At 42.9% G+C, this 72,089-nt stretch overlaps 2 protein-coding genes across 2 annotated transcripts in view; one reads left to right on the top strand and one right to left on the bottom strand.

The window, feature by feature from the left end:
* Positions 1-14,830: 14,830 nt before the first annotated feature.
* tbp (TATA box binding protein) lies at positions 14,831-49,503 on the top strand. Its single transcript, XM_084309096.1, has 9 exons — positions 14,831-14,927; positions 15,613-15,812; positions 17,269-17,404; positions 21,692-21,869; positions 23,741-23,828; positions 45,465-45,556; positions 45,924-46,091; positions 47,559-47,653; positions 47,773-49,503. The coding sequence occupies exons 2-9, from the start codon at positions 15,765-15,767 to the stop codon at positions 47,850-47,852; spliced, it is 885 nt and encodes a 294-aa protein (XP_084165222.1). The 5' UTR covers positions 14,831-14,927; positions 15,613-15,764; the 3' UTR covers positions 47,853-49,503.
* Positions 49,504-55,757: 6,254 nt separating this feature from the next.
* Positions 55,758-72,089, bottom strand: part of pdcd2 (programmed cell death 2) — a 19,009-nt gene continuing 2,677 nt past the window's right edge. Inside the window, exons 3-8 of the mRNA XM_084307449.1 lie at positions 69,109-69,165; positions 68,379-68,567; positions 67,674-67,850; positions 63,794-63,894; positions 60,670-60,783; positions 55,758-58,488 (exon numbers count right to left, since the gene is read on the bottom strand). Coding sequence (XP_084163575.1) covers positions 58,330-58,488; positions 60,670-60,783; positions 63,794-63,894; positions 67,674-67,850; positions 68,379-68,567; positions 69,109-69,165 — 797 coding nt within the window. The 3' untranslated portion in view covers positions 55,758-58,329. The remainder of the gene's footprint in view (positions 58,489-60,669; positions 60,784-63,793; positions 63,895-67,673; positions 67,851-68,378; positions 68,568-69,108; positions 69,166-72,089) is intronic.

Here is a 72,089-nt window from a genome sequence, read left to right as displayed (position 1 = left end):
TGAGGTGCGCTAGGTGTGGCGGGGAACATGAATATGGGAATTGTGGAGAGGGAGTGAAGCCGAAGTGCTGTAGTTGTGGTGGGGAGCATAGTGTAGCGTTTCGGGGGTGCGAGGTGATGATGAAGGAGGTCGCGGATCGGAGAGAGAGAAGGGAGGGTAAGTTGACGTATGCTGGGGCGGTTAGCAGGGCAGGACAGGGTAGCCAAGAAAGGGTGCAGGGGGTTGAAGGAGGGCATTTGGCAGTGAGGGTAGAGCAGGTGGAAAGAGAGAGGGGAAGGGAGGAGAAATTAGGTATTGTGGCCTTCGTGGCAGGGGTAGTTACTGGTATGGCAGAGGCTAAGGGTAGAACAGAGATGGTGAAGATGATTGTTAGGATAGCGGTTCAACATCTGGGATTGGAAGGTCTGGACTGGAAGGAGGTGTATAGTGAATTGGCTGAGGGGGCTGAGAGGGACAAGGCTGCGAGGGACAAAGCAGCCCAGGATAAGATAGCAGGGGGCAAGGAGGGTCCCGCGGAGGGGGGCTCAGGCAGGAAGTAGCAGCAGTAGCTGCACTCCAATGGACAATGTAGTTGATGACGGGGTCCAGTAGAAGAAGAAAAAGAAGGTGAAGAAGGAGAAGAAGGAGAAGAAGAAGAGCCCATAAAAAGAATTGCGGAGGGCAGTAATACGCCACGATGCGTCTACTCTGCCGGAAATTCAAATAAGAAGAAGAAGAAGATCTCATTTGCATCTTGGAACAGGACGGAACAAACTGAAACCGGCATTTCTCAAACAAGATGCCTTGCCGACTGTCTAGCTATGGAAAGGTGAGTGTCCACAACGGCTAGCTAGCTGTACTACTTGAATACTGAATGTTAATATTGAATCAGTTAAAATTGAATACTGAATGTTAATATTGAATCAGTAAAAATTCAGATTGACAGTTGACATCATTTGACAGTTGACGGGGGCTAAAAAGTTGATTTAATAAAGAAAAAAGACTCATTTAATCAGATGAATCACTTTATTTGAGGATATAAAAAAATAAAAAAAATAATAATTATTAAAGAAATCTGGTTAATAACGAAGGTTCGAACAGCCGTTTAATCAGATTAATCACTTTATTCAAATTGAGGATTTAGTTTGAGGATATAAAAAAATATATATATATATATTATAACATTTTTATTTATTTATTTAATTCATTTATTTAATTAAAAACGAAGGTTCGAACGTCCTTTCGAAAAACCCTGACGAAGTTTGAATCCCAAAAACAGGCTTTGGGGACAGCCTTAGTTACCATACATATTATTTATATTATTAAAATGGAACTCAAACATGGTCCGTTGTGATGTCACAGTATGATGTCATAATAGTACATTCTAGAACATTTGTGATGTCACAGTATGATGGCATAATAGAACATTTGTGATGTCACAGTATGATGTCATAATAGAACATTCTAGAACATTTGTGATCGCACAGATGTCATAATAGAACATTCTAGAACATTTGTGATGTCACAGTATGATGTCATAATAGAACATTCTAGAACATTTGTGATGTCACAGTATGATGTCATAATAGAACATTCTAGAACATTTGTGATGTCACAGTATGATGTCATAAGAGACTATTTGTGTTCTATATATATTCAATAATTCTCTCAAGGAAGAGATAGGTATTTCAATGGGAAGAGTAGAACTCAGAGATAAGATAAAGAAAGGAGTTGAGGCTGAGTGGCAGGATGAGTGGGAAAGGGGGACCAAGGGAAGGCACTATTTCTCTCTGCAGCCTCGGGTCAAGATCAAGGTGGAGGGATATGGGTCAAGGAGTGATAGGGTGAAGATGTGTAGACTGAGGCTGGGGCACTGTGGGTTGAACAGTAGCTTGTTCATTGTGGGCAAACATCCAGATGGGGTGTGTGAATGTGGAGAGACTGAAACTGTCGGGCATGTCTTCCTAGAATGTGAAAGGTATAGGAAAGAGAGGGAAATCTTTTATAAAAGTCTGGTAGAGCTGGGAGTATCTTCCTTCTCTCTTAAATCATTCTTTGGCATGGATAATGAGAACCACCAGTTGATCACAGAGGCAGTGCTGACATTTCTGCATGCTTCAGAGTTGTACCAGAGGATATAGCGTTAGTGTATGTATTAGTATTGGACAGGCAAGAGGAGCAGAGAAGAAGGAGAAAGTGTGAGTTGAAGAGGCCTAAAGATGGAACACCACTAGTGTAGTATAAGAAATCCCGCGGAGGGGGGCTCAGACAGGAAGTAGCAGCAGTAGCTGCACTCCAATGGACAATGTAGGTGATGACGGGGTCCAGTAGAAGAAGAAAAAGAAGGAGAAGAAGGAGAAGAAGAAGAGCCCATAAAAAGAATTGCGGAGGGCAGTAATACGCCTCGATGCGTCTACTCTGCCGGAAATTCAAATAAGAAGAAGAAGAAGAAGAAGATCTCATTTGCATCTTGGAACAGGACTGAACAAACTGAAACATGCATTTCTCAAACAAGATGCCTTGCCGACTGTCTACATATGGAAAGGTGAGTGTCCACAACGGCTAGCTAGCTGTACTACTTGAATACTGAATGTTAATATTGAATCAGTTAAAATTGAATACTGAATGTTAATATTGAATCAGTTAAAATTCAGATTGACAGTTGACATCATTTGACAGTTGACAGGGGGCTAAAACATTGATTTAATAAAAGAAAAAAGACTCATTTAATCAGATGAATCACTTTATTTGAGGATATAAAAAAATTAAAAAATAATAATTATTAAAAAAATCTGGTTAATAACGAAGGTTCGAACAGCCGTTTAATCAGATTAATCACTTTATTCAAATTGAGGATTTAGTTTGAGGATATAAAAAAAATATATATTATAACATTTTTATTTATTTAATTCATTTATTTAATTAAAAACGAAGGTTCGAACGTCTGTTCGAAAAACCCTGACGAAGTCTGAATCCCAAAAACAGGCTTCGGGGACAGCCTTAGTTACCATACATATTATTAAAATGGAACTCAAACATGGTCCGTTGTGATGTCACAGTATGATGTCATAATAGTACAATCTAGAACATTTGTGATGTCACAGTATGATGGCATAATAGAACATTCTAGAACATTTGTGATGTCACAGTATGATGTCATAATAGTACATTCTAGAACATTTGTGATGTCACAGTATGATGTCATAATAGAACATTCTAGAACATTTGTGATGGTACAGTATGATGTCATAATAGAACATTCTAGAACATTTGTGATGTCACAGTATGATGTCATAATAGACATTCTAGAACATTTGTGATGTCACATTATGATGTCATAATAGACCAGTTGTGTTCTATATATATTCAACAATTCTCTCAAGAGTTGGCTGAGGGGGCTGCGAGGGACAGGGCTGCGAGGGACAAAGCGGCCCAGGATAAGATAGCAGGGGGCAAGGAGGGTCCCGCGGAGGGGGGCTCAGACAGGAAGTAGCAGCAGTAGAGGCACTCCAATGGACAATGTAGTTGATGACGGGGTCCAGTAGAAGAAGAAAAAGAAGGTGAAGAAGGAGAAGAAGAAGAGCCCATAAAAAGAATTGCGGAGGGCAGTAATACGCCACGATGCGTCTACTCTGCCGGAAATTCAAGTAAGAAGAAGAAGAAGATCTCATTTGCATCTTGGAACAGGACTGAACAAACTGAAACATGCATTTCTCAAACAAGATGCCTTGCCGACTGTCTACATATGGAAAGGTGAGTGTCCACAACGGCTAGCTAGCTGTACTACTTGAATACTGAATGTTAATATTGAATCAGTTAAAATTGAATACTGAATGTTAATATTGAATCAGTTAAAATTCAGATTGACAGTTGACATCATTTGACAGTTGACAGGGGGCTAAAACATTGATTTAATAAAAGAAAAAATACTAATTTAATCAGATTAATCACTTTATTTGAGGATATACAAAAATAAAAATTATTACAAAAATGTTCTAGAACATTTGTGATGTCACAGTATGATGTCATAATAGAACATTCAAGAACATTTGTGATGTCACAGTATGATGTCATAATAGAACATTCTAGAACATTTGTGATGTCACAGTATGATGTCATAATAGAACATTCTAGAACATTTGTGATGTCACAGTATGATGTCATAATAGACCATTTGTGATATATATTCAACAATTCAGAAGAAGAAGATCTCATTTGCATCTTGGAACAGGACTGAACAAACTGAAACATGCATTTCTCAAACAAGATGCCTTGCTGACTGTCTACATATGGAAAGGTGAGTGTCCACAACGGCTAGCTAGCTGTACTACTTGAATACTGAATGTTAATATTGAATCAGTTAAAATTGAATACTGAATGTTAATATTGAATCAGTTAAAATTCAGATTGACAGTTGACATCATTTGACAGTTGACAGGGGGCTAAAACATTGATTTAATAAAAGAAAAAATACTCATTTAATCAGATTAATCACTTTATTTGAGGATATACAAAAATAAAAATTATTAAAAAAATCAGGTTAATAACGAAGGTTCGAACGGCCGTTTAATCAGATTAATCACTTTATTCAAATTGAGGATTTAATTTGAGGATATAAAAAAAAAATATATATATTATAACATTTTTATTTATTTAATTCATTTATTTAATTAAAAACGAAGGTTCGAACGTCTGTTCGAAAAACCCTGACGCAGTTTGAATCCCAAAAACAGGCTTCGGGGACAGCCTTAGTTACCATACATATTATTTATATTATTAAAATGGAACTCAAACATGGTCCGTTGTGATGTCACAGTATGATGTCATAATAGTACATTCTAGAACATTTGTGATGTCACAGTATGATGTCATAATAGAACATTCTAGAACGTTTGTGATGTCACAGTATGATGTCATAATAGTACATTCTAGAACATTTGTGATGTCACAGTATGATCTCATAATAGAACATTCTAGAACATTTGTGATGTCACAGTATGATGTCATAATAGAACACATTTGACAGTTGACGGGGCTAAAAAGTTGATTTAATAAAAGAAAAAATACGAATTTAATCAGATTAATCACTTTATTTGAGGATATAAAAAAAATTATAATAATTATAACAAACATTTTTTAACATTTTTATTTTATTTATTTTTAATTAAAAATCAGATTAATAATTTTATTCAAATTGAGGATTTTTCAGTCAGTTCGGTCTTTGTGTGCCAAACATTATTTAAGGCAAACCGCTGTAAACGTTTTTTTTTTTTTTATCCAACCGAACTGAACCGTTGATTTTGTGAACCGTTCCACCCCTAATAAGAACAGATAATGAAATCTGTAATCTACTGTAATCTGTAATCTACTGTACTTTTTTATTTCCCCCACAGTGCCACCTGGTGTCATCCCCATGCAGCACAGCTCAGCAGGAAGTACAGTGTGAGGTTCAACAGGTCTTGGAGGTGTTGGAACAGGACACTGTGCAGCAGGAAGCACGCGCCCCACCACCGCCTGTGATGTCCGTGCAGCAGGAAGCACGCGCCCCACCACCGCCTGTGATGTCCGTGCAGCAGGAAGCACGCGCCCCACCACCGCCTGTGATGTCCGTGCAGCAGGAAGCACGCGCACCACCACCGCCTGTGATGTCCGTGCAGCAGGAAGCACGCACCCCACCACCGCCTGTGATGTCCGTGCAGCAGGAAGCACGCACCCCACCGCCGCCTGTGATGTCCGTGCAGCAGGAAGCACGCGCCCCACCACCGCCTGTGATGTCCGTGCAGCAGGAAGCACGCACCCCACCGCCGCCTGTGATGTCCGTGCAGCAGGAAGCACGCGCACCACCACCGCCTGTGATGTCCGTGCAGGCGTCCCATTGCCAGGATCATGACCACTATGACCCCGAGGAGTTACGGAATAAACAGTGTACATGCATGGCTCTGACATTTCTAGCATACCAGAATGAGGGCCGTGACTTGAAGGAGGCTGATCTTAATCAAATACTAGATAAGGGACACAGTGTGTACAGAAAACAGATCAAATGGCTGAAGGATGAAAATAGGTTTGGGCACTACTATTTAACGTTGGAGCAAACGCCACTCACCATCGAGACTGGGCACCGTGAGTACAGGGTGCAGAGATCCAATCAGGAAATGGGATATATGAGAGACCAGGGATTGCCTGGCACAGAGGACTGGTTTCAGAATCTTCACACAAGACTTCAGTGTCTGTCTGCAGGTGTGAGCCATGCTTTGCTCACTATATCACCATACACCATTGCCGTGTTCAGAGACCAGTCTGGGAGGTATGGATTGTTTGACTCTCATAACAGAAATGCTGACGGGCTACCTGAGTATGAAGGAAAGGCTGTCATGATGACATTCACGCAGTTGGATGATCTGTTCGAGAAGATTTACCAGCTGAATACCTTGCTGCGCTTCCAGAATATTGACGATATGCAGTTTGACTTCATGCCAGTGACATTTGTACCTGCAAAGGCTCTGTCAGACCATTTGCCATCCCAACAAGTGCAACCGGATCTGCATGACAAAAGGCCTGTGGAATTCCGCACGGGGAAAATTGTGAAAGTGTGGGTGCACCGCCGGCCAACGGGAGAGGGTCTCTCGCGAGTCTCTATGACAAACGGTTCCATGCCTTTATCTCCTCAAGACTGGCCTACTCTAGGGGCGGTCAGGTGGCGTAGGGGGGATTGCGCTCGTCACCAACGCAAGAGGCTGCGGGTCCTCAGGGCCGGCCCTTACCGGGCCGGTTATGTGAATGACATTGAAAATGTCCTCCCTCCTGACAGTGGTCTCCTACCTGGTCCCCTACCTCCCTCTAGTGGCCAGAGTAGCCTGATGGAGCAGGCAGCCATCTTGGTTTGGTTCAAGATTATAGACATACTCTCTAGTCATTTATTATCTTGGGCCACCCCTGTCTTTGTGTGATGTCGTCTCCCTGTCTGGTTGTTGTGTGTGTTTAATACTTATTGGAATTATATGACATCATAATGACATCACACATGCCAACTCTTTAACTGAAGATAGCTCTGTGCGTAACAAAAAATAACATGTATGTTTTTGTGAAGTGTTCCTTTAAGCCAGTGCTTCTCAAACTTTTTCTGTCAGGCCCCCCTTTGGTGGACCAAAATATTTTGGGCCCCCCCCCCTCCCCAACAAAATAGTCATGAAATGGGCCATGTTTAAATTTATTGAACTTGGCCCTATATTTTGTTTTCAGAGCTGTCATGGATGAAAAGCCAGCTTCACACAGATACTGTATGTGGTGCTGAATGGTATCAACACCTTAACTGCTGCATCATGAGATACTTGGTGGGCCATGAGATGAGATACTTGGTGCTCAGCACCACACTCTGAAACTAGCTCTCTAGGTGGTATCAGATGAGATTTCAAAGAGTTCTTCCAAGAGTTTGGATGGAGATGTGTCAGGAAGCTTTGTCTCAATGTTGTCTGTAAAGTTTTTTTTTATCCAGAGTAACTTGGTGATCCTTTTCTGTGTTTTATTAAATAATGATTTTCAGATTTTGAGAAATGGTATTTTCATGGAGAACAGTGCAGCTGCAACAGATAGCACTTTAGTGATAATTTTCTGTAATCCAAAATTACCCACTTTGAAAAACACTGCTTTAAGCTATAGGCCTAAAAGCTAACTCTGGGCTAAGACTGTTGTGCGAGAAATGACATTTAAGAATGAGTAATTCGATTTAGGTTTTTAAGAAAAAAGGTTTGTAAAGCTATTTTTGAAAACTACAAGGGTGAATAACACTGTTTTGTTTGCTTTTTTCTTTTAGAATACTGTTTTGGAATCTACATTTTTGTATTTTTTTGTAAAGCTATTTTTGAAAACTACAAGGGTGAATAATACTGTTTTGCTTGCTTTTTTTTCTTTATAATACTGTTTTGGAGTCTAGATGTTTGTATTTTTTTGGTAAGAATATAGGACAGGCACATATAAGCACTATGCTTCAGTCTGTACCTTTTCAGTCACTGTAAAAATCAAATATTGATAAATGATGGTGTATATTGTATTGTGTGAGATAAAATAAAAATGAAATAAAATGAAAAATGAAAAAATAAACTACTACTGCTACTACTACATTGAGTGTCTTTTAAAACTATTTTATTTGTTTCTCATCTCAGCAACAACATGTAGGCCTATAATCGTCGTCCTTGTTGTCATAACATATCATAGTGATGATGGACTCTTGCTCAATAAAATATGACCACATGGCAAGGTGAACAGTTCGATAGAAAGTGGGCATGTATTGTTAGGATAGGGGTTGGCGGAGCCCAATTGCAGAACACAGGAGGAGAGAGAATGGAGCGGTTTAGGTTGGTTTTAATTGTGACCCCCCAAGCAGACAGGTAACAGGTCAAGAATGTTCATTAGACGAGGGATGGTGCGTTCCGTGTGCCGCACGGGGCGTCCAGGTGAGCGGAGTACCGGAGCGGTGGTCCTGGGGCACAGAGAGAACAGGATTAGGACAAGGTCATTCAACAAGGCTTGAGTAGCAAGGCTATAGGGTTAGTTGTCGTACCTAGGAAGTTAGGTTAACACTCTGACGAGGGTGGAACAGGATCCGTGGGCTGAAGTACCATCTCGCTGACGAGGGAATCCTTCTCAGCCGTGTCAATTAGCCCACTGGCAGCGTGGGAACCCGGGGATCGGATGCTGCCCATATAAGGGTGTGAGAGGCTGAGGGGTGAGGAAGGCTTCCACTGTGATGGTGTGGAAGGAGGAGGGGTGAGGAAGGCTCTCGCCGTGATTATAACATGTATAGAGCGTATAGGGCTATAAAGGCACCGTATTCTTTTTATTTTCTTTCATTTGATTATTTATTTCTCAATTTTATTCAATTGTTTGATTTATCTCACCAGTAATACTTACCTAATCTAAATGTGTTTTTCATTCCTTCAATACACAACCATGATTGCATCTAAACTGTCACTACTAATATCACTCGTATATCATCATTATTATTATTTTTACTTCTTAAATCTGTCTTTGTTTCAACACTTACTGGTGGTTTCATCCACACATGTAGTATATTCGATCGTGCATGGCTTTTACATTGAAAAATATACTCGTCACGTGGTTCCGTTCTCCATTCTTCACATCAAAAACGAAAAACGAACTATCAAAACGTACACGGACCAAAAGCGGCCCATTATTTACTCCTTTTTTCATTTGATTCTGACACCAAAATACGAAAAACTGCTCCGTATTTCAGTTTTCCCCCGTTTTTTTGATTTTGGTTTCAAACGGAAAATAGGAAAACACCTCGTATTTCCGTTTTGTTTCCTTTTTTCGTATTTTCCGTTTGAAACGAAAAACGAACTATCAAAACGTACACGGACCCTTCACCTCGGGTGAAGTCTGCTGGGCACTCAGTTGCTCCAGGCGCACCGCCTGCTCCATATACTTCTCCTGGAGCGCCTCGTACTTCGCCGCCATTTCCTGCAGGGCGTGGGTCTGTTCTTCTGTCATTTCTGGTCTCTCAACAGGTTGCTTAAAGGAATTTGGTTTGGATTTTGATCCTGTTCGTGACGCCAAATGTAGAAGGGTGGATTATCTCTACTTAGTGAGGGTGCGATTCTACTGGCACCGGATAGTAGGAACCCGGCAGAGCTAAGTCCAGCTGGGCCCCCGACTGCAGTGTTGGGGTACTAGGCTTAAGGTTAGCAAAGGTGGCATATAGGGCCTAGGACTGGTGTGTACTGGTCCTTCCCGCCTCTTAAGGGCAATACTCAGTAACCCCTAATCACCCACGCTTCCCTAGTACGCTCCACACCCCCTCACACCCGGTGGAAGTAGTGGTTGGTGTAATTCTCCCCAAAGCAGTACCATACCTTTCTCTGTGGGGAGACCTGAAATTAGTACCTACCCTGCTTAGTGAGATACAGGGTTATCAAAGAGGTTAGACAGGAATACGCTATTAACTCACACACACAGTGGATCCAATTATAACAGTCTTGTTTACTGTAATCTTAAAAGGGATAGTTAAATACACATGTCATCACAGTACTGCCTCCATAGTAGCCCAATGCACAACTAGGTTACGCTATCAATAAACCTTCGCCCGGGCGGCACGGCAATAACGCAACGCACAACTAGTATAAACCACGGTTCAACCCTGTGGGTAACCTGGAACATATACCCCCACAGCTAGTATAAACCACGGTTCAACCCCGTGGGTAACCTGGAACGTATACACACACAACCTGCATGGGCCCACACCTGTGCAATGCACTTTACCTTTACTAAGCCGGCACATTAAAGTAACTACAAAGAAAAGAATAAAGAAAAGAATAAAGAAAACCCTGTTGGAGTGCCCGGTCGTAGCTTGGGGACGTTGTGGCCGCAAACACAATGGCCCTTTCACTCCCTTGAGAGCCTGAACAAATAAAAGGCTGTATTCCAGAGGCAAGGGAAAAGCACGGGTTGTCCCTTTAACCAGCACGCGCGCATATCAAAGTTCGCCGCCACGGCGCCTACAACAATGTCAAGTTCACGTTAAACAGTCTAGCCGTGGCTGGCTTTAGCACGCATGTTCCATAAAGTCTGTGCTTCTCCGGCGATAAAGTGGTCTCTGTAGACCGTCACCTGGTCCACCCCGGCCGGGATGGTGCGGGTAGTCAGTTGGTGGTCTTCTGGTGCCGGAAGTGTCCAGTAGAAGCCTTGGGTGAAGCGTCCTTCTTCCACTGGTAGCTTGGTGGGCACGACGAGCTAAGCTACTTGGCTAACTCACAATGAAAGAATTACCTAATAGCCAGTGCGGCTAACTTAGCTCTCGACCTAGACTGCTAATACGCAAAGTCTCCGTCGTCTTCTCACGTTGGTCGGTTGACCGTCCTCCTCGGCGACACAACGTCACGATACTACACTTGTTCTACACGTTAACACTCTGCGTTATACTTAATCACTAGGCCACTTTATTAGCCGTTAGCTCGATGCTCTGGGGAGCTCTCTCTCGCATGTCTGCTCTCGTCGATGGTCTGCGCAGGGAAGGGGCGTGTGCCTTGCTTCTTCGTGTCTTCCGCAGTACACCGGACGCCGTTCTTCTGACCACCAGTCTGACTGTCCCGCAGCACCCCCTAGTGTTCGTCCTCCCTAGGGAACATATCTGAAAGTCCTGTGGAACCTATTCCAATGTCTGTATTGAATACCGAAGTCTTTTAACAGACACATTCATGTGTCTACACTAGGAACAGCCATGTCCATTCTATCAACTCCAAATCTGTGCTATGAGCTCAATTCTCCCGGTGCATGCAGAAGTAGAATTGCTGTCTTGTTTTGGATGAATGAGTAGAAATGAAAAACAAAAATCTTCTTTTAGTAGTTTTGACATGTGATATAGATAAAGATATTGTGTCATTGTGTATTGATTAACTTTACATTTGCTCTTCATTACTGCACTTCATCAAAAGTTATGCAATGGATTATGGGTAAATGCAACGAAAGTAGTATAGGGTATTATTTGGACTAAAGAATGGTGTTGTCTCACCCTACGTGCATGTTGTTGAGGGAGAGCACCATACATTATACACTGAGAAACCACGGCCGAGAGTGAGCTCTCCGGGAACAACCCCACTTTGCAGAGAAAACCCTGGCAAAGTGTGAAAGAATAGTGAATGTGCTGAGAAGTTTGGCTGGGAGTGGGTGGGGAGCGGATAGAGAGACCACGTGCATGATATATCAGGCGATGATCAGGTCAGTAATTGATTATGGCTGTTATGTGTACGGCTCTGCGGCCAAGTCTAATTTATGAAAGCTGGATGTACTTCAGTGCAAGGCTCTGAGAATCTGCTGTGGAGCTTTTAAGACCACCCCAGTTTCAGCACTATTGGTGGAAATGGGGGAGTTGCCCTTAAACCTGAGGAGAGTAAAGTTAGGGCTACAGTACTGGGCAAAATTGGGTGGGACAAGTCTGTCCTTCCCAGCTAGGTGTTTACTTTCAGGAGATGGGGATAAGTATAAGCCTTTTTTGTCCAGTATTGATCAGTGGGCCAGGAAGTTGAGATTGCATCAGGTGGGGGTTGCGGAGCACACTCGTTGGCTGTCAGTGCCATTTTGGCTAGTTCCTGATCGAGTCATTGAATTTAGGTTCTTGATGGAGGATGATGAGGGCAAGATTGTGGGAGAAATAGAGAGGTTCCTTCTGGACTCAGGGTCTCTGGAGGTTTTCACTCATGGCTCTGTGGATCCTGAAAGTGGGAGGGCAGGCTTTGGGTGGTGTGTGCCTCGGTTAGGGATCGGTAAGGGACAAAGAATATCTGATGGCAGCTCTGTATTTGTGACAGAGTTGCTTGCCATCCTCTGGGCATTGTGGTGGGTGGAGGAAGTGGGACCAAGCCAGGTGATTATATGTTCTGACTCGGCTGCTGCACTGATGGCTCTGAGTGCAGGTGGGTCTAAAGCTCGCCCTGATCTCATTCAGGAAATAATGTTGGTTTTATATAGGATTGCGAAGGCAGGCTGGTCAGTGGAGTTTTGTTGAGTTCCGGGGCATGCTGGGATTGCGGGAAATGAGATGGCTGACTCCCTTGCCAAACAGAGCCTGGGAAGGGAGGAAGAGATAGGCATTGCAATGGGAAGAGTAGAACTCAGAGAGAAGATAAAGAAAGGAGTTGAGGCTGAGTGGCAGGCTGAGTGGGAAAGGGGGACCAAGGGAAGGCACTATTTCTCTCTGCAGCCTCGGGTCAAAATCAAGGTGGATGGATATGGGTCTAGGAGTGATAGGGTGAAGATGTGTAGATTGAGGCTGGGACACTGTGGGTTGAACAGTACCTTGTGCATTGTGGGAAAACATCCAGATGGGGGGTGTGAATGTGGAGAGACTGAAACTGTCGGGCATGTCTTCCTAGAATGTGAAAGGTATAGGAAAGAGAGGGAAATCTTTTATAAAAGTCTGGTAGAGTTGGGAGTCTCTTCCTTCTCTCTTAAATCTTTCTTTGGCATGGATAATGAGAACCACCAGCTGATCACAGAGGCAGTGCTGACATTTCTGCATGCTTCAGAGTTGTACCAGAGGATATAGCGTTATTGTATTTATTAGTATTGGACAGGCAAGAGGAGCAGAGAAGAAGGAGATAGTGTGTTTTGAAGATGAGAAGAAGAAGAGGGTAAACAATCAAAAGTTGGTTTACCAGAGGCCTAACTATGGCACACCACTAGCGTAGTATAAGAACTGAGGAGGGCAGAAATACGCCTGCGGGAAATTCAAAAGAAGAAAGAAGAAGAAGAAGAAGAAGAGCTCAAAGAATTGTGGAGGGCAGTAATATGCCATGATGCGTCTACACTGCCGGAAATTTTAAAGAAGAAGAAGAAGAATTAGGTAGTTGTTGAATGTAATACATTTCGCGCTAAACCCAGTGATGCAGTTGTGGTCCCACTCTGTACCATGCCGTCCTTTAGCAGTTTTTTCTGAGCAGAAGTACGCGCACGGATGTGCATGCGCAGACACAAAAATGCATTCACAATTTTCACTGGTCGCGCCGTGCGCCAAGTACCCAGCACTTATCTATCACCTAGACTTTGCATAATAATAGGATACCGAAAGCATAACAAAGAACGAGAAGAGCCAAACCAAAATACAAGCCCTGTGGGGGGTTGCTTGATCTGTGGAACCTCTCACTATGTGACAAATGGTCCCGACTGGAAGGATGAGACATTAAGTTGTGCTTCAGAATGAATGAATGAATGAATGAAAACTTTATTTAACAGATTGCAGAATGGGTACAATACAGTAAGGCTCAATACATACAATTGTTAAGGGGATGCAGACCTGAGAAAGACGTTTGTCTTGTTTCCATCAGGGTCCCCCATTTTCAATTCATATAGACATTTATGACATACACAACATACATGACATTTATGGCATAGGGACAAGGTATTTAGTACTGATACATTTGTGACATAAACGGTATTCAAATATACAGTACTGTTACCCCTAGATCCTGACAGAGTATATACATATGATGGGGAGGGGACTGTACATTAGGAGGGGGTGGGTGGGTGAGAAATATACATACCGCGGGGAGGGAATATATACATGCGGTGGGGAGGAGACTGTCTATTAGGAGGTGGTGGGGGTTTTGGGCATTTACGGTGGCCAGTTTCGAATTGCAGCCTCCCGTAGGTGCTCTTTAAGAGCGGTTTTGAATGTGGGCAGGGATTCACATTCCTTTACAGCTTTGGGTAGGGCGTTCCACATTGTTGTGGCATAATTGCGAAACGTGTTTAGTCCCTTGTTTGATCCGAATCTGGGTTTAACATGATTTGTTGAGCTTCCTCTGGTGTAGTGGTTGTGGTATTCACTGACCTTTGGGAAGTATTTTGACATGTACATGGGCACCCCGGTCGTATAGTGTATCTTGTAGACCAGGCCCATTGCAAGTTGCTGTACTCTGTCGTCTACTCTAAGCCATCCTAGGTTGTCAAAGTGGGCAGGGGTGAGGTGGGTTCTGGGGTTCAGGTCAAGTAGTAGTCTGACCAGTTTGTTTTGTGATGTTTGTAATTTTGTTTTAAACCACATTCTTATTGAAATATCGCAGAATTCAGACGATGTTGATCATCAATGGCATTTCAGTCTGGCCTTGTTGTTTCTGTGTTCTGTTCAAATAGTATCATTGCAGTGTATTGTCCTACCTGTCAACAGTCCCAACAGCACTCATTCAAGGGTACTATGACTATGCATGCACCTCATGGTACCAAAGCACCTCAAAGGCGCTTAATTAAATCCCAAACATCACCGCATTATTTTGAACAGCAGGGGGCAGCAAAGCGCAGTATGATGACCTTTGTAACCGGAAAAGCAACGTAACTCTTCCGGATAACAATGCATTGGTCTGAGCAGCAGCACGAAGAAGCAGCAACATTACAACAAGCTGTATTCATGTAATTTGTATTGATCTGAGGCGGAAGAGGGGGTACGTCTGTAGAGAGAATATAACGTGTTTGTGTCCTGGTATTCATAAGATGACTACAATGTGTTTGCTGCGGGTGACTTGAAAGCTACACGTTAATATGTAGCTCTGCTAACGTTAGACCCGTCGCTAGGCTAACGGTAACTTTCACTATTATAGCCCACTCTGGTTGTTGTTGCGTTTTGCAGTCTCCGCGCAAAGCTCTCACTGAATGCTCGTGTTTCACACGCAGTGATCGTGTATTTAACGTGACTGATTTATTATTAAAGCATGCATTTGTTGAGTAAACGAGACAACTGCTGAAGGAGCATAACAGTCAGTTAGCAGGCTGTCTGTCATGCTATCCTCTATTGGCGCCACCGCTGCGGCGGCATCACCAACTCCAGTGTCGTGACTTTTGCATCTTTTTATTTGTATTTTTTTGCAACGAGTTTCTTCCGTTGAATGCATTGTCTTACGTATTATTACTCTGTCATGATCTATGGGTAACAGTACTGTATATTTGCATATCGTATATGTTGTCACAAATGGCTAAATGTAACGGTACTAAATATGGGGGACCCTGATGTAAACAAGACAAACGTCTTTCTCTGGTCTGCATCCCTGTAACAATTGTGTGTATTGAGCCGTACTGTATTGTACCCATTCTGCAATCTGTTAAATAACGTTTTCATTCACTCTATTGCAGGTTCTATCCACCAAAGGAGGCAGAAGGAAGCTTCCTGCTGATCCCCAGACCCTGGTAACATTAAGTGGAACTGTGCAACACCAGCAGCAGGGTTTGTGACAGCCAGCCTCCTCCTGGTGACAGCTAGTGGAGGAGAGGAAGAGGGGGACGCTATGGACCAGAACAGTCTGCCGCCCTTTCAGGGCCTGGCCTCCCCACAGGTAACATGATGGGGGGGGGTCGGGGGGGAATATTATTATTTACAAAAATATACAATAAGGATTTAGGACTATGGCCATACGATGCCTGGTCATACAGCATTATTATTCAACACAACTATATTAAAACAACTACTAGCCACATCGTTACTAGAGAAACTACTATAACAAGTTGATGCTTGACGCCGCTGTCGAACGTCAGGTGGAACAGGAAGAGAAGAAGTCACTGGCTCAGGTTAAATCAAATTAAACCTGTAGCTACATCAGGTACAAACAATGGAGCGCCACTTAGTGACCAAACATGGCACTGCAACTAAATAACAACACAGATATACAATAGGCACATTTGTGACTGTTACAAATATAACACGTTTTATACTCATGCTACAAGATTTTGGCCTGTGCTAAAAAACTATCAACCTCTGTAGCACCAGTGCTAGCTATGTGCAAAAAAAACTTTCAGGGCCTGGCCTCCCCACAGGTAACATGATGGGGGGGGGGGGGGGGACAGGAGGTTGGAACAGTCTGTAGCAACCTTCAGGGCCTGGCCTCCCCACAGGCAACATGATGGGGGGGGGGGGGGGGCAGGAGGTTGGAACAGTCTGTAGCAACCTTCAGGGCCTGGCCTCCCCACAGGCAACATGATGGGGGCGGGGGGGACAGGAGGTTGGAACAGTCTGTAGCAACCTTCAGGGCCTGGCCTCCCCACAGGCAACATGATGGGGGCGGGGGGGACAGGAGGTTGGAACAGTCTGTAGCAACCTTCAGGGCCTGGCCTCCCCACAGGCAACATGATGGGGGCGGGGGGGACAGGAGGTTGGAACAGTCTGTAGCAACCTTCAGGGCCTGGCCTCCCCACAGGCAACATGATGGGGGCGGGGGGGACAGGAGGTTGGAACAGTCTGTAGCAACCTTCAGGGCCTGGCCTCCCCACAGGCAACATGATTGGGGGGGGGGGGGGGGGGGGGGGACAGGAGGCTGGAACAGTCTGTAGCAACCTTCAGGGCCTGGCCTTCCCACAGGCAACATGAGGGGGGGGGGGGGACAGGAGGTTGGAACAGTCTAGCAACTTTCCGTTGGTTTGTGGGGGAGGGTGGGACTGGAGCCAACAGAGACGTCCTCCAGCAATAGAGGCCTTGTATAGAATGTTTGTGACGTAGTTCTTTCTTCCAACATGGCTGCCTGTAAAACCATTGGTAACTACTTTTGAACGACAAAAGGGACTCGATTACAAGATCCAGTAACACGACATCAAATGATTATGTTTTTCTTGATATAATTCTCATATATTATCAACACATAGCAAGCAACCATTGTTTTGCACATAGCAACAGTTGTTTCTTCCAAAATGGACAACAAGTGTGTGTGGGCATTGTAGACATTTGGTGAACGTTTTTTCTATCGCCTTTAGGATTCGGTTGTGATGAATCTGTGCCGCATGTGTTGTGTCCCTGTGCAGGGCGCCATGACGCCAAGTATGCCCATCTTCAGTCCCATGATGCCCTACGGCTCTGGACTCACGCCGCAGCCGGTCCAGAACACCAACAGTCTGGTCCTGCTGGAGGAGCAGCAGAGGCAGCAACAGGCCAACGCAGGTGAATGAATGAATGAAAACTTTATTTAACAGATTGCAGAATGGGTACAATACAGTACGGCTCAATACACACAATTGTTAAGGGGATGCAGACCAGAGAAAGACTTTTCATTGAGAATGCTGTTCATTGACTACAGCTCAGCATTCAATACCATAGTCCCCTCCAAACTCATAGCCAAGCTCAGGGACCTGGGCTTGAACTATGACCTCTGCCAGTGGGTCTTGGACTTCCTGACGGGCAGACCCCAGGTGGTAAGAGCAGGCAACTGCACCTCCTCATCCATCACGCTCAACATAGGGGCCCCCCAGGGCTGTGTTCTGAGCCCCCTCCTCTACTCCCTGTACACACATGACTGCGTTGCACAGCGGAACAACAACACAATCATCAAATTTGCTGATGACACAGTAGTGGTGGGCCTGATCTCTGCCAACGACGAGAGGGCCTACCTGGAAGAGGTAGAGAATCTGTCACAGTGGTGTCAGGAGAACTGCCTCTCCCTGAACGTCAGCAAAACAAAAGAGATGATTGTGGACTTCAGGAGGTCGGGGGTCAAGGACTACAGCCCCCTCAGCATCGACGGGGCACCGGTTGAGAGAGTGAACAGTTTCAAGTACCTCAGAGCCCACATATCCGAGGACTTGACATGGACCACACACATTGACAGTGTTGTGAAGAAGGCACGACAACGCCTCTACTTCCTCAGGCGCCTAAGGAAGTTCCAAGTCAGTCAGAAGATCCTTAGGAACTTCTACTCATGTACAATAGAGAGCATCCTGACTGGCAACATCACCTCCTGGTTTGGGAATAGCACTGCACAAGACCGTAGCAGACTACAAAGAGTGACACGTTCAGCCGAACGCACAATTGGAGGGGGGCTCCCCACCCTCCAGAACATTTACAACAAGCGGTGCAGGGGGAAGGCTAAGAGAATCATCAAGGACTCCAGCCACCCGAACAACTGCCTCTTTGAACTGCTGCGGTCAGGCAAGCGATACCGGAGTCTTAAGGCGAGCACAGAAAGACTCAGAAGAAGCTTCTATCCCCAGGCCATCAGGCTGCTCAACGAACAATAAACACTATGCAACAACCATCAAATGCACACAGCACACACATCCACACCCACACACTCACTTTAAACAGACAACTCACTGCAGCACCCACTTTACACACTTTAGAACACCTAAACACACTTTACACTTTATATTTATTGGTAAAGGATTTGCACTACAACTCGTACACCTTACTGTAAATTGTACCTAAATTGTACCTCATCCCATTTCTGCTCTGCACTATATAGTATTGTATATTAGTACATTGCATAGTATATTGTATATTGTATGGTAACTCAGTTACTTCTATTCTGCATCGAACATTGTACATATGTCTATACTGAACACTGACCTCTATTTTTACTTCTATTTTACATGCTATACTATTTTATTTCATACTTATCTTGTCTAGCACAGTCTCTGGAGCGTAACAGTAAGAAGCATTTTGTATAAAAGTATTCTGTACTTCTGTATGACAACTATTAAAGAAACTTGAAACTTGACTTTCGTCTTGTTTACATCATCAGATTCCCCCATTTTCAATTCATAGTGACATTTATGACATACACAACATACACATACTATTTTATTTCATACTTATCTTGTCTAGCACAGTCTCTGGAGCGTAACAGTAAGAAGCATTTTGTATAAAAGTATTTTGTACTTCTGTATGACAACTATTAAAGAAACTTGAACTTGAAACATGACATTAGGCTTGGGCGGTATAATTTTTTTCATACCGTCACACCTTGCTGACATAATACCCCCGGTATACGGTATATGGCACTGACTTTCATTTTCATCAGCGGGGGGGGGGGGGGGGGGAGCGGAGCTAACAATATACTCAAACCCAATACATAACGCTTATATTGAAACACGTTGACATTAGGGCCGTTCTTTCAACCTAAAAGTGCACTTTCTTCAACCTCAAACCTAAATTCCTTAGCAACCCGTGTTACCAAGTAAACAAATCACAGAACGGTAGCTAGTTAGCCAGCACCATCCAGGTATCAACGTTAGCTCTCAGAACGATAGCCAGTTAGCCAGCACCATACAGGTATCAACGTTAGCTCTCAGAACGATAGCCAGTTAGCCAGCACCATACAGGTATCAACGTTGGCTCTCAGAACGATAGCCAGTTAGCCAGCACCATACAGGTATCAACGTTGGCTCCCGGAACGGTAGCCAGTTAGCCCGCCACCATCCAGGTATCAACGTTAGCTCCCGGAACGGTAGCCAGTTAGCCCGCCACCATCCAGGTATCGACGTTAGCTCCCAGAACGATAGCCACGTAACCCTCTGCTGGCGCGTGCTGTGCACTACAATCAACTCCGTGTTAGCAGTCTGTGACCTCACGGTATTGAGAATCATACCGGCGGGATCTCAAAATACCCTGGTATACCGTAATACCGCCCAAGCCTACATGACATCATGACATTTATGGCATAGGGACATACATGACATACAGGTATATAGTACTGTTACATTTGTGACATATACGATATGCAAATATACAGTACTGTTACCCATAGATCCTAGATCCTAACAGAATATATACATATAGGTACAACGCTGTTATAAATTCGAGGTTCATTACTACCCAAGCAGGGCTGGGGCTATACAGAATATAAAGTATATAAAGTCGTGAATCCACACAAAGGTATGGCTTTTTTGTATACCACCATCCCTGATCCTTGCAACAGCTATTTAAAAAGTAAGAAGATTGACCATTTTGAATGAAATGGCACCACAACAATTGTATTATATGGTAAAGATGGAAAAACTCATATTGTAACTTGTACTGGAAAACCAAATACAGTCATACCATAAAAACTAATTGTGATGTGGTACTTTGGCCATATTGCCCAGCCCTACATCTAAGCTACATCTATTGGCAGTTACAGGGCTGTACAGTGCGACATATATGTCAGCTTGTCAGCATCAAAATAACAGTACCAGGATAGCTTAGCACAATAGCTTAACAGACGGTCGCTTTTGGGATTTGGCACAAACCCATTTATTATTTACAAAAATATACAATAAGGACTATGGCCATACGATGCCTGGTCATACGGCATTATTCAATATACACAACTATATTAAAACAACTACTAGCCACATCGTTACTAGAGAAACTACTATACCAAGTTGATGCTTGATCAGACGTCAGGTGGAACAGGAAGTGAATTAGTCACTGGCTCAGGTTAAATCAAATTAAACCTGTAGCTACATCAGGTACAAACAATGGATCGCCACTTAGTGACCAAACATGGCACTGCAACTAAATAACAACACAGAAATATAATAGGCACATTTGTGACTGTTACAAATATAACACGTTTTATACTCGTGCTACAAGATTTTGGCCTGTGCTAAAAAACTATCAACCTCTGTAGCACCAGTGCTAGCTATGTGCAAAAAAAGCTAACGTACAGCCCTGAGTTGTGCGTTTCTCAAATGTTTACTTGACTGCTAGAAAAACTGGAAAACATTTATTGTGAAAATCTGGAGAGAGAAGAGAGAAGCAGCGTGCAATGATGCAGAGAGGAGAGAGAAGCAGACATGCAGAGAGGAGAGAGAGAGCAGACATGGAGAGAGAGCAGACATGCAGAGAGGAGAGAGAGAGAGGAGAGCATACATGCAGAGAGGAGAGAGAGTAGACATGCAGAGAGGAGAGAAGCAGACATGCAGAGAGGAGAGAGAGCAGACATGCAGAGAGGAGAGAGAAGCAGACATGCAGAGAGGAGAGAGAGAGCAGACATGGAGAGAGAAGCAGACATGCAGAGAGGAGAGAGAGAGCAGACAACAGATTGCAGAATGGGTACAATACAGTACGGCTCAATACACACAATTGTTAAGGGGATGCAGACCAGAGAAAGACTTTCGTCTTGTTTACATCAGGGTCCCCCATTTTCAAGTCATAATGAATTGTAAGTAAGGGTGCAACTTGCTCCGTGCAATCCATTCTTTGTGGATCTAGCCCAGAGTCTCTAATGTTTGGGGGAGGGAGTTCCTGCCCTGGAGAAGGTTCCATCTCCAAACGTGGGGGGTGGATCTGAGGGACAGAGATGGTTAGTAGGGGAAGAGGAGGTCTGTGAGATATGGGGGGTCAGTTGGAGAAGGACTTTGTAGGCGAGGACCAGGATTTTGTAGTTGATCCGGTGGGAGACGGGAAGATTTGTCGATTTGTTTGTGTAGAATACCGGACAAATACCAACCTGGCGCTTGTCATTTTCAGGTCTACCGGGGACATCCGGGCAGACCCCTCAGCTGTTCCACTCTCAGACAGTAGGGGGCACCACCACCACGGCACTGCCGGGGAACACCCCCCTCTACAGCACCCCCCTCACCCCCATGACGCCCATCACACCCTCCACGCCAGCTTCAGAGAGCTCTGGAATAGTCCCACAACTACAGTAAGTGTTTTTTCGGAACCCTAGCCTTATTTCTCATGTTCAATGATGACGTTGATTGATACATCAGAGTCCAATAGAGCCCTAAAAACGGGTGAAATACATTTATAAAAGATTTGGTGAAATTATTTCATATAATTTTTCCAATGGTCAGGTGTGAAAAAGCATGTGTCAAAGGTTATTTGTATATGTGTGTATGTATACCTATATATGCGTGCATGTGTAATTATTTACCACGTATTATATGTACACTGTACAGCTTTATAATAGGTAATCAGATGTTTGTGTGTATATGTATACACTTTCCCTTCTAAAATGAGATTCCCATTTGCAATTAAATATATTATGCATATATACAAATACCATGTGTATATAGATGCTTATACCCATCTACCTGCTCATTATTTGCTCACTTATTTTATTTTCTCCATACTGTCCCATCTGTTGACCCTATATGATTTTTTTTCTATGATTTTAAAATAAAAACAATTGTTCACAAAAAACATTTAAACACCAGTCAAGATGGTTGGCTTGCATCTACTGGATGGGGTCTTAAATTTTTTATATTTTGAACTTCGAGCCTTGACATTTAGCCTTTATCCTATTTTCATACTAGCGCTCGTTTCCCTATGCTTTTTCGTGTTGTTGTTCTTAGCTCTATTCTATATAAATATTTAATGTACCCCAGTTGCTATTGCATGTACATATTTGTGTTTTTATTACACAAATATATATGTATACATACCTACCAACTATTCACCTGTTTTATTCTCCACCCATCAATCATCCATAGCAACACTATTATCACCGACATCCAAGAAGGGGGATCCCCCCTTGAACGGCCCTTCTAAGGTTTCTCTCCTCCACATCGCCTGGTGCTTTTTTCCTATTTCTAGGTTTTTAGTTAGTTTTTCCTTACCTTCGCTGGGGTATGTCTGGGAGTGTTTGTGGTTCAAGCTCCAGCAGCAACACGTGAAACAGTACGGCTCAATACAAAACAACTGCTAAGAGGATGCAGACCAGAAAAATACTTTAGTCTTGTTTACATCGGGGTCCCCCATTTTCAATTCACCAGGAATGCGTGTTAAGCATAACAGCAAGTTAATTAACTTCTGACCATTATAGTCAAAGTATTTTCCTATGAACTGAAACTCATAAGATCACATAAGGCTAGCATCATTGGCGTTCAGTTACAGCTATATTGGCCAACGTTAGCCAGCCAGCTACTGCACTACGAACTGCCAGCCAGCTAGCTGGCTACCCCAATCCACAACAGCCAGCCAGCCAACCGTACAAAATAGTCTCAGCCAATCACATCGATTTGTACAGTTAGTTGGCTCCACTCCATTGCGAATTAAAAGGTGCAGAGCCAGCACAGACCGTATTAGCTGGCTACAGTTGCTGGGTGGCTAGCTAGCTAGCCAACAGATGCAAAAACGAACTCCAATGGTGGTATCAGCCGTTGATATGAGCTATCATTAGCTAGCCAGCTAGTCAGCTACATAACGTTTGACAACGCCTCGTGCTTTTAACTAAAGTGAATAGTTTACTGGGCCATTTTCAAGTGATGTTGAAAGAGGAGCTGCACTCTTGCTCTCTTCAGAGCGAATGAGAGATGTTGACACTAGACGGGTCTGTGGGGAGGAGGGGGAGGGGCAACTGGGAGCAGCGTGTGCGTCAACAACTTGCTGTAGGATGAGAGAAGACAGCGTGCCAGCTGGTATCGATAGTGCAGAAAGTATCGATATTGCGGGAAATTAGTATTGAAACTGTTTTAAATATTCAGAATCGATATGTAACGAAAAATCGATATTTTTGACAACACTACACGTGACCTGTTGTTCTCTAACCGTATCCTTCTCTCCCTCCCCCAGGAACATCGTCTCCACGGTGAACCTGGGCTGTAAGTTGGACCTGAAGACCATCGCTCTGAGAGCCAGGAATGCAGAGTACAACCCCAAGGTGAGGCGGGACCCATGCTGCCGAGCCGGGCCTCTGGTCACTTTATATTCACATTGGAAACATCCGTTAATCATAGAGCGCTCACGCTCGACTCTTTGGTGATAAGAAGTTGGATAGGGCAAACCTTCGCGTGCCGAGAACGTTTTTCCTGTTTTTAGGGGGGAAACACTGGATTGTAGTACCTGAATTTCCCCCAAGGGGATCAATAAAGGAATATCTTATCTTATCTTAGTAGTAGTAGTCGTTTTATTCAGTCATCACACACAATACAATAATTTATGCACAATCATTCCAGACTGTCAAACTGTCTTTTGATTTTGGCAGTGACTGAACAAGTACAGGCTGAAGCATAATGCTTATACATGCCTGTCCTATATTCTTATCAAATTAAGCCTCCAAAACAGAAACTAAAAAATAAATACAAAATAAGAATTATTCACATTTGTAACTATCAAAAATAGCTATACAAATGTTTTTTTTTTTTTTGAAGACCAAAAGTGAATTACCTTCTATGAGAGACTGTACTCTACGACCTTCTATGAGAGACTGTCTACGACCTATGAGAGACCGCCTACAACCTTCTAAGAGAGACTGTATGGCCTTCTAGGAGAGACTGTACGGCCTTTGAGAGACTGTCTACAATCTTCTAGGAGAGACTGTCTATGACTTCTAGGAGAGACTACGACCTTCTAGGAGAGACTACACAATCTTCTAGGAGAGACTCTGACTTCTAGGAGAGACTACACAATCTTCTAGGAGAGACTGTCTGATCAGTTTGCGATCTCAGGATTATCTTTATGCCTCAGTCCCCAGAACTCGCACTGAGTTTGGGAAGAGGGCTATGAGGGCCGACGTTCCACTCTACTGGTTAAAGTTGCTTACTCGTGAGTAGTACGTTCGTTGATAAAGAAAAAGAATGTCCACAGCCGCTCCAGTGTAAAACAAAGATATCCAAATGGTTTATTTCTCTTCCATAGCGAAGTCTTTCTTTACAGAAGTTGTCCTAAAGCTACTTTCCTAAATATTCACGTCACTACTACAAGATAAGAAAACTGTATTTTCCCAGTCTCCAAAATCACCGCCGACTCGACACATGAAAATTCCTCCACACTGGAAAGCCGTAAATCAACTTGCCGGCTCTTTCCACAGCAAAACGGTAGGCTTGGCACCGTGGTTGAAAAATGCAGGCTGCAGTCTATGTTGATTAGGGGCCTTTCTCACTCACTCACTCGGTTCCATTCCATTCCGTACCGTCCTCATTCCGGGTCGGATGCGAACTTCCCCCCTCCCTCTCCCCCCTCTAGTTTGTGTACACACTTCAGTCTTGGTTCGCTCCGGGTTCTGTTTACGGTTTGCGTTTTGAGCGTTTACGCTTGCCGTAGGGCGGCGATGATGTCACGCTCGAAAATGTAAACGGGAAGTGTGTTAACACGGAGACTAGAGACTGTATGCTGATATAAAAGAAACAAATAACCAATAAATATGAAGTTATATTTGAACATCTGTTGTCAAGCCTTGTCAATATAACCCACCCCACTTTTCTCACGAATGGAACTCTGTTGTAGAGTCCGCTTTTGAGCGTTTTGCAGGGTTAACGATAACGCTAAGCTAACGGCTAACGCTAGTTAGCTTAGCCTTTTACTAGTAACATTGCTCGCATCGATTATATTGAATGTCATTGATCTACTGGTCGACCACGGCCGACTGGTTGGGCACCACTGGTCTAATAGAAATAAATGCATTCGAGGGCGGCTACGTGGCGTAGTGGGCAAGGCGCTCGCCACGAATGCGGAGACGCTGGGCTCGCCTGTTCGAGCCCAGCGCTCCACATTGCTTTCAGTTTAGCTGGTCGTTCATACTAATACACATTGGCCGTATTAGGGGGTGGGAAACTGATGGGTGGGGATCGGGCGTTGTGGACAGCGACTCCTACAGGTTGGTTGGTGCGCCTGCGCAGTAGAATCAGGAAGTGTCGGGGGCAGCGTGAGCCTCCCACGCGTTACTCCTCGCCACTGAGAGATCGAGCTGCGCAGGTGAAAAGATGTGACTGCTGTTACCTCAAGTACCGGAGGGGACTTGTGCTATGTATGACTTAGTCCACATTGCAGCCGGCTTGTGGGAGGCAAGAAACAGCGTTCGTGACAGGGGAGGGTTGAATTGGATGATACGAAAATTGGGATGGGAGAAAATATAGAAAAATGGGAGAAAAAGTGGATAAAAAAAGAAATAAATGCATTCGAACAAGAAAGTATAGTATACAGCAATGGCTAACGCTAAGCTAACGGCTAACGCTAGTTAGCTTAGCCTGTCCAGCAGCTAACATTATCCCATCGCTCGTGGCAATTATATTACATGTCATTGATCTACTGCAAATAAATGCATTCAAACAAGAAACCAATGTATAGACATAGCATGGCAAACAAAAATTGCCAGGCCTAATGCGAGCCAGAAGTGCTGTGCTTTGTAACGTGGCTTCATGTTTTCATCCACTGAGCTGTGAGGCTCCACATGCTTGTTTGGTTGAGGTCTGAACTCTCAAATTGCCCATAAATATTGTTTTTGTGGGTATTGTCCAGTTGTTGCTGTGTGGTTTTATCTGCCCAAAATTCAAGCAAGCATGAAACGCATTACAGTAACGACGTTGTGTGTCACGCCCCCCGCTCCCACTGGCCCGCATCCGAAACCACCTATTCCAACCGTCCCAGGTTCAGCGGGGGGGCGTAAAACGAATCAGCGCCGCTACGCTCCCAAAATGGGTGTATCCGTCTGAGTGAGAACACCCCCCCCCCTCGTCCCCGGGGGCGCTGATTCGATCGCGATTGGTGAGTGAGAAAGGCCCCTTAGTCTATCTGTTCAGTCCTGTTTCAAGATGCACACTGCCTGTTCTTCTTCTTCTTCTTTGAATTTCCGGCAGAGTAGACGAGAGAATTGTGGACTATATATAGAGACACAAATGTTCTAGAATGTTCGGTTATGACATCATAGGGTGACATCACAAATGTTCTAGAACGTTCGGTCGATTCATACTGTGACATCACAAATGTTCTAGAATGTTCTATTATGACAAATAAGACTTCAATGACTATCTAAATCCAATCAATATTCCTAATGCCGTTTCAATGTAAGGTTATAAAAATAAACATAAACATTCATATAATAACTTAAATATAGCTTTGGCTCCTACACCGGCCCCTAATTGTACTTCTAATCTAGAGACCATTACTAACAACTAAAAAACAAGGAGCTAAACCAAACACTATTTTAACTGATTAAGTGGTATGCTGCCGGATAACCAATACCTGGTGCCAGAGGTCACTAGTACATGGCACACCGTAGGACGACGGTCTTTACCACCGCCTCATGCAGCTTCTTGGAGAAGACAGACCTTAGTGATAGGTCTATCTAAAATGGTCGTCTTTGTCTTGACACGGACCCGACGCACGAGCCCATACTTCATCTCCTTCCTCTTGCGACATAGCCTCAGCAGAGTGCTTCTAAGCTTCAGCATCCAACCGACTGCCTTCTTGAGACGGTTCCAGTTGGAGTAATATTCCAGGAACTGCTGAACTGTGGCGAACTGCTCTTCAGCTGCAGTCGCGCTGACCACAGCGTCCTTTACCTCTGGGTCCTCCGTGGTTAGGTTCCCATGGTGTTCTGGGTTCTGAGGCCATTCCTCTTCGGGCTTGGTGAGGAATTCCGGCCCCTGTATCCAAGTCTCATTGTGCAGGAATGATTCCACATTGAGTCCTTTCGATGCGTGGTCAGCAGGATTTGTTGCAGTATCTACACCTACCACCACTGTCCCACTTCTGACGGCTTCAAGATGGTCTCCACTCGATTCGCCACGAAGGCGTGAAACCTACTGGCTCTGTTTGCGATGTATTTGAGCACAGTGGTGCTGTCGGACCATAACACATATTTGTTTAGGTGGAGCTCCAGCTCGGATCTCAAGGTCCTGTCCATGCGTACCTCCTCTTGCCTGAATCTAGTGACGACTCCCAGGAGAGTACTGGGCTTTAGATCCGGCCCCTGTAGCAGCTGGTTGTTCAAGGTGGTGCCTTGGAATGATGCCCCACAGTCGAACACCACGCGGATCTTCTTCTTCTGGGCATGGTACACACCCATACATAGTGTGGCAAGTACCAAACTTTTCCATCGCTGCGGCTGAGCTCCTCACTGGGAACCTTGACTGCATAGCCCTTTGCGATCCAGTCGTCGACGAACGCTGAGTAATCAGCGTGGAACTGGGGATTCTTCGTGAACCTCTTCTTCAAGTTGAGAGTTCGCTGTTCAGCTACTCTTCTGTTCGGCATCTTGAATACTGTGTTCCTCACTGGTAGGCCGATGCTCTAGTGTCCCTCTGTAAGTTTCACGGACTGCGAGACCAGTTCCAGAAACTGGATGTCGTCCCTCGACTTCTCAAGCCGGTTGTCTTGACACACTGGGAAGTCATTCTTGAACTGTTTACTCCAAAGTTCATCTAGCGTGGCCACGGATGTGCAGTTGGACGTGACTTGTATGAGTCCACTGGTAGTTTCATGGCCATCTTCTCCTCTGAGGGGACCATTGACGAACCAGCCCAATCTCGTTTTCACCGCGTACGGCCCTTCTTTCACGCTGGATACCACCTGCCATGGTTCCATTGCCTTGGGTACGTCCGTCCCGATGAGAAGGCCTATCTCCACCTGGATCTTCGGTATTTGCACTTCACTGAGATAGGGCCACTTATCGACTTCCTCTTGCAGTGGGATGTTCTGTTTACGAGCAGGTATTGACTTCTGAGAGAAGGTGTTGGGTCGCTCTAGGAAGTTGTCACTATCCAAGCTACAGACTTCTAACCCAGACACCATCTGGCTGCTCACAACCTGCCATGGTCCTTAGCAGGATACTTGTCTTCCTGCCGGTGACCTTAAGCGCTGCCATTAACTTCTCTGTGCAGAAAGTGACGTTGCTGCCTGGGTCGAGGAACATGTAGGTAGCCACCATCTTGTTGCCTTTCTTGGCTTTGATGTGGACCGGAACGATAGCCAAGATGCTTTCGACGTTGCCGGCCCCAGTAGCTCTGCAGGTCCTCGTTTCTGCATTGATGCATCCACTGACCTTAGAACTGGCTTCACCTTCTTCTGTGCTTATTTTCTTTGGGCGCATCATCCGATGTCTCCTTCTTGTGCCTTGCTTCATCATAGGCAGCTTTGTTATTAATATGTAGAACTGTAGGGTGGGTAAGCTGGCAGACTTGGCAGCTCATCTTTTCTTGGCAGGCCTTGCTCATGTGACCCCGTTTCAGACTGCTGAAACAGGCCTTTACTCTTGAGAAAATCTATCTTCTCCTTGTGAAGAGACTTCTAACGTTACAGCTATTAGCTAACGTTAGCTAATCATTCTTCCGTTAGCTTATGCTAGCTAGCTGGCCACCTTATAATTCACAATATAATTACTTCATGGAAACGGAGTAACGTTAACGTTATGTCGAGTTCATACTACACTACACGTTAGTGTTGTCAAAAATATCGAAAAATCGATACATATCGATTCTGAATATTTAAAACGGTTTCAATACTCATTTCCCGAAATATCGACATTTAATTATTCATAAAAAAAAATGTATACGGAAGTTGCATTGTTCATTTCAATACCTGTAATAGTACAGTAGTCCACACACACACACATGTGCATTCAGTTAAGTCGGAATATGACTGTAATACAAACGGTTCAGTTTGTCAGGTACATGCAACACAGATTACAGTGTTTACATCTGTCTGCTTGAGAAAATACCATGTTCTGCAATAAAAATTATTGAAGTGAGATGAACAGTTATTTTTAAATGTGTGATCTAAAGATAAACAAAGGGTTTTAAAAGTGTTATATTTATCTTCTCTTATAGTACCAGAGAGAAGCTGAGGAGAATCAAGATTGAACCTTTTTCCCTGTGGTATCGAAAATGGTATAGAATATCGATACTTTTCAAGGTATCGTATCGAAGTTCGAAATTCCAGTATCGTGACAACACTACTACACGTATGAACTCGACATAACGTTAACGTTACCCCGTTTCCATGAAGTGTTTAATTAGCCGCAATCTTGTTGAAAATGTAACGTTAATGCTCCTGGAAACCGGAAGCCGTCATGAAATTGTTGTCATATTGTAGTTTTTTAAGTCTTATTAACTAAAAGATTTTAACCAAATAAAAAGCAGCAGCACTATTGCATAACTGAGTCATGTTTGCTATGTATTTCTTTCTTTAGGGGAGTAGGACATTTGTTTCACAGTTTTAGCATGATGTTTTATAGATGGCTAGGTTAAACACAGGTTTTTGTTTTTAAGAGGGGGGGTTTGATTTGATTTAGATTACGTAGATAATTTAGTTATTTTTAAATGTCTGATCTAAAGAGAAACAAAGGGTTTTAAAAGTGTTATATTTATCTTCTCTTATAGTACCAGAGAGAAGCTGAGGCGAATCAACCAGCAACAAAAGCTAAATTTGTAAAAAAAAAAAAAAAAAAATCCTTTTTTTTTTATTATAAATTTTGCATTTTCGTGGTATCGAAAATGGTATCGAATATCGATACTTTTCAAGGTATCGTATCGAAGTTTGAAATTCCAGTATCATGACAACACTACTTAGAAGGAACTACCAAAAGAAAAAGGAGGAATGGCAGTACCCAGTTTAGAAAGCTATTACTATGCAGCACAGCTTAGAACAGTAGCATGCTGGTGCAATGTGAATTATGAAGCCAAATGGAAAGATATAGAAACCAAAAGAGAGGGATTCAAAGTGCAGGCACTGATAGGAGATAGGGAGCTGTTCAGAAGACAGGAACAACTACTAGACCCAATTACCAAATTCACTATAAACATATGGAACACAATAGTAAAGAAATACAAGCTAGAAAAAGAATCCAAGATACTGAGATGGATAACACACAACAACAAATTCAAACCAGCGATAGGGTTTGAACCATGGGTTCAAAAGATGGGAACGGGGGGTAACAGCAATATGTACAATGATAGAAGGAGGGGAGATGCAGACTCTACAAAAATTGAAAGAAAGATTCAGACTAGAGAATAGGGACCACTTTAGATATTTACAGATTAGAGACTACTATAACAAGGAAATAAAGCAAGACAGACAAAGAACAGAATGGGGTAATTAACCCTTTCTCTGCCACGCTTATGTACATCCTTATACCGTCCTCTGCCAGCTCTATTTGTCTATGGAGAAGTTCCCCTTTGCAGGGCTATAACTTTTTAAATTGTATTACTAAATTGACATTACTATGGCCCATTCAACGTCAATTATCTATCGTTTAGGATGTAGCAACGTTCTACTTTTTCATTCACATATTCATACTAAAATACGGTCTGAAGTATAAATGTTTTTATCGTTTTCTGCAGCATTCTGCAGAACATGATTTATAGCCCTAAATACGTACGCCTCATCATCTGCTGGTGACGGGGGGGGGGGGGGGGGGGGTTATAAGTCCGTGGCCGACGTTAAATGAATCATGTAGTATGGGTGATATATTGATCATAGCAGTTTGTATCGAAAATGGTAAACAAACAGGCTGAAACTCACCCCAGTCTCCTCGTAGCGTTGGGTGATGAGCGTGGAGCAAAAAGATTGCTATTATGGGATGTTGATGTATGCGATCCATTTCCAGGTTTTATAATAGTATATACGTCCAAATCATGTTGTTTATCGAGTTATTGGCAACGGATCGCTATCCATTGTGTCGAGCTCGAGTCCGAATATGGATGAGCACCACTTCCTGTCGGTCATTTCCTGTTTGGGCGATCCGCCGATCGGCCACCAGATGGCGCTCTTGAACCGTTGGAGAGTTGAGAGGAGATCAACAGGGGATCTCAAGACTCCGTGGGTAAAATATGATTGCCATCACAGATTTTTTAAATATTGATCTCAAAGACGCCTTACGGCGTCATTGGCAGATTACACATGGCGGAGAATGACGTGGAAACTCATCCTTGACGAATAAAGGGTTAAGATAATGGTAAAATCATACGAAGGAAGGAAGGGAAGGGTGATATCAGCACTATATCAGGCAATAATGGACAGTAAGGGAAATACAACATTGTATATAAAAGAAAAGTGGGAGAAAGAGTTAGAAATAGAGATAACAGAGGAGGAATGGTATAACACATGTAAGACACAACAATCAACCACAGGATCAAGGATATGGAGGGAGTTTTGGTGGAAAAACATAATTAGATACTTTATAACACCAGAAATACAGGGCAATTACACAACAGCAAAGAAACCATGTTGGAGGGAGTGTGGACAAGAAATAGCGAACCACGCACACATATTCTGAAGATGTCAGAAAATAAGGCACTACTGGGAAGAGATAGGAGGGATAATAAATGAAATAATAGGATACGAAATACCCCAGGAAGGCCAAGTGTTGTATCTGGGGAACCTATCACAGGAAGGAATTCAAGGGGAAGACAAATACTTGATTAAGATATTGATAGTGGCAGCCAAAAAAGCTTTAACTAAGCTGTGGTACAGGGTAGAAGTGCCGACGAAGGACCAATGGATAAAGATAGTAGAGGAGATACAGGAAATGGAGAGAATCACACATCTGCTGAGGCTGCAAGGAGAAAAGTTTTAATTGAAATGGGAAAAGTGGGAAGAATATAGGAGGGGAAGGAACAACATCACAGGGGATTGAAAAGGATACAAGGAAATGATGGAAAATGTAAATAAAGGATGCAAATATAGAATGGACCGAAGGACCCATGCCATACTTTTCTTTTCTCATTTTTGGATATGTTTTAATTTGATTTCTTATTGATGAGTCTTTATAATTTTGTATGTGGAAATGTATTGTGTATGTATGTTGTTGAAAAAATGAAAATAAAAACGTAAGTTAAAAAAAAATTAAAAAAATTAAATAAAAAAATAAAATAAAAAGAGGCAAGGGTTGGAGAAGGCACAGAGTGTATCCCCCTTGGTCCTTGCTTTAGTCTCTGCCGGGTTCTGGACTGCTGTAGCAGCTGTTGTGAAGCTTCCCCAAGCGCCGCTCTTTCTGGATGTCTTCTCATCTTTGTGAGCCTTAGCTTGGCTCTTGTTTCCATCTGTGATGTTGCCGAAGAGAGGGTGTTGGGCTTGTAGGCTGACAAAATCGGCAAGGTTGCAGTACTTGGCGCTGCGCTGATCTTTCTCTAGAAGAGCATAGGCTTTGCTTCTCCACCGCTCTCTGCTTGTACGGAAGCTTGGCGGTGATGGCATGCATATTTGATATCAAGCTCCTGCATGTACTCCACGTCAGCCATAGCATTGAGGCATCCAGTGAGATAGAAGCCAAAGGAGTGGATCGCCTCTCCGTCATCGGACTTGATAGTAGGCTAGTTCAGTGCCTTGTCTATATACGCCATTGAGATCTTGTATCCATTTCCAAAATGTTTTTTCAAGAGCCTCCTTGCCTCGTGATAGCCTCGCTCTGGTTCCATGTGAAGACAACTTATTTTTTTTGTATTTTATTTTTTTATTATTTTTTAAACAAACACATAAACAAACATGACAACACACAATAGGATATACAAATACACATATGCTCCAGCTCGTACCCCCCTCTCCCGGACCCCCCATTGGATAATCCAACCATTATAATTTGTTCCTAACCAGACACTACCATTATATGCTGGCTTTTATTCTCTCCACCACTTCTAACCACATTGCCATTTTGGATTCATTGAGACCCAAAATTCTAGCTGTTGATATTTCTTGATAAATCACATCGAGATATGTAAGAATCCAGACCTTCCGGCACATTTTTTCCGGTTGAAACCATCGTGATGCTATCAGCTTTTTAGCCACTGTGATACCGGATAAAACCAATCTCTTTAGCTGTGGAGGTACTGCATGCTCAAAGACATCATTCAGCAGTAATACAGAGGGGTGTACAGGTATATCCAGAGTTAAGAGATTTGACAATTGCTGGGTCACTTCTTTCCAAAATAGCTTAACTGGTGGGCAGTCCCAGTACATGTGCATAAATGTCCCTTCGTCCCCATTTGTACATAAGGAGCATTTGGAGTCTTGTTTAAGACCCATTTTGTTCAGTCTTATAGGAGTTAAGTATGTCCTGTGAATATAGTTAAGATTGATTTGTTGATGGTCCGGGTTCCTTGATGCAAGGCGTACATTTGCCCAGGCTTCTTGCCAGTCAAAGTCTATCTCCAGGTCTGGTATATCCCTCCTCCAGACTGAGTCTAGATCAGGGGTCGGCAACCTTTTTGACATGGAGTGCCTGTTTGAAATATAGTTGTAACTAGTGTGCCTCAACAATATTCCATGCATCGTAATACTTTTTTCTCATAATCGGGTCTTTTTAATGATAATTTTTACATTATTACATCATTATTGTTATTGTTATTATTAACAATATTATTATGATGGTTGTATCAACCCTAAATCTGAGTTGGGGGGGGGGGGGATGCAATGCAGACAAACAGCTGCATACAGTGCAACCATTTCACTCACATTTGCCCATTCATTTTTGGACACATCACACACCATTGGTGTGTGTACTGTACGTGTGCTGTCATAGCTCCACCTACAGGCCTAATGGAGAACACCAGGATGTGAATGGAGGGTTGATTGATCGCAAGACTACACTGTAAAAAAAAATATAATAAGTTACCAGAACTTAAAAATATTGAGTTCAGTTACTGTGCATTAAGGTTTTCAGTTTTCAATCCATAATAAGTTAACAGAAAAATAAGTACACAACCACATTATTTCAACCTAATAAAACTATGTTTATTGTCATTGTTTTAAGAACACAAGTTGACTTGGTAATACTCACATTTTGAGTAAAAAAATGGCTTTTAACATGTGCAATGTTCAATGAAATAGAAAAATAAATAATAAAATGTGTTGATTAATCCCACTGGTCACAATGGTGACCGTAATAATGTTTTTGTTATAAGGCTCTGCAAATGTTACTGAATGATGTAGCAATGTATTTCCAGCTAAATTGAAATAATAAACAAATAAAGGGTCTCAATTAAATATGTGGTAGTAAAAAGAACCTGTGGGAGGATTTCAACAAGATAAATGCGACAACAGTGCAAAATATTTCACTAATATTTCAAAGCAAAAAATATATATATATAATTTTAATATTTTTTTTCTTTTTTTTTATGCTGCCCCCTGTGCCTATGCAAATGCCCCCGTGTGCCTATGGTTGCCTACCCCTGGTCTAGATGTAGGGTTTCATACGAGGCCGTTAGTAATTGATGATAAAAATCTGAAACAAAACCTCTCGATGTCTCTCTTTCATAGAAGAATTTGTGGTATCTGTGGTGTACAATTGGTATCCTTAATGGAACACCGTGAGCCTTCAAACATGCCAATAACTGTGCGTAAAAATAATATGAGGACTTGGTGAGATAATTTTTTTTGCATATTTCATCAAAACTACAAAAACCCTGTTTGTTGAAAACGTCTCCTAATGTGTGTATGTCTTGCTTTTCCCATCTAGGGAATCTTATAGGTTGTTTTCCAATCAAGAGTGCATTGTTATTGAATAAGGGAGTATGATTATGCCATTTATGTGGGATAGAGTCTTTTTTTTGTGTTTCACGCCATATCCGGATTGCATGAGTGATTATGGGGCCAAATTTCCGTTCGCATTGCTTAATTGATCATTTGGTGTACACTATGTCCTTCAGCCTATGTGGAGCTACTATATTTTCTTCTAAATTTCTCCAGGATACTGATGCTTGGGGATCAAACCATGTTGTCAGTGGTCTTAAAGTGTATGCCTTAAAATAGTGGTGGAAATCTGGAAATGCCATACCACCGTCTGCTTTGTTTCTCTGTGCGGTGGATCTTTTTATACGTGGTGGTTTGTTATTCCAAATAAATTTGTATGTGGAGGAGTGTAATTCTTTCCAGTAACCCTTTGGAGTGGGTAACGGTAGCATTGAGCTGAAGAAGTTGATTCTAGGTAGGACGTCCATCTTAACTATTGATATCCGTGCTTGTACTGAGTTTTTAAGTTTTGACCACCTGACAAGGTCGTATTTGATTTTGTTTTGGATTTTTATGTAATTGTGCTTCACCGTTTGGCTTATGTTAGGGAATATTTCAACTCCCAAATAGGGCTGGGCGATATGACCAAAAACGTTATCGCGATAAAATTATAAAATTATTTTCATATAATTCGATATCGATAATTATCGTAGATATAATGTCCGTCAAGTTTAATTAACTTCTTATGCTGCTGCGAATGTCTCAAGTCGAGTTGATGTCGTCATCAGTCTGCGCACGTTAGCCGACAAGCGGAGTATCTCATGACAATAAATATGACACTAAAATACTCTCTTCCGCCACAATATATTGAAACGACGTCCACTGTATATCCCACACTACCATAAACGTGGCCTCAGAATTCAAAACACACACATACTCGGCACGTAAATATATAAAACAGTGCCGTGCAAGCTAGTTATCCTAGCCAGCCTGTTGGTTCTAAGCGATGTATTCCATGACAATGTGCTAAATATGACACTAAAATACTCTCTTCCGCCACAATATATTGAAACGACGTCCACTGTATATCCCACACTACCATAAACGTGGCCTCAGAATTCAAAACACACACATACTAGGCACGTAAATATATAAAACAACGCCTTGCAAGCTAATTAGCCTAGCAAGCCTGGTTGTTGAGTGAGTCCTACCTCCTTCCGGGTCTCGGCCATCTCCTTCACTGATTGGTTGTTAGCTGTGTGCGTAAGCACGTCATCACGTAATGCTGGTTGTTGTGAGTGAGTGTGCTGAGCCGAGGCTGAACGGAGCCAAGCTTGGAAAATCGATATATCGAAACTTTGCGACCACGTTTCATGTTTATTTCGAGGAAATAATTTATCGCGATAGTTATCGTTATCGTTTTATCGCCCAGCCATACTCCCAAACATCTAAAGTGTTTTACCATCGGTATCTCTTCTGGGAGGGTTATATTTCTTTTTGCAGGGGCGTTAAGTGGGAGGAAGGCCGACTTCGGCCAATTTATCCTAAATCCCGATAAATCTCAAGTCCTCAATCAACTTGAGAAGATGAGGCAATGCGGTGTTGGGGTTTTGCATGAACAGTATTACGTCGTCCGCATATAAACTAATTTTGTGTTGTGTGCCCTTGATTACGATTGGTTCTATGGATTGGGATTGTCTTATATATTGTGCTAAAGGCTCTAATGATAGATCGAATAGTCCGGGACTAAGAGGGCAACCCTGTCTGGAAGACGAGGGCTGTACGCTAAGCTTTTTCACTAGGGGCACACTTGCCCCTAAATGAGAAATTTAGGGGCAAAAAAAAATTTTTAGGGGCAAATTTTCGATTGTTTTTGATTTAAAAAAAAATATTTTATATAATTTTTTTTTAATAAAATATATATATTATATAATCATACTTGTAGTTGTATTATCTGCGAGACATCGCCACCACGCAACAAGTCAAAATGCTCGCTATATGCAACCAGCTCCACTGTCTGTGTGTACTCGAGTAGCCTCCAGCTACGGCCAGGATTCTCCGGAGCTGCAGCTGGACCCTATACTGTAGCCTCCAGCTACGGCCAGGATTCTCCGGCGCTGCAGCTGGACCCTATTGACTATATTCAGCGTGCCCTCAGCTCGAATACGCATCGACTCAGTGTTATAACTTATAAGACATTGATATCAGGAGCTATCTGAACTATTTAGTTTAATGGGACGTTTAGTTTTGAACAGTAAGCTAACGCGAGCTATCATGCACTACTAGACTTGCTGGAGGATTTGTTGATATCAGTAGCTAGCCGGCTGGCAGGCTCACCGAGGTCCCACTAGAGACTAGTGTTTACAACAGCCACAGGTGCGGGAGGGAGGAGACGCCGCAGCTCTCTCCGTGTGTCTGAGTTCAGTTCAGTTCGGCTCACTATAGGAGGTCGAACGTGTCGAAAATATGAAGCAATACTAACTTTACTTTTCTTCATAGCTAAATCAGACAGTCAGCCAGTCTATCAGAGTGAGTGCTCAGTCGATTGTTCCCGCTGATCATACCTGCTGAGTGCTCACTGCTCAGTTCGCGTGAGTGGCGTCATCACACGCCTTGGATAATTTAGGAGTGAAATGCGAATGTAAGGCTTGAAAGCACTGCTCGCAAGCCCGCCCCCAGATAATATTTACCAATCGCAACGGCCAATTAAAGGGGCAATTTGCGACGATATCATCGCAGTGTACAGCCCTAGACCGTGATACTGGAAAGATTTCGGAGGTGATTGTACCTGTTGTAATCATGGCCGATGGGTCTTTGTATAATACTTTAATCATATCAATGAATCCTTTTCCTAACCCCATCCTTTCTAACACTGCCCATAGATACGACCATTCCAACCTGTCAAAAGCTTTCATTGCATCCAGGGACAGCATCGCCTTAGGTGTGTTGTCTTCCTTGTTAGCATCTAGTATGTGTAGTAATCGTCTTATGTTATCAGTGATCAGGCGGCCTCTTATGAAGCCTGTTTGGTCCGGATGAATTAAAGACGTCATATGCTTTTGTAGTCTGATGGCTAATACCTTAGAGTACAGTTTGATATCGGTTCCGAGGAGGCTTAAAGGTCTGTAACTACCGCACTCGGTGGGGTCTTTGTCTTTTTTGAGGAGGACTGTTATGAGTGCAATATTGTCATTCTTATGGAAGTTCCCCTCCTTGACTGAGTATAAAATCATATTTAGTAATAAGGGTCCAATTATGTCCCAACAAGAGAGGTACATTTCTGGTGGGATACCGTCTCTTCCAGGGGCCCTACCACTTTGCATTTCAGATATGGCCTCCCTAAGTTCATCTAGTGTGATCGGTGTTTCTAACTGTTTAGCGTCATCCTCTGAAAGTTTAGGGAGGTTAATTTGATTAAGATATGTGTCCATTTTGTTTTGATCGAAGGTCGTTTCTGATTTGTATAAGTTGGAGTAAAATTCTTTGAATGTCGTGTTTATTTCTTTGGGTTCTGTAACAAGTCCTTGTTGTGCTCTAATGGTAGTTATATCTGCAAATTTTGCGTTGACTCTTAATCACATAGCTAATAGGTGACTTGGTTTGGAACCTTGGGAGTACTGCTGTTCTCTTGTGCTACGTATTTGCAATTCAGATTGTTGTCTGTATATGGCGTTAATCTCTTTTTTTAGTATATTGACTTGATTTTCCAGTTTAACCGAGTTGTTGTATTGTAAAGAATTAAATAACGTTGAGTAAAGCGTTTCCAGTTCAGCCAGTTTTGAGCATCGATTCTTGCGTATTTGGGAGGAAAAGCAATCAGTGAAACCCTTTGTCGACATCCATAATATTCTGGGGTCCTGCACCGAATTCGCATTTATCCGTAGGAATACCGTAAGAGCTTCTTTGATTTGTGTAATGAATTCCTTGTTATTAAGCAGCATCGTGTTAAATCGCCATCTTGGGGCTCGGGATGATAGTATACCAAATGTTCCTTTTAAGAGTAAATAACAGTGATCAGACAATGCATTGGGTATCATTTCCACATCGTAGTTATCAAATAGTCTCAGGGTTGTGAAAACGTAATCTATTCTGGATAATGTATTATGTCTCGCAGATCGACAAGAGTACTTCCGGGTCATGGGGTTGAGTGATCGCCATAAGTCATTTACACCTGTAATCTTCGACCAATCCTTTAATGCATTAGATGCATTTTTTTGTTCGTTGGAAAAGGAGGGGTTTGATTTGTCCATCCTTGGATTCCAAATGGCATTAAAATCTGCACCGATTATAAATGAGTATTCGGGAAGGTCTAACATTGCTCTGGTAAGTGTAGTGAAGAAACTAACTTCATATAAATTTGGGGCGTATACCGCTACCAACGCTATTTTTCTGTTCTTGTGTAAAATCTTAGCTATAGTTATCCGACCATCTGCATCAGACCATACTCCCTTCAATTCAATATTCAACTTCCGTCTAACGACTATGGCTACTCCCCGAGTTCTCGTTCCAAAGGAAGAGTGACTGATGTTATGATATGTGTTGTCCGCTAACATATCTGTCTTTCTCTAAGATGTGCGTTTCGCTTAGCAGAGCTATGTCCACCTGTTCTTTTTTCATCAGTGTGAGCACGCTTTTTCGTTTGTGTTGTTTATTTATTCCACCAGTGTTCCAGATCATTATGTTCAAACTAGCCATAATCTATACATGTTGTTGTGTGGTTGTTGGTAATGCAATATTTTTTTGACGCTTCTATTGAGGCTAATGTGGGCTCTAAATGGCTGGAATAAGGGGGAGGTGAACAGAGGGGGGAGGGGGTGAAGTACATAGGGTTATTTTGTTTTAACGTCTTGCACAGACAGGTTACACATAAAACACATATGGCCCATCCCTAATGGATGGGCTAAAATGATTAACAGAACATATAAACAATAACCCAAGGCCACTCCATTCAAACCCATTAGCCCAAGGGTCTGGATGAGTAGCCCAACGTTAACCGCATTTCCCTAGCCAAAGATGAGAGAGAGAGAGAGAGAGAGAGAGAGAGAGAGATTAAATAAATGAATTGAAACAAACAAATGGAATGGATATGAGACTGAGAAGAAAAGCACAAGAGATAAATGAAAAGAAAGGAAGTATGCAAGGTAAGACTTGCATCTAGGGATGCCCCGATCGATCGGCCACCGATCGTTATCGGCCGATACTCAGTATAAATATGCAATCTGTGAATTCCGATAATTAGTCATATTCGCCGATAGCGGAAACCGATCAAGCGAAGCTCTCACTCGCTGTCTGTCTCAGACACACACAACCTGCAAACTGCCGCTGCTCCTCCTCCCTAGCCCCGCCCGCCCCCGTGTAGAGTTTGTAAACAAAGAGGTGCGGCTCCTCTGCTCGAGTCTGTAGTGCACTGCATTCGACCTGCGCTAACGTTAGCTACCTAGCTATCGTTACTGTTTAAACAAAATTACCCAGTCAACTATTCACGTTTAGTAGGCATTGTCTAACGGTATTTAGCCGGCTAGCTACCGATAGCTCCTGATATCAACAAATGATCCAGAAAGTCTAGTAGTTCATGTTCATACCTCAGTTAGCTTGCGTTAGCTGACGTTCGTTTACTGTTCAAAACGAAATGTCCCATTGAACTAAAGTTCTGTCTTAACGTCATCTAGCCGGCTAGCAGTAGCTACAGATAGCTCTTGATATCAATGTCTTATAACATTGATTTAATGCGTATTCGAGCTGAGGGCTTGCTGAATGTGAAATGACCAAAGCACTTAACGTTACCAATGGGGTCCCGCTGCAGCGCCGGAGAATCCTTTTTGGAGCTGGGCTACTAGAGTACACACAGACAGTGGAGCTGTTTGCAGATAGTGAGCATTTTGACTTGTTGCGTGGTGGCGATGTCTCGCAGATAATACAAGTACAAGTCTAATTATATAATATATATATTTTATACAAAAAAAAAAAAAACTTTATATAAAATAATTTTTAATTTCTTTTTAATCAAACAATCGGTATCGGATCGGTATCGGCCGATATGGCTCACGACGATCGGTGATCGGTATCGGTGGCAAAAAACGTGATCGGGGCATCCCTACTTGCATCTGCAGCATTCTGCATGCAGTGTCCTACGTGTATTCAGTCATGGTCCCGGGTAGTCATAGCAACGAGGACGCCTTGGTGATGATGACGTCATCTTCAAGCGTCATTGTTTACAGCAGCTCGGGCAGCACGCTGGATACTTGGAGTCAGTATCTCCTCCTGAGCGTCATGAAAGACGTTTTCGTCGCCTCCACTCAGCCAGTATGTAATACAGGGATTCCTGTACATAGTTCCATCAATATAAAGTTTATCCATGAACATACGAGCATTCCGTTTGTTTTTCCTCGCATCCGCCATGACCGGGTAGAGCAGCCTGCGTCTACTCATGATCTCTGCAGGGAACTGGTCACTGATGGAATATTTGGATCCTTTCAACTCTCTACCGTTGGACATAATAGCAGATTTCATCTTTGAATCGATGACTTTGGCCACGATGGGACGGGGCCTCTGCTGGTCGACTTTGGCTTTCCCCAGGCGATGGACTCTGGAAAAGCGGATAGCTTCGGTTTCAACCGACTTCATTTTCAGGTTATCTGACAGGAATAACTTAAAAAGTTCCTCGGATCTCTGGTGAGTTTCATTTTTAGTTTCAGGAAGACCGTGAATTATTATGTTGTCTCTCATGCTTCTACATTGTAGGTCAAGAATGTTATTAGCCATGTTGAAATTTTCTTTTTGGAGATTACCCGTCAGACGTTGTAGTTTGTTTACGTCGATCCTGAGTGAGGCATTGTCTGCCTTTAGCACCTCGATGAGTGAGTTGTTGTACTCCACAGAAGCTTTTAACTCCTTGACATTGTTTGTCAGCTGTTCGAGTAGATCAAGCTTCTGGAGTTGATGTTGAATAGATGTTAAAGACTCACGGATGTCGCTGGTTGGGTCATCCGCATCACTCGAGCCCAGCTCACTTCGGGTGCGTTTGGTATCGGGTTTGGTGCCCGCCATAGCGTTTTCTTTATAAAACGCGTCAATATAGGCTTCCAGTCCCTCCACCGTCTCGTTAACAGGTGAATCCAGGTTGGAAAAAGTTAAGTTTATCTCTGATCAAAGCATATATAATGGCATTTTAAAGGGAAGTTTGGCACGGAGTGCAGCTCAGCACTTCAATCAGCAGCCATCTTGTCTGCCGTTGTGCACTGTGAAGACAACTTCTTATCAGCTCTCTCGGCTGTCCATCCGTGTACTGCTCCATGAAGTACAGCCGGTCTCTGTTACTATCTGTCTTGTCCTCCACTCCGTGTTCAAAGGCCCTGATGAATAGCCTGTACCCCATAGGGTCTCCCTTGAATATAGGAATCTGTTGAGGGGGCAGAGTAGCATGGTTTTGTTGCTTCACTAGGAAATCCACCATGGCTCGTGTGGACTCTTGTTGCGGAGACTCTTGTTCCTTCTGTGTAGCACCGCCAGGTGCTCTGTACTGTAAGCAGGTTCTCCTTTTATCGCTACGGCCTGAGGAGTAGGCGTAGCCTGCTCGTGAGCTTGTGATTTGAAGGGCTTCTTTTTCTCTATGCAAGAGTTCATTCCATCCCTACGGGACACTGGATGAGGCTCGCTGGCCCTCGTACTCTTCCAGTACTTTGAACTTAGCCTCTGCAGCAGCTAAAGCAGCCTGGACCTGTAAATCCTCTCTCTCTGCCTGTTCCTCCCTCTCTGCTCTTAGCTTAGATGAGGTAGCTAAGAGCAGAGCCTCCTGTTCATCGAGTTGCTGCGCGGCACACGGGAGAGGGGAGGAAGGGAGGCCCACAAGCTGCCGCGCGGCGGGTCCCCCCCCCTCCCTCTCTCTCTGTCTCTCTCTCTCTACCTCCGGAGTGTGTGCAGAGGTGTCGGGTTTCGCTCTGGAAGAAGCTCTCTCTCCCACCCCCTCTCTCTCTCTCTCTCTCTCTCTCTCCCTCCGGAGTGTGTGCAGAGGTGTCTGGTTTCGCTCTGGAAGAAGCTCTCTCTCTCTCCCACCCCTCTCTCTCTCTCCCACCCCCCCTATCTCTCTCTCTCTATCTCTCTGTCTACCAGTCGCAGACTGTGTGGGCTGACTGTCACTCAAAGTGCTTATGGGCGGAGCCAGGCCATAACAGCCTGAAATCTTGAAGCTGGAAAATGATGGTTTTGAGTACTTGATTAGAAATATAAAACAATGCATTTTTTTGAAAGAAACCTTACAGATGTCTTCAATAGACTAACAGGAATTGTGTAAAGTTGCCCAAATAGTGCTAGGAATAGCAGTACATAGCCCCTTTAAGCTCACAAACTCTCCAAATAGATTGTTGAATTCTACCAATCTTGTCTGTACACCTTCCAAGTTACCGTCGTCATCCTCATCCATTAATTGATTAATCTTATTCGTGTGACCAGTTAGCTGACCTAACTTAGCTCTCCTCTTATTGATGGCCTGACGGACATCTTCCTCATAGACCCTTTGTGTCATTTCAACCTTCTTAGGTTCCGACATTTTGTTGTTATCCTTCTTTCAGCGCTCCAGTAGTTCGTGTTGATTCCTTTTTCCTCTTGGAACAGAGTTTTCTTACTAATATGAGGGCCGATGTTCCACTCTACTGGTTAAAGTTGCTTACTCGCGAGTAGTACGTTCGTTGATAAAGAAAAATAATGTCCCCAGCCGCTCCAGTGTAAAACAAAGATATCCAAATGGTTTATTTCTCTTCCACAGCAAAGTCTTTCTTTACAGAAGTTGTCCTAAAGCTACTTTCCTAAATATTCACGTCACTACTACAAGATAAGAAAACTATTTTCCAGGGGCGGCTAAGTGGCGCAGTGGGCAAGGCGCTCGCCACCAACGCAGGAGATGCTGGGTTCGAACCCACCTCTCGGCTGGTCGTTCATACTAATACAATTGGCAGTATATTAGGGGGTGGGAAAGCCGGTGGGTGGGGATCGGACGTTGTGGACAGCGACTCCTACAGGTCGGTTGGTGCGCCTGTACAGCAGAATCAGGAAGCATGAGCCTCCCACGCGTTACTCCTCGCCACTGAGAGATCGTGCTGTACAGGTGAAAAGATGCGACGGCTGCCTCCTCGTGTACCGGAGGGGACACATGATGCAAGGCTTCGTCCACATTGCAGCCGACCAGTGGGAGGCATGGTCTAACAACGTTCGAGACAGGGGAGGGTAGAATTGGATAATACGAAATTGGGGTGGGAGAAAAATTGAAAATGGGGAGAAAAAGTAGATACAAAAAAAAAACGATTTTCCCAGTCTCCAAAATCACAGCCGACTCCACACTGGAAAGGCGTAAATCAACTTGCCGGCTCTTTCCACAGCAAAACGGTAGGCTTGGCACCGTGGTTGAAAAATGCAGGGTTCAGTCTATGTTGTTTAGTCTATCTGTTCAGTCCTGTTTCAAGATGCACACTGCCTGTTCTGCGAGAATTGTGGACTATAATAGAGACACACAAATGTTCTAGAATAGTCGGTTATGACATCATACGGTGACATCACAAATGTTCCAGAACATTCGGTCATGACATCACAAATGTTCTAGAACATTCGGTCATGACATCACAAATGTTCTAGAATGTTCTATTATGACAAATAAGACGGTTCAATGACTATCTAAATCCAATCAATATTCCTAATGCCGTTTCAATGTAAGGTTATAAAAATAAACATATAAACATTCATATAATACAATAACCTAAATATATAGCTTTGGCTCCTACAAGGGCTTTCATGTACTCGGCTCCCTCTACTTGGAATTGACTTAAAAAAACTGAAGCTACTGGCCCTTGTCACCTTGCCTGATTTTAAATATTATCTTTACCTTTTATCTGTGTGTTTTGTCCTGTATGTTGTAACTTGGTGTATTATTTTTATTGCTGCCATTTTGGTCAGGTCTTGCTCATAAAAGAGATCCTTGATCTCAAGCATTTTACCAGGTTAAATAATTTTTTTATTTTTATTATAATTTTTTTACTTCTTGGAGAGACTGACTTCTAGGAGAGACTACACAATCTTCTAGGAGAGACTGATGTCCATTTTATTCCTAATGATCTGTTCTGTTTCTCCACCCCTCCCTCCCTGCCAGCGTTTTGCTGCGGTCATCATGAGAATACGAGAGCCCAGGACCACGGCGCTCATCTTCAGCTCTGGGAAGATGGTCTGCACGGGAGCCAAGAGGTCAGCACATTGATGAAAGCTATTGGGATACACTCTGTCATGTTTTTAAATTCTCTTGGTGTAGATTCCACTGTACATGGCTTTGTAGGTGCCCGGTTGAAATACTGTAGAGAATTGCAACATGCATGGAAGCGCCACCCAAAGTATCATGAAGAGATCAACTCAACTTCCTGGTGATCCTTGTGCCACGTTGCATATTTCCATCATCTGGGTGTAGTTTTGTCAAAATGCTGTTAGTTGCTAATAATCTCCATCTGCTCTCCTTTCTCTTCCTCTTTTCCACATTTCCATTTCTCGTTGCCCACACCCCCTTTCCTCTCCCATGTCCCCCCCCCCCCCCCCCCCTTCTCTCCTCTTCCCTCCCCAGCGAGGAGCAGTCGAGGTTGGCAGCCAGGAAATACGCCCGTGTGGTGCAGAAGCTGGGCTTCCCCGCCAAGTTCCTGGACTTCAAGATCCAGAACATGGTGGGAAGCTGTGACGTGAAGTTCCCCATCAGGCTGGAAGGACTGGTCCTCACCCACCAGCAGTTCAGCAGGTCTCTGCACTTATTAACTTACGCTTTTTTAGATGCGAAGCACCGCTATGACTGGCAATGTCACTAACTCACTCACACGGTCATTCGCTCACACTTAGCCGCTCTGCCCCCTAGTGGCGTCTCACGAGCATCAGCTTGGCATCACAACAACAACATACAATCAATCATACAGTACCTCCATGTGCATGCAAGAGGCCGCGGTGACACTCTAGATGTCTCAAGACGACAGTATGAAAGCTCTTGGTAGAAAACCATTACATTTGACTACAATAGGTTGCGTATCGTTGTGAAAAGGGCACCCTGACCATCTCCGGACAAATTTCCCTCTGGATTAATACATTTTTTCTATTCTATTCAACACCATGCTATGAGAACCTATACAGCGATCGGTATCGGCCGATATTCAGTATAAATATGAGATCGGTGAATTCCGATAATGCTTTATTTTTGCCGATCGTGAAAACCGATCGAAAAACATGATCCAATTCTTAGCGGAGATCTCACTCGCTGACTTCAGTCTCAGACACACGGAGCTGCAAACTGCCGCTCCTCCTCCCCTGCCCCTCCCTTACCCCTGTAAACACAGAGGCTCCTAGTCTGCTCTAGTCTAGTGCATGCGACCGTGAGCTAACGTTAGCTACCTAGCTATCGTTACTGTTTAAACAAAATTACCCAGTCAACTATTCACTTTTAGTGTAATACATGAGGCATTGTCTAACGGTATCTAGCCGGCTAGCTACTGATAGCTCCTGATATCAACAAATGTTCCAGCAATAGTCTAGTAGTGCATGATAGCTCACGTTAGCTGACTGTTCAAAACGAAATGTCCCATTAAACTAAATAGTTCACTGAGGCGTTGTCTTAACGTTATCTAGCCGGCTAGCAGTAGCTACAGATAGCTCCTGATATCAATGTCTTATAACATTGATTCGATGCGTATTCGAGCCCCAGCTTGCATCGCAGTCACAAAAGGGGCTAGCTGAGGGAGTAGGGTATATCTGCAGAGCCGCAGATATACCCTGCTGAGGCATGCTGAATGTGATTTGACCAAAGCAGAGTATACACACAGACAGTGAAGATAGCGAGCATTTTGACTTGTTGCGTGGTGGCGATGTCTCGCAGATAATACAACTACAAGTATAATTATATAATATATATATTTTATTAAAAAAAAAATATATATATATATATATATATATATATATATTTTTTTTTTTTTTTTTTTTTATAAAACCCAAAACGATCGATATCGGATCGGTATCGGCCGATATGGCTCAAGACGATCGGTATCGGTGGCAAAAAACGTGATCGGGGCATCCCTAATTTTATTATTTGCATTTTTGCACAATCGAGGCGGGCATGGCCACCTACATTTCACTGCATGTCTCGTGTATGTATGTGACAAATAAAACTTGAATCTTGAATCTTTTTCACCCCCACCTTAATGTTAACTGGTCTGTTTTTCAGCTATGAACCGGAGCTGTTTCCAGGCCTCATCTACAGAATGATCAAACCCAGAATCGTCCTTCTTATTTTCGTATCGGGCAAGGTGGTGCTGACAGGTAAGGGACCAGCCTCTGTATTCTACCCTCTCCCCCACACGGCTGTATTATTATTATTATTATTACTATGATGCTCTTATCATATCATTCCTTCTCTCCCCGTCTGTGTGTCTGACCAGGAGCCAAGGTGCGAGGGGAGATATACGAGGCATTTGAAAACATCTACCCCATTCTAAAGGGCTTCCGCAAGACGACGTAGACCCTGCTCCATCTTCCCAACCAACCCTTACTATTATCTCCTTTTTTGTCTTTCTTTAGACCCGTCATTGTCTTATTTTTGGACATTACTATTCTTTTTCATTTCCAGTGGGGATTGGACATTTCTTGGCATTATCCCCTGCCCTGTGTATTCCCCCCCCCCCTTTTTGTATGGTCCCGAAATACGAGTTTGTAGATAAAAGACGAGAACTATACATGAGATGAAAGACGAGAACTATACATGAGATGAAAGACGAGAACTATAGACGAGATGAAAGACGAGGAACTATACACGAGATGAAAGACGAGAACTATACACCAGATAAAAGACGAGAACTATACATGAGATGAAAGACGAGAACTATACACAAGATAAAAGACGAGAACTATACACGAAATGAAAGACGAGAACTATACACAAGACTGCTCCCGAGTTGCCTCCATGTCGAGGAACTTTGCTGTCTCATCATCGTTTCCTTCTTCTTTTTTGCCTTTTTAAATGACTCAGCTCTCGCGTTGAGGGATAAGGCCTGTGTAATTTTATTGTTTTCGTATCGTTAACATAGCCTATGAAAAGACCAAAACCTACAATGAATTTCTCCTATTGACAAGTATGGTCCATCCAGCCACCATCAGATTATAGCTCGGGAGTCAAAGCTATAGATATAAAAAAAAACATTAGATGTAGGGTTGGGCATCGTTTGGATTTGAACGATTCCGGTTCCAATTCCGATTCTCCATTTCGATTCCTGTTCTAAACGATTCTCGATTCCGATTCTTTGAGGTGCAGGTCAAAACAGGTCACAGCTTATTTCGCAGGAGATTTATTTATTTTATTTTTTGAAAAATCATAATTTTTTTTCATACTATTCACATTGTCAGTTGACTTGATACAGTTTAATTTGGTTGCTGCACTGTAACTAGGGTATTAATTAACAAAGTAAAAAATGTATTTCTTAATTTTTTTAAAGAATCGAAATGCAAATATGTTAGGAATCGGTTCCCAACCCTAATTAGATGTGACATTATGCCATAAATCATTGGATAACTGTCGGCCATCTTACCTGGGTGTCTGTTGGCTAAATGGAGGAGTTATAACCAGAATAATTTTAGTGTTAGCTAAGCTAACAAAGTAAACATAGTCAAGGAGAAGTGCTTGTCTTTTTTCTTTCTAGACAGGCACAGTTGTCTTACACTCATTACTTTGAGTGTAAGGATTATAAAAACAACATACATCTTTCACTAAAGGTTCCAATTACAGCAAGTTTAGAACGACCCAGGTAAAATGGCTGCCATATAATCCCATTCCAGAATGTAATTAGATTATGACGCATCACATCTGATGTTTTATATCTATCTATAGAAGTCCAAAGAACCGAGTACAAATGAATCACGGAGCTGTACGGTTGCTTTGTTCAGCATAATTCATTGTTGGAATGAACTTGGGCGTTGTAATTCTTCCTGGACTTAGTGTAATGTGTGATGCGCATGCTTGGGGACTACGCCATTCTGTTCGCTACTACTGTACATCGATAGAACTTGTTCCTATTTTTGAAGTACATTTTTGTAATAACTACAATGCCGCTGTTTTATCATGATAATACATTACGATATTTAAAAATGGAAATATGTGTGAGCTGTATTTAAAGGAACACGCCAACATTATGGGAAATTTGCCATATGGTATTTCCCACGAATGTTGGTGTGTTCCTTTAAGGACTTTAGCATACAATTATGGCGGGAGGGAGTAAGAATGAGTGAGTGGAAGACTTGCGTTGTAGTTTTTATTAAAAAATAACTAGGCTATGTCGACAAGAAAAACATTTAATTACAGAGGCCTTATTCCTTAACGGGCGTGAGAGATGACCAGATTTGAAGGACGTTTTTAGTTTCATTTTTAAGACTTTTAACGTTTTTAGTTTTTATTTTGTAGATTTGTCAACTACGAAGTTCCCCCAGCCCTTTTTCTAGCTGAACCATTTCGGCCTGCACACCTTCACATTCCCTTCTCTATGAAAGCTTTCCATTGAAGATATCACGGTTATTACATTAGAATCGACTGAGCGGTTTAAATTTGAGGTGGTGTAACAATTAGATCCAACAGTGAGTTCGATTGCATTATTTAGATTCAACATATTTGAAAATGTTACTATTTTAAACACGCAAAATCATGATTTCAATAATATAGATTGACCGTTAAGATCTTCACATTCTTATCAATGCATCAGTCCCTTTTTTACATGCCTAGTTGGAAAACCACAGCCTCATTTGCAGAGTTTAATTTAGATTCAGTGTTAACCCTTTCACGGCCACTCTACCAAAGGGTTAACCCTTGCACTGCGACAATACAGAATGTTAACCCTGTCACTGCCACACTACAAATAGTTAACCCTTTCATTACCACACTCGCATCACTTGTTGAATCCAGTCAACTGAAGGGGTGTGTTTTCTTCCAGATTCATGAAACAATGCTCGCATTGCTCAGCCAGTCACTGGCAGGAGATTATTTTTATTTCCATTCTGAAGTGATTGAACTGGAAGTTACTTGACCCAGAATAGTGTCGGTACGAGGCGACATCCCTGTTCTTATGTTGCCGTCGGTTATTTTCTAAGGTTGAACGGCTTCACTTCCCTGTTGGTGCCGTATTATTGGAATGTGTTTTTTCATCAGTTTTTTTAGTTTTGTTTTTTATCTCTGGTAGGGATGGTGTCAGTTCAGTCAGTTCCAAAGACCAAACAACAGTTCATGTTCTATACTCCTACAACTGCTTGGGTCAATACTCGTTTCTGGATGGCTAAGTTTAAATGTAGAATCTGTAATGCCGTTAAACGGTGATCTCTAGGCAAAAAAGCCTCACTTGGTATTGTATTTTGTTTACGTTTTTGTTTTTGTGATGTTTGGAGTTTAGTAACTTATTTTTTTATCCACTTTTTCTCCTGTTTTTCTCTGATTTTCTCCCATCCCAATTTTCGTCGTTATGCCAATTCCCCCCTCCCCTTCCTGGTCGTTGCTCGCATGTGCCCCCCACTGGTCGGTCTAGGGAGTCCTGAAGTCTATCGGATGCTTCCTCCGTCACATAGGAGACAGCCGGCAACCTCTTTTCACCTGCCAGCGCGGACTCATTGGTGAAGTGTAACGTGTGGGAGGTCACACTACCTTCAACATATCCCTTCTTTGCTGTGCAGGCGCCCTGACTGACCTGTAGGAGTCGCTGTTTACAACAACCAGAATACCACCCCATCGGCTTCCCTCCCGCTGACTCTGCCAATTGAGCCAGTATGACGGCCGGCCAAGCCGGAGGCAACGCTGACAGCCGGATTCGATACCGGTGTCTCTTGCGTTGGTGACGAGTGCTTAGACCGCTGCGCCACCCAGCCGCTCCCCGGAGTTTAGTAACTTATAGTGTGAATTTCACACTACTAACACATTTCTGGCCAACCACGTATATATACGTGATTGGGCGCCATCCTTTGAAGGCCAACCACGTATATATAACCAACCGGCCACAGGTAAGAGCGATTTGGCGACAATTTCAGCCTGATCGGGCCTTGTTCTCATAGCCATCCACCCGGTCAGCGTATGATGTTGCAATAACGAATGCCGTTATTGGTAATCAATAATCGGAAACAACTCCCCCCCCCCCCCCCCCCTTTCATACATTCATGGTGGAACATGATACCGATCATATGCATTTTGATTTTTAACTCTAGCTTGTGTAGGGCCGAAACGCCATCGATTTAACGTTATTAGCTTAGCACCCTATAACTAGCTTTGCAGGAATTACCCCAGATCATTTCGATATAAAGTTCATATTCACAACGCTATAAAACGGGAACGTATTGATGAAGAAATTATTTCTTTATGGCATATTTAAGGGAAGGTTTATACTGTCAATTGACAATGACAATGGACACATAGCAATAATATAAAATATAGATTTAGCTCTACAAACAACCTCACGCACAGTGAAAACTTGTAATGAAAAGCTGGCCTCATAGAGTGGGGCCCCGTCTAATCCCAATGGCCCCGAATGTGTTAAGTTACTCAACTCCAACCTGCACATCAGATCAAAATAAAATATAAATAGTGCAATACCAAGTGACGCTCTTTTGCCTACAGATCACTGTTTAACGGTATTACAGGTTCTACCTTTAAACCTAACCAGTCAGAAACGAGTTTTTACCCAAGTGATTGTATAAATATAGAACTAAGATTTTCTTTTCTTTTTTTTTTTAAACTAAGGGTAAGTTTAAGTGTAAATGTATTCAGACTAGATGCTAAGAGGTCATTTTACATGATATAATTAATTTGCAGGAAGATGTGGGAGAAACAGCATTACTGTTAGATTTGCTATTGGGATGAGATGGAAACTATTACTCCACTAAGACAGCCGTGATGGTGCCCGTATGATGAACACATGTTTGTAGAACAAATACGCTCCGCAATAAGTGTAAAAGGGGTTCACACTGGCTGAATGTTACCAATAAGGTTTAACGCTTGATGATAGCCGTCTCCGTGCAATAGCACTGATGGACAGTGGGACACAGTAAGATTGTGTTTTTATTGTTCATTCATACTTCTGATAGACTTTCAACTTTTACTCTGTTCTTCTGTGATATTTACGAGCTTTATGATGTTAATGCTACTAGTGTAGACAAACTTGTTTGGTAAAGTAACTACCGTTTGTTTAAGTCACAGACCCTGGCAAAAACCTTTGAATATTTGGAGACATGTCAATTACACCCCCCCCCCCCCCTGTAAATCTTACCCTGCCAAGTATTCAAAATGTATTGGGCTGTTATTTTGCCCAGGTCCACTCAGCCACATAATGTCTTGTAATTTTTCTGTTGATACTGAGGTCTGTTGTGGGTTTTCTGAGATAAGCTGTTAATCAGAGGCCCGTCTAAGCACTGTCACATTGCATTTAACATTTTTGCCTGTTTTCTTTTTTTCTGGCTGGAAACGTTCGTTACTTTGCTACTCTGTGTATAATTAAAACTTGTATATATTAGCTATGCTGTCAGTACCTCTGCTTACTGTGTGATAGATGGCACGGGGCAGGATGGTGCTATGCTGTCAGTACCTCTGCTTACTGTGTGATAGATGGCACGGGGCAGGGTGGAGCAGTCAGTACCTCTGCTTACTGTGATAGATGGCACGGGGCAGGGTGGAGCAGTCAGTACCTCTGCTTACTGTGATAGATGGCATGGGGCAGGGTGGAGCAGTCAGTACCTCTGCTTACTGTGTGATAGCAGCATGGGGCAGGATGTTACGGCATTGATTAGCCTTCACTCCTGAGTCCTGGAAGACCATTAGGTCGAATATCATATGATGAGAGGGATTATTTGATCACATTTTATTAAATGGAAATGTTATGTATGCTCCTGAGTGCAGGATGGGTCAAGTGGTGTATTCTTCTGGGAATAAAAGGTTGTTTTGATATTAAATATAAAAAGATAATCAGAAAGGTCTTTATTGCCAAGTATACTTTTCACATACAAGGAATTAAGAGGTTGAATAAAATGATGTGGGATATAAACTAAATTAAATATAGCTCAATAGATATAGTACAATTATAAGTCAAAATAAGAGTAGGCCAGGACTGTGCAACTGGCAGATGTGGTCAATTATATACACTAATTATAATGAAGTAACAATACAGTGGGCAAGTATATAGTCCAGTAGGGTGTGTTAATGTAACACAGTGGGGAGGTGTCAGTGAGGGTCCCGAGCCTTGTTGATGAGGCTCACTGCAGAGGGGAAGAAACTGTTCTTGTGGCGTGAGGTTTTGGCCCTGATGGACCGCAGTCTCCTGCCAGAGGGGAGTGACTCAAACAGGTTGATAGGGGTCGGCCACAATCTTACCTGCACGCTTCAGAGTTCTGGAGGCGTACAGGTCCTGGAGGGATGGCACATTGCAGCCGATCACCTTCTCAGCAGAGTGGATGACACGCTGCAGCCTGCCTTTGTCCTTGGCCGTGGCTGCAGCGTACCATACTGTGATGGAGGAGGTGAGGATGGGCTCAATGATGGCTGTGTAAAAGTGCACCATCATCATCTTTGGCTGGTTGAATTTCTTCAGCTGCCGCAGGAAGTACATCCTCATCCCCTGATGTTCAGCTCCCACTTGAGGTCATGGGAGATGATTGTTCCCAAGAATCGGACGGACTCCACAGTGTCCACTGGGGAGTCCGAGTCACACAGGGTGATGGGGTTGAGTGGGGCTGGGTTCCTTCTGTAATCCACAACCATCTCCAGTGTCTTGAGAGCGTAGAGCTCCAGATTGTTCCGGCTGCACCAGGTCAGCAGATGGTCAATCTCCCACCTGTAGGCGGACTCATCCCCACCAGAGATGAGTCCAGTGAGGGTGATTGGTGTCGTCCGCAAACTCCCTCGGGCATCGAAGTTTAAGGTGACGATGTCACAACTGTTACACATCCTCTGGTCTCTAACTACACACCCTCAAGACCCCTACGATCTGTATCTTCTGGCCGCCTCAGACACACTCCTATCCGAGTTCCGGGGGGGTCATCAAAGAGAAGCCGGCTATTCTCAGTTCCCACCAGTTGCGACAGCTGAAACCTGACCAATTTTCCATTGTCGACTAAAAACACAATTCTTCAATCAATATCTGAAATCTAAATATAGAAAATAAAATAAAAACCGTTGTACTGTCTTTTACTATTATGCACTCTGCTACTATAAGGAATCTACCTTGCCTATATTATTACCGACCGATTATTACCAGTTCGACACTGTTTGACGAACAATGTTACCCTTAGCTGCCAGAGTTGTACCCTTCCTTCTGACTTGTACAGAACTTGTAAGTCGCTTTGGATAAAAATGTCAAGTTAAATTACTAAATCTAAATGTAAAGAGGTCATACTTATATTGTATTGTCAATATAGTGTATTGTCAAAACAAAGTAACTTGACCTCCATTAGTGTACATACTCTAAAGCAGTACTCAACCAGGGGTCCTTGGGGTTGTAAGGGGTCCCTAGAGAAATAGGGCCAGTAGCCCTATGAAAGAATATGTACATGTGACTATTTTGTGTACATTTATCTCGATAAATGCGATAACAATCTTTTCAGATGGGGGTCCCTGAGACAAATCCTTATCAAATGGGGGTCCTTATCAAATCACAGCATACATTTCTATCCATTTGGTGGTCCTTGGGGGGGAAAAAAGAAAAGGTTGAACCACTGCTCTAAAGTAGTGTGGTTGTTGTATTTACCAGTTGCAGAAAGACTTAAAGGAACACGCCAACACGGCATTGTCCAACTAACACCTCTCCCGAAGGCTAACTGGTCATGTCCGCTTCCATTAATTGTGCTAAGCTAGGCTAACATGCAGCCAGATAGCTTTCTACTGAACGCACAGAGAGGAAACTGGTATCTATCTTCTTGTCTCTCTCTGGAGAAGATGATAAGCTAATTTCCCAAAATGTTGGCGTGTTCTTTTAACTCTTTGTGGCACAGGGGGAAACGCATTCAATCTGCAGAACAAGCCTCTTGAAATGTGTCATTTCTTTATGCAGCAGAGAATATATTTCTACTACAAAGTATTAAAATCCTTAGCCGTTCTTGTGTTTATAGACATCTGGTAAAAATCGATTGTCCATCAGCCTTACAAATCAGAGAGAATGAAACTCCGATGGACACTACTTTATTAAGAAAGCAACAGTTGAATAAATGTCAGATGGTAAGGCGCATGACTCAATTGTCATGACAAAGATTTGTTAAAGGGGCACTTCACCAAAAAACAATGTCAAGTCAAGTACATTTTATTTGTATAGCACATTTTAAGCAACAGCAGTTGACAAAGTGCGGAACATAAAAATCAAGGTACAATACTTAAAAACCATATCAAGCTATTTAAAACATACATTAAAACTAAGCGGATACTCTGTACAAGGGATTTAGAAAGCCAGGCTGAAAACATGTGTTTTTAGCAGCGATTTAAAAGTGACTGGGCAGACCTAATATTTACAGGTAGACTGAATGCAGATTTATTTTGCACATAATCTCACACAACTCTCAAAACTCGTTTGCACACATGCATTTAGTTATTGAGGGTAAATTAGTTTGAATATGGCCACCAGTGATGTCATCGGGGTCATCATCACCTGACCCATGATACAGAAAGAAAGATTGATTAGAATAATTTTGAAAGGAAAAGATTATTCAAAAAGAGACCAAGTAACATGATGGACACATATTATTGGACATGTAGATTTTTATTCAAATGTTACATATCAACATTCATTTGGGGAATTTTCTGTTAGATTAGCATATATTTCAGACAAAAAAGAGCCCGCTTGGGCACTTTGTTTACATTTTCTGTGTTTGGTCTATGGGTGGGCATAGGGGAGTTGTTGCTACTGCTGGCCGCACATCAGACGAAAGCAAAGAAAGCAAACAATACCAAACTTTTGGATGCTGTTTGACACCATTACAGATTCTACCTTTTAGTACATTTGGAAATCAATTTTGATAATCTTAACTGCTGGCCTGAGATCAGATCTCAGCTGAAGGGACGCAGAATGCACAGGCTCTGAAACCAGCCTCCTCATTTCTGACTCATGAGTTTGTCAGTCAAATAGCTTTGCAGACTCTTTGGTGGAAGACCGTTTAGGCCCAGGGCATAGAGATGCATTAAGAGTGAGCACCAATCTACACAATACAGCCAAAGCACTCTCACTGCTACCCTGCCATTAGAGGCAAATTTGAATTTCTACCCAGAAGACACTGATTCTTCCATATTGGAGATTCAGTGGTGGCTGGATGAGTTATTTTTTTCCGTAGCCGCATTTTGCGGAGACGCTCTCTGATTGGCCACTGACTGACGCTCTCTGATTGGCCACTGACATGTTTGCCCAATCGCGTGACGAGCTGTGTCTTTGCCCATTTCCGGGTCTAACGGCAGCAAACGACCTAAGTAACGCCTAGTTTATCACTGGTTAAGCTTACTTTCGAAGTTGGTTATGGTTAGAGTTTGGAATCAGGGCTGGCGTTCTATCGCCCTGCTCTAAGACAAACTCTAACCTTAACCAACTTCGAAAGAGTGCCTAAGCTTAACCGGTGTAGAAACAGGCGTCACACGATTGGGCACACATGTCACATGAAGTGGCCAATCAGAGAGCGTCTCCGGAAAATGCGGCTACGGAAAAAAATAAGGCTGGCTGGATCATTACTGCCACTTAGTGGAAACTGGAAAGAGTGATTGGAATCTGTAACCTCATTAGAGAATAAATTAGAGCCTCTAGGTGGCAGTAGACAGTACACATGTTGTAGAAGATCATCTGACCCACATGGCGTCAGGCCACGAGGAACGGGATTTGTTCAGAAGTACTCATTCTATGCACCATTGCACCTGTATGGTCCAGGATATTTCTGCAGTCATGTGGCGTTGGCTTCATTGGATCAATTAAGATTCTGGACAGAGATCATATCACATGACCAGCCGTCCAAGAAACAATGTCTGAGGAAATGAGATGCCGAGTTGTGACATAAGCATTGCTATTATAGTTCAGCCACAAGCAAAACCAAAAGTGGACAGAAACACATATTTGGCAGAATTCTGTAGAAAATCGTAGTCATCTAAAAAGTCATAGTTTGCGTGTTCTTAATCATTTACTTTGTTACTGCTAGTGTTTCTACCCACTGACTGCAAGCAGGTCAAATGCAAAGTCACATTTCCCTAAGAACTTACCTATAGTTTCCACGGAGCACACAAACAGGACATACTGTACTGGTAGCGTCTATGCGAATACCAACGCAGTTGTGCGATTTGCGAATCTGATTGGCCACTGACGTTTCTGGTCATGTGACATGTTTGCCCAATCGCGTGACGAGCTGTGTCTTTGCCCATTTCCGCGTCGAACAGCCTGCAAACTACCTGGCGTTCTATCGCCATGCTCTAAGACAAACTCTAACCTTAACCAACTTCGAAAGAGTGCCTAGGCTTAACTGTCGGTCGAAAGAACTTGCCGTCACACGATTGGTGAAACGTCAGTGGCCAATCAGATTTGCAAAACGCACAACTGCGTTGGTATTAGAATATAGGCGTACTGGTATGGTAATCCTTTTCAGACGAATTCCGTTGGTAGGTGGAACAGCTTTGGCCCAAGGTATTAAGTTTGAGTTTGTTATTTATTTATTTTTTAACCAGGGTCAGTGCACATTAATCAACATCTTCAGTTTCCACATCAATGTAAATGTGGCCAGAATTTGCTAATGAGCTCTGTTTCATCATGTCTTTATGGTGTGGGAGGAAACCTACGCGAACACAGGGAGAACATGCAAACTCCACACAGACCTCGCTGGGGTTCGAACCCAGGACTTTCTTGCCGTGAGGCAGCAGTGCTAGCCACTGTGCCGCCCTAATAGCAAACACTGCAACAGGAGGTAAACGTGGCTCCGTTTTAGAACGTTTATGTTGTCATGTTACAAAGAGTCTATATAATATATTGGATTCATATGTCTGAGCTGAAGTCTTGCTTCCAGATGAACTCTGGGCAGTAGCGGTCGTCATGGTTACAGCTGTTGGCACAGGTGTAGACAGCCAGTGTCCCCCAGTCAATACTAACTCCTGTGGAGTCCACACGCAGACTGTTTAACAGCTGGGGCATCACCTGGAGAGAGAGAGAGAGATAGAGATGTATATACCATAGAAAGAGTTCTTCTATATTCTAGCTCCTGTTTGGTGCACAGACCGGGTGCTGTGGCATCACCTAGATCAGGGGTCAGCAACCTTTACTATCAAAAGAGCCACTTTTCCCCCCTCCCACGAAATAAAATGCTCAGGGAGCCGCACAACCTATTTACCCTTAAAATGAAGATAACAGTGTATAACGTTTTATATATCCCCAAGCATACCCCACATTTAGCATAAAACGCCTGACAATTGCATACCCAAAGTAATTTGCGATTTATTATACTTTATACTTATAGCACACAGTTTGTTGCATTAATGGAATTATAAAGCAACAAAAAGAAAAAAAATCTTTTTATTGCTGTTTTTACCTGTTATAACAAAGGAAAACCTCAAACTCTTATGAAGAGGAGAAAAAATACTGTCTGTGTAGACCTATTTTTAAATAAACCACAAAAGAGGAGACAAAACACTGGTGTCTGTAGACTGACTTTGAAATAAAACCCTGAACTATTCAGGTATAGTCCTTCCCTTATTTGTGGAACATTTATAAAATAAAAAGTAGTCCACTTTGAAAAAAGACTACCATGTGTAGACCTACTTTGAAATAAAACACAGAAAAGGAGAAAAAACACTGGCATCTGTAGACCTACTTTGAAATAAATCCCTGAACTATGCAGCTCTATTTGAGTCCTTCCCTTATTTGTGGAAAATCTATAAAATAAAAAGTAAATTTTTCGTTGTTCGCAAATTTCGCACCACATATCAGGCATACAGGTAAGCCTGCATCGTTAGTCGTGAAAGCAAATTAATCTGTCCACGCTGAATTAAACCCTCTATTTTCTTCAGACTTTCCTTTTTTTTGGATTTATCCATGGTTAGCTTACTGGGGGTCGGAAACTCAAGATTAGCCACTTGTAGTACGTGGTGCAGTGGGCAAGGCGCTCACCACGAATACTGGAGACGCTGGGTTCGCCTGTTCGAGCCCAGCGCTCCACATTGCTTTCAGTTTAGCTGGTCGTCCGTACGAATACACATTGGCAGTATTAGGGGGTGGGAAACTGATGGGTGGGGATCGGGCGTTGTGGACAGCGACTCCTACAGGTCGGTTGGTGCGCCTGCGCAGTAGAATCAGGAAGCGATGGGGGCGGCGCCCCTCCAAAGCGCAGACCCCTGACGCTGAAAGATTGCGCCGCACAGGTGAAAAGATGCGACTGCTGTTACCTCGAGTATCGGAGGGGACTCGTGCTATGTATGACTTAGTCCACATTGCAGCCGGCTTGTGGGAGGCAAGAAACAGCGTTCGAGACAGGGGAGGGTTGAATTGGATGATACGAAATTGGGATGGGAGAAAAATAGAAAAATGGGAGAAAAAGTGGATAAAAAAAAAGATTAGCCACTTGCAGACGGCAGGGAGAGGCGCGGGGTGTGACGTACTGTTTTAGTTGATGAAATATCTTTTCATTTCAGTGTCACAGTATGACATCGATCTCCAAAATAAGAGAACAAAAAAGAAATTAATTCTTTTTTTATTAAAAAAAATATATATTTTGGCCAGGGAGCCGCAGCTGATTGGCTAAAGAGCCGCATGCGGCTCCGGAGACGCAGGTTGCCCGACCCCTGACCTAGATACACAAGCATTCATAGGACATTACTTGATAGGTCATTTTAGAAACATAGAGTGGATTCACTGCAAGATCAACATTGTCTTGCTGCTGCTATGTGGTGGAGATATGCTTTTGAAAGGACACTTATCCAAAGTGCCTTATAGCTAGTGGTCGAATTAAAAATTGGGTCGATGTTGGCCGTTTTCCGCAGTTGACCACTACCAGGCATTTACCCTACAATAATAGCCTGTTTAATAGTGAGGTCTGACAAAAAGACACACAGAGACAGAGACACACACACACACACACACACACACACACACTTCGTATGCTGCCACAGGTAGAGTCCACACAGACTTGGGACACAGAGGCAACACAATGAGGAAACACTGAGCTGGTGCAGTAAACACAACAGCACTCAATGTGACAACGCAGTAGTCAAGACTTGTCTGGAGTCTAGTGAAGAGGAGGGGAGCAGGGATGAAGGAGAGTACATGACAGGGAAAAGGAAGGAAGGGAGAAGAGACGAGTACAACAGAACCGTCTGCCGTTACCTGGAACTCAAAGGTCCGCTTAGCGCCACATGTGCATTGTGGGATGTGGTGATCGGAGGGCACGTGTTGGGAGGAGACCCAGAGAGGTGAGCCACCTCGACAGTAACGCAGCACCTGCAGAGAACATCAGTGTTGTTATAGAAACAGGTAAGCAGAGAGAAAGTACAACAGAACAGCACTGTGTTGTTATAGAAACAGGCAGGCAGAGAGAAAGTACAACAGAGAACAGCACTGTGTTGTTATAGAAACAGGTAGGCCGAGAGAAAGTACAACAGAGAACAGCACTGTGTTGTTATAGAAACAGGTAGGCCGAGAGAAAGTACAACAGAGAACAGCACTGTGTTGTTATTGAAACAGGTAGGCAGAGAGAAAGTACAACAGAGAACAGCACTGTGTTGTTATAGAAACAGGTAGGCAGAGAGAAAGTACAACAGAGAACAGCACTGTGTTGTTATAGAAACAGGTAGGCAGAGAGAAAGTACAACAGAGAACAGCACTGTGTTGTTATAGAAACAGGTAGGCAGAGAGAAAGTACAACAGAGAACAGCACTGTGTTGTTATAGAAACAGGTAAGCAGAGAGAAAGTACAACAGAGAACAGCACTGTGTTGTTATAGAAACAGGCAGGCAGAGAGAAAGTACAACAGAACAGCACTGTGTTGTTATAGAAACAGGCAGGCAGAGAGAAAGTACAACAGAGAACAGCACTGTGTTGTTATAGAAACAGGTAGAGAACATTACTTCCGTTCTTTTTTGTATTTCTGTCAAAAAGTCAAAAATATGTAATATCTTTTTCATACTAGTACACGTTCTAGTATATTAACTGTGTTAAAAGTATATTTCTACATTCTACCCATAAGTACTTTATACATTTTGCTATGTCTTTTTGGTACTTTCATGTACTAATGTTTAGTGTAATAGTCATTCGTATGCTAGTGTAGTCTAAGTATACTTTTTTAAATATGATGTTTACCAAACTTAAGTTGTACTTTAGTAAACTTATTAAAAGTGGACTATTTTGGTGAGCATAAGTAACCAGAAATACATCTAGATCATTTCAGTATATTTAAGCACATCTGAAGGACAACCTTGAATAATCTAAGTACAACGTAAGGGGTTTAAATGATCTCAACTTTAGTACACTTTCTGAATATATATATAACGTACACAAAGTATGCCTTTAGGAAAATATACTTAGGTATACTTTTCCTTCATAAGTAGAGAGGCCATTAACCAATGTCATAAGTAGAGAGGCTCCCATTCAACATTATGTCATAAGTAGAGAGGCTACCATTCAACATTATCTCATAAGTAGAGAGGCTACCATTCAACATGATGTCATAAGTAGAGAGGCTCCCATTCAACATGATGTCATAAGTAGAGAGGCTACCATTCAACATGATGTCATAAGTAGAGAGGCTACCATTCAACATTATGTCATAAGTAGAGAGGCTCCCATTCAACATTATGTCATAAGTAGAGAGGCTACCATTCAACATGATGTCATAAGTAGAGAGGCTACCATTCAACATTATCTCATAAGTAGAGAGGCTACCATTCAACATGATGTCATAAGTAGAGAGGCTCCCATTCAACATGATGTCATAAGTAGAGAGGCTACCATTCAACATGATGTCATAAGTAGAGAGGCTACCATTCAACATTATGTCATAAGTAGAGAGGCTCCCATTCAACATTATGTCATAAGTAGAGAGGCTACCATTCAACATGATGTCATAAGTAGAGAGGCTACCATTCAACATTATCTCATAAGTAGAGAGGCTACCATTCAACATGATGTCATAAGTAGAGAGGCTCCCATTCAACATGATGTCATAAGTAGAGAGGCTACCATTCAACATGATGTCATAAGTAGAGAGGCTACCATTCAACAAGATGTTATAAGTAGAGAGGCTACCATTCAACATGATGTCATAAGTAGAGAGGCTACCATTCAACATTATGTCATAAGTAGAGAGGCTCCCATTCAACATTATGTCATAAGTAGAGAGGCTACCATTCAACATGATGTCATAAGTAGAGAGGCTCCCATTCAACATTATCTCATAAGTAGAGAGGCTACCATTCAACATGATGTCATAAGTAGAGAGGCTACCATTCAACATGATGTCATAAGTAGAGAGGCTACCATTCAACATGATGTCATAAGTAGAGAGGCTACCATTCAACATGATGTCATAAGTAGTAGTTGAACTCACAATGCTGTGAATCCACGTTGTGTGCCTTAGGCAGGGGTGCGTTGGTCATGGGACGGGGTTGCATGCCGAGCAACCGGCTCTGTGAGGAGAAGCACGTGCACGCACATGCACACAGGAATGCACTGCACTCGACTGATGCGCCAACTCGCCAAGTACCCACCTGTGACCTGGCTACTTTGCATAACAATAGCTCAGGTCGTCAGGTGTGTTTAAATACGTCCTCAGATACATTCATTCACACAACTTCTGAATGAAATGTGTTACATTCCATTCCTAGAGGCAATTAGGCATTGTCTTGAGTCTGTGCGCACGTGAGGGAACATTTATGCGCACGCGCCCGGGAGCGTGCGTGCACGTGGCGTCATTAAAACACAGTGCAACCAGCTATGAAATCATCAACGCACCCCTGGCCTTAGGCCACTAAGCCACAGATCAACCTCTGGCTCCATTATGAATAGAACAAAGGGATAGTTCTGATTTATGGAACCCTAGCCCTATTTGCCATTCACAAACGATGTTGTCGATCTGTAGAGTCCTTCCTCAGCATAATCCACGCTATTCCTCATACTAGCCCTGGATAGTTGGCCACAAACCAATGCAAAGCCAATGGGGTCATGCTCCTGTCTGTACAAGCTGACTGAAGACAAGTGAAATCTACTTTGTGTGCGCTGTGATGTAGAGTTCAGCTGGCTTCAGTCTTCGACAACGTAGTTGGAAAGTAGCAAATAGGGCGTGAAATCTACTTTGTGTGCGCTGTGATGTAGAGTTCAGCTGGCTTCAGTCTTCGACAACGAAGTAGCAAATAGGGCTAGGGTTCCAAAAATCTGAACTATCCCTTTAAGTAACTTTGACTATGCTTTGAATGGATGCAATTTCCTTTATCTGTTCCATTATGTGTTGTGTCACCTGGTGTGGCTCAGCAGCAATCCTCTTTTTAAACTTCTGGAAGACCTTGTTGTCTTCAGTCTCATGCGTTGCCATGTCCTCCAGGTCCGTCTCCGTCAGACCTAGTGGGGAGAAGATGAGACAGGTGAAAAGTACAGCCATGTGTCCTTCTCCTGGTGTCCTTGTTCTACTGCCCTTGTTCTTTTACTGATGCATTCTTAAAGCTGCAGTAGGCAACTTTGGATACTTTGAACTTTGCCCATAGCACGGGCAACAAATGTTTTCCACTTCCCAGAGGTACCTGCAGCTTTAACCTCTTAAGTCCTAGCCATATTTTCAGAATATTAGCCTAAAGGTACATACCCAAGTAAATGGAAGATTGCTCCACTTCTACAAAGTCCATTTGCATGTTCTTGGTATCTAGGGACATCTATCTAGGGACATCCATGGACAGGGATTAAAGCAAAAAGAAATCTCCTGACTGACATTTTTTTCAGGCCAAGTCATATTCTTATTTTAACCTCCACTGTATTTCTTTTTAATAGCGTTGGCGTTTTAAGGGAGCCTACTTGTTTCGGTTTCGTCGATAATCCAATGTACAGTTACCCCCCCACCCCGCCTACCCAACCCTTCCCTCCCCAACCACCTCCAATGTACAGTCCCCCCCCCCTCCACCCAACCTCCTCCAATGTACAGTTTCTTCGTCAAATGTATATGCTCTCTTTTTTAGACTCTTATTGTATCACAAACAATACTGTATTTGTAAATCTGGTACGTCATAAATGTATAGATGTAGCAGTATTATCTATCTGTATGTCATGTATGTCATATTATGTTATGATGAATTGAAAATGGGGGACCCTGATGTAAACGAGAGGAAAGTCTTTCTCTGGTCTGCAACCCCTTGACAATTGTGTGTATTGAGCTGTACTGTATTGTACCCATTCTGCAATCTGTTATAACAATCAATCAATATTTAACCGATTGCAGAATGGGTACAATACAGTATGGCTCAATACACACAATTGTTAAGGGGATGCAGACCAGAGAAAGACGTTTGTCTTGTTTACATCATCAGGGTCCCCCATTTTCAATTCATAGTGACATTTATGACATGCATGACATTGACATCATGACATTTATGGCATAGGGACATACTACAGGTATATAGTACCGTTACATTTGTGACATATACGATATGCAAATATACAGTAATGTTACCCATAGATCCTGACAGAGATTATACATATGATGGGGAGGAGACTGTACATTAGGAGGGGGTGGGTGGGTGGGAGAAAATATACAGTACCGTTACCCATAGATCCTAACAGAGATTATATACATATGGGGAGGAGACTGTACATTAGGAGGGGGTGGTGGTAGAAAAAAGATACATACGGTGGGGAGAGAATATATACGGTGGGGAGGAGACTGTCTACAGATACACCTGTGTGATGTTGCTACGGAGTTAAGCTAATAAACGTATACTCACAACCACAGCAGGGGACTCACATATTGTACTGTGAAGTAACACGACAATGACAAACGTGTTGTTTCTGTTTTTATTTTTGACATCGTTGCGGCACATGGAACAAGTTAACAACTCACCACTACAGCCCCCAGTAGCGCTGCCTAGCCAGTCTCTTCAAACGTCCTCTCCTCTCGAAACTTTTTGTTGGATCACCGCTGATCCTTTTCATCTGAGAAACCCGCGGTGGGTTCTCTTTTTAGTGGCCGGCTTACTCCTTCCATTTAACCGACGCTATTAAGCTAACGTTAGCTAATCGGTATATAGCAGCGAGTGCAAGCAGCGTGGTGGCTGTGAGTGACGTCGGTAAACAAGCAGAGTTGACGCGTGAGGCTGCAAAAAAGGCGACTCATAAAACCAAAACACACCGCAGTTTTTAATTATTTTACATGACTATTTTGTTACCCTGCCATGTGGCGGACAAACTTCTCAGACCTCGCAATTGTCACTCGCCCAATAGCCTGCAGCTGCAACCGCGGAGCGAGCCTCCGGAGTGAGCAGCGTAATCCTGTCTCTCTAGTCGCTAAGTGATGATGACTGCTAGGTGCGATAGGAAAAAAAAGCCCTTTTTCATATTTGGCGCCTCTGATTGGCTCAATTTTGTTTCAATCTGTATGCATCTACAAATCATATTATACCAGGTAGCCAATTCCGTCAGAATGCGAATCAAATGGACGGATCTCCCCAATCAAATTGACGGAAATCCGTCTGGAGACGGAACGCTTTAATGCATGTCTATGGACCTCTGGGAATGTATTCCCAGTGTTGGAAATATTATGTCTGCTTGAGTAAATTGTAATGAAAAGGAGAATATTAATTTTATTTTTTTTTCATCTTTGATGGTGAATAACACCCACGTTAACATTGACCAAAAGTGAAGAATTGCCACTGAGCTGATTCAGCACCTTCTTCAGATCAAGTATACTAAAAATCGAAGCAAATGAATAAAGGGCAGATGATTTACAGGTTTTTTTGTAGATACAGTACAGAATTTTGCCATCCGGACACATGCAATTAGAAATATGAATATAGAATATAGAATATCAGGCCTATAAATTACCGTATTATGACCAAGTCATACATCTATGGATCGGGCAGAGTTAAATCTGGATTTAGTACCACCAGGCGCCCGTTACAGGGCAGCAAAGACTGTGAATGAAATCTACTGTAAGTACAGTTACTTTTGTATACTTTTTTTTCTAGACGTTCACAAAAAGGTAAAGAAACAATATACGTTGTATTTTATGGCAATAACATTCAGGTTTGTTCAACCCGTGAGATATAATCACGAAAATCTCATCCGAATAATTATGTGAAAAAGGGTTGGACTTCCGTTGTTGGCAGCTGGTGTGAGCTGGGTAGTGTCGTTTTATGAAATGTCTACGTCCATCGAAAGCCCTGGGTCTCCTCTTTCTTACTACAACAATGTCATGAGTGCTTCTTCTTCTCGTGTCTAAATCTCGTCCGTTTTCCAGTGCAATGCTGAGATTTTTATAAGCTCATATTTCGCTAATAGGGATGTCCGATATTATCGGCCGACATTGGCATTAAAATGTGATATCGGAAAATATCGGTATCGGTTTAAAAAAATAATATATATATATATATATATATATATTTTTTTTTACATTTCTATAACCTTTATTTACCAAGGCAAGCAAGTAAGAACAAATTCTGAGGGGGGGGAGGGAACCCTGCATATATCGGTATCGGTGAAAAAGCCGATATCGAGCATCCCTAAAATCATTGGTAAACAAACGTAGTGCCGAAAATATACACTTTGACTGCTGTTTCGATAGAGTTAGGGTCTTTACTCTTGGCTACATTTGAAAAAGAAACGCAACATTACTTGATACGGACTGTATTGATCTATTTATGACGTGACATAAATCTCCTACCGGTACCGGGCCGATCAGGCCCACAAGAATCAGCCAATCAGATGGGTTTGGCCTGTCAGGTGGTGTTCCCGGGGTTTCACTGCGGCACTGCCAAACGGTTAACCCTTTCACTGCGACAATACACAGAATGTTAACCCTTTCACTGCCACTCCATCCATTCCAATAGTCATTCAGTTCAGTCTAATCATAAACCACTTGCACCAGTGTTCTGGCTTTTGAAATGATTATAAGATGACATTATTAACGTTTATTAGCAATGCTAGTAGAAGTCACTGAGGTTTTTCACAATTTGGAAGGTACTTTGTGTGATTTCTCTGAGGAATTGTGAAAAACCCAAATCACAAAATCAGCAACTTGCTGGTGATGCTTTTAGCTTTTAGCTGCAACGCGTTAATTTTTTGCTCATAATAAATAACAAGATTATTGATCTGTGAGTGCCAGTATTCAGTTTGTTCAGGTATAAACAAAGCCTTACTGTCTGCTAAAGAGGGACAATCACTACTGGTCTGTCCACTCCTCTCCTCCACTTCCTCTCCTTTGTACCCAGTCTCCTCCTCCTCCTCCTCTTCTTCTTTTCCCTCCTCCGCCTCTGGCTCAGTGACCAGCTCAGACTCAGGGAATAAGAACGTAGAGTCTGTGACACCTGAAGACTCTACCAAGAGAGATGCAGTAAAAACATTAGTCTTTCTCAAAAACACTCAATTATCTTTTAGGTCGTATTTAAAAAAAAAAGAAAAAAATCAGACATTTTCCTAAAATGTGTTGCGATTTATCTTTTCTTTATTTTCATGTCATGATTTTTTTGTTATGAGCTCACAAATGAAGGAAAACACTGCAATGCGATGCCGTTTAATAATAATGTAGATAATGAATAGGGTTGGGCATCGTTTGGATTTGAACGATTCCGTTTCCGATTCTCCATTTCGACTCCTGTTCTAAACGTTTTTCATACTATTCACATTGTCAGTTGACTTGATACAGTTTCATTTGGTTGCTGTACTGTAACTAGGGTATTAATTAACCCTAAAAAAAATTAGATTTTAAGAATCGAAATGCAAATATGTTACTTCCGGTTCCTATTAGAACCGGTTATCGGTGCCCAACCCTAATAATGAACGTAGTAACATTTCCTCTCAGCCGTCTCGGGCAGCTCAACTCATTGGCCCAGAGTCCACCTCACCTTGGCCTCCACACTCCTTCTTGTGCGTGTGTTTCCAGTGGATGGTCTGGTGGTGTTTGCTGCAGTAGGTGACAGCGTGGCAGCGGGAGCAGGCCTTGTGCCCGGGGCAGCCGCACACCTGACACAACTTCACCCCGGAGACAGGCAGCACGCTGGGGTCCGGCTCGGGGCCACCGGGGGGTCCGTCCTCTGGAGCACAATTACGAGGAAGTTCAATGACTACAACTCATATGAATGATTTTGCCAAAAGGACTAGATGGGAATGTCACCCATTTTAAGAAATCACATAGGGTCTTCCTTTGCCCCCAGGATAGTTGAGTCACTCTGTCCTGAAGCTAGAAATCAGAGAGAGAACCCTCCCATCTCAAATCTGTGATGTCTGCTGGATGGAAAATCTGGGGCTGCTGCTCCATAGACACTGAATGGAGCACTGACTTTGTGGAGCCCTAGCATATTAAAAAAGGAACATGCCAACATTATGGAAAATGTGCTTACCGTCTTCTCCAGAGTCGGACAAGAAGATAGTTACCAATTTCCTCTCTGTCCGTTAGGCTAGCTTGCAGCTCCCTTTGGTTTCTGGCCTTAGGAGAGTGATGCATGTTCACAAATACTGTAACTGACTCGACTGTCCTGGAGCACAGGAAGAACATATATGAATTCTTAAAATAGATAACATTCTCCTTAAGAGTAAAGCAAATATCTGCCGCCATTGTTAATATACAATACGAACCGGGTGGAGGGTCATAGGGGTAGAACTCATTCTTCCTGGGCAGCTGGCTCCTGAACACTAATATGGGAGAGAAAACAAAAGACTTAACGTGGTAGGGGTGGAGCTGGACTCTCTAGCGGTTGGGTCAGAGAGGAGTCGTCTTGCTAAGCTCAATGGCATCATGGACAACCCCTCCCACCCACTACACACGGACACATAGAAGGAGCACATTCAGTGTTAGAAGCACAAATCCGCTTCAAGGCCCTCGACCTAGCATACCGTGCGGCAAAGGGAACTGCTCCCGCCTACCTCCGGTCAATGGTCTCTAACTACACACCCTCAAGACCCCTACGCTCTGCATCTTCTGGCCGCCTCAGACCCACTCCTATCCAAGCTCCGGGAGGGTCATCAAAGAGAAGTCGCCTATTCTCAGTCCTTGCCCCACAATGGTGGAATGAACTACCGACCCCAGTTAGGACAGCCGAATCACGTCCAATCTTTCGCCGTCGACTAAAGACGCACTTCTTCAACCATTATCTGAAAAAAAAATAAAATAAAAAAATCTAACCCTAACTAACCGTACTGTCATGCACTTGTCCTAATAAACTAACCTACACTGTAGCACTCAACACTTTGATAAACATTGTTGCTCAGCTGATAGAGTTGTGCCCTTCCTGATGGCTTGTCGTACAGAACTTGTAAGTCGCTTTGGATAAAAGCGTTAGCTAAATGACTAAATGTAAATGTAAATGTAAAAGACTCCCAAGATGCAACAATGAACGGCACAGGAAGTCCTTCATTCCGAAAGCCATCAGACTTTATAAGGCATCACTGTGCCTCTCTGCATCACTGAGCACAGGGTGGTGACAGTACAGTTTAGCATAATCTTCCTGGACCTTTACTTTTAAATCGACACTTTACAATTTGACACTTATTACTGTACATTTTACTGTATATTTCTGGCTGTATATTTTATATTTTAGAATGCATATACATACCAGAATGTATATCCCGGACCATATTTTATTCTTTATTCTTATTCGTGACTTTTGTTTTGACTACCTAAATGTTTACTGGCAATCACCCTGGAAGGAAGGAGAACTACCAACAATGCCCTCCCTCCCCCAATGCCTAGACACTCAAACACCACTTCTTTTGTAAGAGCAGGACAGCTCCCAGGTCCCAGCAAAGCCATCTGCAAGAGTGGAGGCAACCCTCCTGGACACTGCCCGGGATTGGAGAATGCAGGTTGACTTGGACCAGAAACTAATCTTTCCGCCTGAGATCATTACAACTAACCTCAGGCCGGACCTGGTCTTGTGGTCAACCTCCCATAAGTCTGTATTCATTGTGGAACTAACTGTACCATGGGAGGCTGCAGTTGGTGAAGCATATGAACGTAAACGACTGAAGTACTCCGACATAGCAGCCGAGGCAGAACAACGCGGCTGGCGTGCCCAGGTGCTTCCGGTGGAGGTTGGTTCTAGAGGATTTGTTGCCATGTCCACAACCAAGCTTCTTAAGGGGATGGGAGTGCGAGGACAGGCATTCCGACAAGCTGTCAAAACACTGTCAGAGGCTGCCGAACGAAGCAGCAGATGGCTATGGATTAAGAGAAAGGACCCCAATTGGGCTGCAAAATGACCATCGAGGGGTAAAAGCAGAGGGGGGCACACCTGGGACGCCAGGTGTTGCCGTTGAGCCCTTCGGAGGTGTCGTGGGCCTGTCAACGAAACACCAATGAAGGAGGGTGCCCACCTGAAGACCCCAGTGAAGCTTTTACCACTACCCCATTCAAAAAAGTGCTGATTATCTAAGGGATTGTAATATCTAGTCCTATAAGCTCAACTGTGAGCGATCTGTAGTGCTGAATTTCCCTCTGGATAAATAAAGGATTTCTTATTCTTTCTATTCCATTAAGAGGACCGGATAGCAGTCTTTGTTCCTGTCGATTCACCACTGCCATTGGCTTCCAGTGTATCTGAAAATGTGTCTTACACACCACGTAAACTGAAGAAAGACACCACATTTGACTGAAATGCCACACTCTACATTACAGGGGTGGCCAACCCACATGCGGCTCCTCAATCCATAAAAAAAAAAAAATAGAACAAATTTAAATGGCACATTTGCATGTTCTTGGTATCTGATTCTAGCTACATCTATGGATCTCAGGGAATGTATTCCCAGTGTCAGAAATATTGTGTCCGTTACTAGGCTTGAGTAAATTGTAATGAACCAAAGGAGAATATCAATATCAAGAAGGTTTTGTAGATCCAGTACTGAATTCTGCCATCCAGACACATGCAATTTGAAATATGATTATAGAATATCAGGCCTATAAATGACCTTAATATGGCCAAGTCGCACATATATGGATCGGGCCAAATCTCCCCTTTCCAATGGCAGAGTTCAATCTGGATTTAGTATCACCAGGTGTGATTCACAAACCGTGAATGAAATCTACTGTAAGTACAGTTACTTTTTTTAAATGTAGATTTCTCCACCATTTTTCATCAGATTGCAACGCTGTTTTTTGCTAGACGTTCACGGAAAGGTAGAGGAACTAACTGCGTTCTGTTTTATGGCAATAATGTTCAGGTTTGTGGGAGATAATCCCGAGAAATAAAAAAGTGAATCCAGAAGTCAGATGATTGACAGGGGTTGGTGTGAGCTGGGTAGTGTAGTTTTTCGGAATTCAAAAGCCCTGGGTCTCTTCCTTCAAAAGACTACTCACTTTTGCCTGTGCCACTTCCTCTCGTCAATATGTGCCGGTTTCCGACTCAATGCCCCGAGATTTCTATAATCTTATATTTCACTAATAACAGTTAAAATCATTGGTAAACAAACGTAATGCTGAAAATATACACGTTGACTGCTGTTTTGACAGGGTTAGGGTCTTTACTCTTGGCTACATTTGAAAAGAAAACACAATGCAACATTAATTCATACATTCTGTAGAGATGGATTTATGGCGTGATGTCATTTGCGGTCCAGTACCG

The sequence above is a fragment of the Notolepis coatsorum genome, assembly GCF_963971535.1.
Source record: "Notolepis coatsorum genome assembly, chromosome: 2".
In the NCBI taxonomy this organism is placed as follows: Eukaryota; Metazoa; Chordata; class Actinopteri; order Aulopiformes; family Paralepididae; genus Notolepis; species Notolepis coatsorum.
This window is presented reverse-complemented; position numbering and strand designations above follow the sequence as displayed.

Excerpts from the sequence above, each read along its gene's own strand:
- tbp (XM_084309096.1), top strand. The coding sequence starts at position 15,765 with ATGGACCAGAACAGTCTGCCGCCCTTTCAGGGCCTGGCCTCCCCACAG. Across the intron at positions 15,813-17,268 it reads AGGGCCTGGCCTCCCCACAG|GGCGCCATGACGCCAAGTAT; the intron begins GTAACATGATGG and ends GTCCCTGTGCAG. Across the intron at positions 17,405-21,691 it reads GCAGCAACAGGCCAACGCAG|GTCTACCGGGGACATCCGGG; the intron begins GTGAATGAATGA and ends TGTCATTTTCAG.